The sequence below is a fragment of the Arvicanthis niloticus genome, chromosome 18 (assembly GCF_011762505.2).
Source record: "Arvicanthis niloticus isolate mArvNil1 chromosome 18, mArvNil1.pat.X, whole genome shotgun sequence".
In the NCBI taxonomy this organism is placed as follows: Eukaryota; Metazoa; Chordata; class Mammalia; order Rodentia; family Muridae; genus Arvicanthis; species Arvicanthis niloticus.
Genome location: NC_047675.1, coordinates 30,119,055 through 30,191,143, shown reverse-complemented (window position 1 = coordinate 30,191,143; position 72,089 = coordinate 30,119,055). Strand labels below are relative to the sequence as shown.

At 43.1% G+C, this 72,089-nt stretch overlaps 1 long non-coding RNA gene across 1 annotated transcript; it reads left to right on the top strand.

The window, feature by feature from the left end:
* Nucleotides 1-25,238: 25,238 nt before the first annotated feature.
* LOC143434894 (uncharacterized) lies at nt 25,239-53,952 on the top strand. The gene is made up of 3 exons (XR_013104748.1): nt 25,239-25,443; nt 50,623-50,796; nt 53,691-53,952. It is a non-coding gene; the product is annotated as an uncharacterized LOC143434894 (long non-coding RNA).
* The last annotated feature ends 18,137 nt before the right edge of the window (nt 53,953-72,089 follow it).

Below are 72,089 nucleotides of genomic sequence, written 5' to 3'. Positions count from 1 at the left end.
TCTGCGTGTGAAGATGGTCTGTTGCCATTTTTTTTTTTTTTTCTGTGCAAGGAACCCAGACAAAGCCAGTAACACAGTTTACATTTTAAACCAACAGAGAGAAGAAGGTCTGTCCTTAAGCGAAGCAATAGTGGTAGTCCCAGTTCTTACGGAGGTCAACACATGGCCCAGGTGTTTATTCATACTGTAGTGTTTGGGGGACAGTTGTCTTTTGTTTGAGAGGAGCTAGAGTGACAACACACAGATAATCTAAGTGAGACATTCCAGGAAGCAAGACACGCTAAACTTTCCCCTTCCGTATCTGTAGTGAGAAAGACAATTCTATAGCACTACAGGAATGCTCTCCTTTGGCAGGGCATGGCCCATCACTGTCAGAGTTTGATTCCGAGGCTCTGTGTCCACAGCTTTATTCTTTATCGTTGTCCTATTTTTCATTATTATTGCAGACAGGGCGAATGGGAGAGGGTCTTGTGCAGGGTCTGTCTATACAGCAGACCGCTTATTACTCTCAAGAGGAAGATGAACTTGGTTGTGGCTTCCATAAGAACCCTTTCCCAAGGACTTCATCCCCTGGATAAGACATGGTGCGAGCTTCAGGTAGGACCAGTAGGCAGGTCCCTGCCCTAGCTCTGGTCAAATCACGCAGACACAGGGTTTTCCTGAGTACCTCTGCCTGGTAAATGGTGGTGCTTTGAATTTGGACCCACTGCCCTTGGGCTTCAAGTCCCAGACTCTCTCAGGAAAGAGGTTGTCATTCTGTCTCTCTCTGACCACTTGGATGCAGGAAGACCAGCTGAGCTCTCTGAGGGTTGGTCAGGCACTGCTCCGGGTTCAGCCAGCCTGTCTGAGTCCCCCATCCCTTCCCGGGAACCTCTGCCTTTAGATCTCTCTGCGCCAATCTGCAGCCTCCTGGGCTGATGCTTTCGCTCTCTATTTACAGACACTAATCATTTCCCGTGCAATTGAACAACTTAATAAGCTGCGAAAATTTGATAAGACAATTTAATTGCCAGCTTTTACGTATCTGCTCAATATAGCCTAGTTTCTTGGGAAGGTGAGCTGGGAGTGGAGCAGAGACACTTAATTAAAGGAGTGAAACAATGGCGCTCGATTAGCGAGCTTGGCGGGTGCCAACCCTGGACCTTCGCGCTCTCCGCGTACTTCTGGTGGGGCCCTCCCCACAAACTTCCCAAGTCTCATCCTCTGGGTTGCAACTACACAGCTACTGGGGGCCAGACTCTGGTGTTGCAGCTCTAAAAGCTGATCTTGTTGGGGGCAGTGCTAAATTGTTAATGCTAACCTTTGCCCAGGCCTGAAGTGGGTAAGTTGCGGGGACGGTGGAGGGACTACATCCTTCTGCCTGGCTGGTCACAGCTCAAAGTTAGCTTAAAACAGCCTTCCTGTTGATGGGAACAGGAAGGGACTTGAGCCTGTGCAAAGAGCATTCACAAGTCTTTGTGTATTACTTATGATGGTTGCTCTGTGTATGTGTGTGCTCCTGTTTGTGTATTTTGGTGTGCCATCTTGGAGTCTTTTGGGGGGGGGCAGTTTGGGTGACCCACATCCTGGGAAACTGTGTCAACTTTAAACCAAATACCTACAAATTTTTCAGTTGAGTCCTCTTGATCATTCTATGAGGGAAGAATAGGAGTCATTATTAAAGATTTTAAATTGCGTTTGTTCTTTGTGTGTGTGTGTGTGTATGTGTGTGAGCAGGTGCATGCTACAGCGCACATATGTCAGAGGCTAATCTGTGGGAATTATTTGTCTTCTTGTGAAGTGTAGGAAATGAAATTCAAGATTGTTGGGCTCTGCTGCAAGCACCTTTGCTTACTGGGCCATTTCCCCAGCCCCAAGGAGAGATTCTTACTTCCTAGACACAAGATAGTGTAACTTAGAAAAACTTAAGCAAAGCGTCTCAGGTTTCACAGCTAGACAGAAGCATCAGGATTCAAATGGACCATAGTAGTGACTTCTGTCATCTCCCCAGATCCTGCTTGTGGCGTCTATGCGAATATCTTACAGCTCCATCTGTTAAACTTGTGGAGTCATTTGTCTCCACAATGGAGCAGGAAGCAAAGAGGGTTGCTGTTCTCGTTGGCTCTGGTCAACCTGCAGCCCCTGGGTTTCTCATGCTGGGGAACTTGCACCCAGAGACAGGGTCCACGCACAGGTGTGGGTACAGTTTCTCCTGGCCCCTCCCTTAGCTTCTTTCCTCCCTGTTTCTCATCCTCCTCCCCCTCACCTGTTTCTGTACCCTATTGCTCAACAAAGGCCCTGCACACACATTTTCAGGGTCAGCTTCTGGGGCAGGAAACGTAAGGCAGAGGTCTGACGGTGACCTTGGTTTGCTCCCTCTAGAGTTCCCTTGGCCCTAGTGTCTTGCTCACTAGTGTGTGTGTGTGTGTGTGTGTGTGTGTGTGTGTGTAAAACACCCTGCTTGGAATTCCTCAGTGGAAGAGCATGAGTCATGTCTTGATATCATGGTAGCTCTCTCACTTGTGTGTGTGTGTGTAACACCCTGCTTGGAATTTCTTAGTGAAAGAGCATGAGTCAGAAGGACTTGCTTGCTGTTTCTCAACCTTTCTAGCTTATCCTTTCATCCTTAAAATGAGAACAGTGATGATAGAAGACTATGGTGAAAATGAGATTATTTACATATGCAAAACACCATTGCTTACAGAGTAGACATTGGTATTTCAGTATCTACCAAATTGGTGCCTTCAGAAATGAGGTCACTTTGCTGCAAACTTCTATGAGGCAGAGCTAACTGTTCACTGCACCCTTAAGCACTTATTTATTTCTTTTTAAATACGACTATTGTTGTTGTTGTTACAAAGGTAGTTTGCAAGATAGAACACTTGCCTACCACTGTCTGGGAAACCATTGTATGATTTTGCTGCAAACCGTTATGTAAATGACTTCATTCTTCCTCTCCATCTCCCATTGGTTTGTCAGACAAGTTTGCCCAGCATTTCAACAAACAGTGTGTATGTGGGGTGGGGGCAGGCAGAGAACTGGGGACAGACAGGCACAGTGCAGCAAGCAAGAGGAGCATGTGGCTGCCTGGCATTCCCCAGGCACCGGCATTAAGGGCCTGATTAACTTAAAATATTTCCCAGCTTCTGAGGCACTTGATTAAAGTCAATTGGGGGGAAAGAAGATAAGCTCTTACAAGGACTAATTTGAGGCTTAGGAAACTTGAATATGTCTAAATCTCAAATTGTCGGGTGTGGAACACTGGTGATTGCTGGGTCTGTGGGGAAGACGTTTTAACATTCTGGCAGTGGATCAGTGCTGCTGGCTGCCCCAGCCCCCTGGTCCCCACCCTCCTCTTTGTGGCTGCCTTGCCAACGAGCCCCAGCGTTCTCTCCCATCTCCTCTTTTCTTTCCCTTGTGAGGGCTCAGATGATTTTGCCTTTTGAAGGCATGGAAATAGATGGCTTTGGGTTCAGAGCACAGTCTCTGATGCCTTCTTTCCACCCCCAGATGCCTGAAAAAAAAATCAAAGTGAGGTTTTAGAGATCCTGTCCCATGGCTTCCCTTGATGTGTTAATGGGTCACGCTTGCTGCTCTGCTGTCCCTGCCAACCGGGACACTATGACACAGGCAGATCACGCCCTTTCTCATGACTTACCTGGCATGCTGCCAGGTGGGAAGTGTTAGCTTTCCTGTCTGAAACACTGGGGGTAGGTACCTTTTGATCTCGGACAAGACATTTTAGAAAAAAACGTAGACAGCTTGGGACTCTCACTGGGGTGCCCTGCTTAGCACTGGAGGAGGAGGTTGGCAGGGAGGAGTATTTGCATAACAAATGACCACACATCTAGCAGCTTACAACAGGGCCCGCTTTGTTAGCTAATGATTTTGTAGGCAGAAATCACACAATTGGACCTGACTTTGCTGAGGATGTCACAAGGTGGAGGCCTGAGGGTTTGGGTGGGCTGTGTCTTCTTTATGGGAGGTCAGGGTCAGGGAGGGATGACCTGCTTTTTTGTTCACTTGGGGTGCTGATGGAATTCCTCTCCTTATCAGTAGGACTGGAGCCTGTTTTCTGGCTGGCAGACAATAAAGGCAGGCCACCCTGAGCAACTTCAGATTCTCTGCTCCCCCTCCGTTTCTTCTTTCTCCCTCCCTATTACCCCCTCCCTTCCCATCACCTTCCCCCTCCTTTTCCCCCTTCTCCCTTTCCCTGCCCTTCCTTTCCTTCCTTCCCTCCCCCCCTTTTTTGATTCCTTCTGGATTTCACATCATGTACTGATGCACTCCCCAGGGTCCCCTCCTGTCTCACTGGAAGGACATCCCTCCCATTAAGAAGATGCTGTGCCTTTGAGATCCTTGGAGCATCCTGAGTGTGCTCTCCCAGACATCAGCTTTGGTGTATTCCCTGGGTGCTATCTGGGGCCGGGTGGAAGGACTTGCTGTCATGGCAAGTGTGGTCCATCAGGACACTGTGATGTCTCAGAGGAGCTTGGCAGAACCCCAGTGCAGCATGATTTGGGGACCTCATTTTCACCAAGTTCTTTTAATTCAGGAAGGCAATCAGCAGGACATAAGATCTTCTTCCAGCTCTTCCATGACCATACAGACTGTGTTTAGCATAAAATTAATCCTAACACAGGCACACCAGCCAACATACATTTGTGAGTGTGTGTGTGTGTGTGTATCTGTGTGCGCACGCACATGCAGTTTAATTGTGACTTTTTGATAGTCTGACTTCAGAACTAGAAGGTTTTGAAAAGGGTAGATCCACAGAAGAATTTTTACTATCAGGATAAAGACACACAACATGAGGCCAATAATGAAAATGTTTTGGCACTTTTAGGGCTGGAGAGGATGACTTGGCAGTTAAAAGTGCTTTCTGCTCTTGCAGAGGACCAGGGATCAGTTCCCAGCACCCACGTGGTGGCTCAAAACTGTGTAACTCCAGTTCCGCAGGGATATGCATGTGGTGCCCTCTTCTGGTGTCTGAGGGCCCTAGCTAGGCACGGCTGCACATCTATTCTTGTAGGCAAAGCACTCATACACACAAAGTAGACAAAACTTAAAATATATATATATATATATATATATATATATATATATATATATAGGCACTAGTGTGGGCTCCATGAACACATCACTGGGATGAGATAGATGGTTCTGTAGAAAGCAGAACTTGGCACAGAATTACATAGTCTTCAGAATGAAAGCAACAAGAGCCCACAGTTTAGCAAACATATTGTCAAAGCTGGCTATTTGGAAGGAAGAGTAAGCTAGACTCATCCTGATTCTTTGTTAGATTTCCTCCCATATAATAGACTCTGTGAAATGAAAAGACAAAGAACGGATGAGGTAAGCTCAGAATGCACCTGGCAGATGCAGTTTTTGCACACAAGCTAGCCAAGGGATTGGACATATAATACAAGGCAAAGGAACTATATGGATAGAATATTAGGGAGAACACACATTCATTTATGGCTTACACAACCACAGTATCCCTTATGAGAGGAAAAAAAGGTCACCAGGAAACCCAAAATGCCAGAAAACTGGAGCCTTCCTCTAAAGTCTGGTGCACTTAGGTGGTTGGAGCTGTCTAGTTGATGGGAGCCAAACCCAGGAAATTACCCACTGTTCTGGAAAACCTGGTCAGTTAAAGTACAAGGTTAAGAAAGGACTTTCGAAGTCTCAGGCCCCAGGAACTTAGAGAACGTCTGGTATTTCCTGGAAGCTGGTTACAATAGTGGGATGATCTTAGGCCATGAGGATACCGTAGTGGGATAGCATTAAGCAATGATCCTTGCCTAAACTTCCTGTTTTGCTATGCCTTTATAACCTGCTGCCTGAAATTAGAATTTGAGAGCTTGATCAAAACCTTTAACTTGCTCTCCTTCTTCGCGTCTCTTGTCCTTTCATTTGTCTGCTCCCTCCCTAGGTCCTCCTTGAATTCCTTGCAGATCAGGGCTTGTAGTGACTGCATTTACTTTCTGAGACTAAAGACCTACCACCGTGAGATCAATAGAAAGTTTTACTTTTAAACAATGAGAGCTGACTGTGCTCAATGGATAACGGACTCATACCTGTGCCTGTGTGTGACCTCCACACCCAAACCATTAATAGTGGCTCTGTCTGCATGCTACAATTGTATGGTATATTTAGTTACTCCTGTGTTTTCTTTTTTTGTTTTATGATTCCCAAATTTCTACTGTAATCTTTTTATAAGAAAATTATATGAGTTATTTTTAATAAACCAATAGTTGCTAAGCTGGCATGTAAAAGGCAAAAAGCCACTATGGAAATAAGTAAATATATACGGTTTTTATTATTAGCAAGTTACAATATTGTAAGGATTCAATTTTCCTTTAGTTAATTTGATCATGAACTAAGCTATGAAATCAATTAAAACATTAAGAAAATTTCACTTTTGAAATTTGACAAAAAGGACTTGAAAATCACCCAGAGAAACATTAATGTCCCCAACTTGGACACTACTGTTAAAAATTAGCCAGAGGGAGCTGGAGAGATGGCTCAGTGGTTAAGAGCACTGACTGCTCTTCCAGAGGTCCTGAGTCCAATTCCCAGCAACCACATGGTGACTCAAAACCATCTGTAATGGGATCTGGTGCCCTCTTCTGGTGTGTCTGAAAAGAGTGACAGTGAGCTCACATATATTAAATAAATAAATAAATAAATAAATAAATAAATCTTAAAAAAAAAAAAAAAAACAATTAGCCAGAGGAGAATGGCACTAGTAGGGTCTAAAGGGTATCATGAAGCCGCAGGTCAGAGTGTTTGATTTCATGGGGTTAGTGGTTGAGAGCACTTGTTGCTTTTGCAGAGGGAACCAAATTCAGTTTCTTGTACCCACATGGTAGTGCATAACCATACGTAATTTCAGTTGCAGAGGGTCAGTTGCCCTCTCCTGGCCTCTGCAGGCACTGGACTCATATGGTGTACAGGCATACACACAGACAAAACATTCATAGACATACAATAAAAAAAAAGAACATTTGGTTTCAGGAATCTTGGAGGGCAGCCACCTTGTTCACCACAGTGACTCCTTAGTGCTCTGCTCATCAATACTTCCCAGAAGGGACAGGGTATTAAGAAAGACCAATCTCACAAATGACTTTAAATCTGAAAGTGAAAGTGGCAAATGTGGTGTGGTGTTAAGTGATGCATTGGATGATGGGCACTGGCCAGAATAGGAGGTGGCAACGGTGAAGATAAGAGCTGAGGGTACCATCTGCAGGTTACCTATGTTTCTTAGGAGGAGGAAGCAAACAAGAACGTATACATTGTGGGAAAAGGGATAAGAAGACAGAGAAGGAGCTGAGACAGCCTGCCTGCCCTGGATAGGGAACCACAGAAGTCTCTCTGAACAGGTGACATTTAAAATGGGACACTGTACTTTGGCAACTATCAGCAGAGAGGAGAGCTGAGAGTCCCGTGAAAGTAGAATAGTAGGTAGCTTCAAGACTAAGAAGGGCCTTTCAGGCCATGGGGGAAATAATGACATTTAATCTGTGAATAATGGAAAACAAAGGAGTTGTTTTATGCAAGAGAGAGCAACATGATCTGCCTTTGGTTTTTAAAGGCAATCAGAGCTGTAGCAAGCACAGGAGTGTTGGAAAGTTGTTTTAGAAATTAAGATCCTGTGGCAAAAAACTTCATAAAGAGGTAGAATTAACAATAGCCTAGAGAACAATAAAGTCTACCAGTTTGCCAAGGTGGCTTCCTAATTTTATGAGAGCGTTTTAGACAGGTATATATCACTGGTAACAAGAACAGAAAAACATGGGCAAAGGCCACAGTGGTCATTTGAATGAGGATGACCCCTTTTGGCTCTAGCATTTAAATACTTGGTTACCAGTTGGTAGCTCTGTTTGGGGAAGCATAGGAGGTATGGCCTTGCTGGAGGAAGAACACTAAGGGTCAGGTATATGGTTTCAAAGCCATGAGCCATTCCAAGCTCTCTTTCTCTGCTTGTGGTCCAAGCTTATGAGTCCTCAGCCTCCTGTTTCTGCCACCATACCTTCACTCCACCATCATGGACTCTAACCTTCTGGAACCACAATCCCCAATAAAGTCTTGCTTCTACCAAAGCAATAGAAATCTAACTACTGTAACTACAATCAAATAGATAATAAACACTCCTATATCGAATCTCACTCCGTTTAATACACACACAGATACACAGACACACACACAGACACACACATACACCTCAATGTGCATACATGCACATGCACACACACAGACAGACACACACACACTGGCACACACACTAACACACATGTGTACACACATCACATACGCATACATCACACACACAAACATATACTCACACACACACACATGCACACTGTGCATACATTTGCACACACATCCTTCTGAACTACAATCCAGCACAGTAAACTGCCAATCAACACATGAAAGATTCTTGCTAGTAGTTATAATAAAAAAGAGATGAAGCAAAACTGTAAGATTTCATTTTTTCCACCTTTCAGATCTTTGAAATTGGAAAGAATGTCTGTTTTCCAGGGTTAAAGAGAGCTTGGGTAACAGAGACACTCCCATGTACATTTAGTAGGAGAAGGGCATGGGGGAAGGAAGGTTGCCAGTGTAGCTGCTTCTCTGGATGGAAATTTAAGCACCTTTCAATACTTCGAGTGCACACAGTATCTGAGCCAGTGATTCTGGGTCTAAAAACATATGCTCTCAAATGCATGCAGCATATCTTTATGGTAACTCAGTTGGAATGGGAAAAATAAAAAAACAAAACCCAAGGTGACCACAGGTGACCATCGAATATGGTTCAGGCTGAAATATTTCTGGTTTGTCCATTGATGGGGCAGCCTTTCCTTGTTAAGAAGAATAAGGCTGGTCAATATTAAACTGCGTGTAACCCTGTCCACACTGCTACATGAGGGAGGAAAAGCAGCATGCAGAACAACTAAAGGAGACTTTCTGGATGGGTCTGTAAATAATTGTTGTGTTAACAGAGTTTGCCTGAGGGAAGGAGCATGGGGATGTTGGAGGCTGGGAGACTTTTCTTTTATGTCCTCCATGGTGTTTGGATTTTTAAATATATTTTATTAAGTAAACACAGTCCGTTAAAAATGAGAAGCAAGTTAGCGATCATTATCCCAGACATAATGAACAATAATAACTCCTAATAATGAACCATAAAGATTATTAATACTCCATTGCCTTCACACCACATTGTTGCGTTTTCTAGCCTAATGTCTTTAGATATTTCCTCATTTAGTTCTCAGTAGGGCAGTGGCAATTACTGCCTGGGTGCTGATCCAACATGGAGGCCTACTGGAGGGCTCAGAGACTAGATCTGCTCTTCTCTGAGGAGCCTTTCACCCACTCATGTCTGAAGACCCAGATGAAGGTCGTCTGTAGCCAAGCTGACCGCCCTCTCCTCCACACCTGTCAATAACTGCGCAAGTTCTGGATTACTAATTGTGATCCTGTCATTTGCAGTGTGACCTTGGGCAAGTCGCTTCCACTCCCGATGATCTCTAATGCCTCTTCCAACTCCAGATAGCTTTGATTTATGCCAAATGTCTTGCTGAGGTAATTGAATTTTCAGGGTGGTGTCTCATAACTCATTTCTAAAAGTTTGAAACACAAGTTCATGGACAACATTTAAAGAATTGAGGTCTCGGGTAACTCGGTAAATCACTTGCTCTGTGGAGCACATTAGCTTGTACCCTTGAAGTGGCTGTTTGGGGAAGAGGCACAGACTTGCCTGGCTTTGCTTCCTCCCCACTGCAAGCTGTGTGTCTTCTTGCAGAAGGCCTTCCACTTTCTTCCGTTCATAGACCTCCATGGCCCTTGTCTGACCTCCAACTTCAGCTCTAGCCTGGTGTCTGTCTCATGACATACATATTCATTGTCCCAAAGTCCTGTGCTTGGCATGCAGATGCAGGAGGGAAAGTTAAAGAAGTCAGACATAAGTAAGCACCACCTGAAGATCTGGAGACAACCCAAAATGTACTAAAGTTAAGCACAAAGCAGCGTACAATCTAGTGTGAGCCCGGCGTGGAAAACAGAAGGCAACTCTGGATGGACATGGGGATGAAGTTCTGATGGCTGTCACAGTTTTCAAGGTCACATTCATTTTCTGGTGGCAGGCGACCCATCAGACTTTCCTTGGGAGTATGACAAACATAAAGGGTTGAAGCTGCATAGGAAGTTGGGGGTTGGGGGGCGGAAATTATGTGACATTTGACAAGTTAGACATAGGAAGTTTCTGAAAGCAGAGGTGTATCCCCTGACACTTCTCTGTAGCAGTGCCTTCCTTCTATACCATCATGAAAAGCAGAGATTGCAGTGTGTGGCTCCATTGACCCTCTGGTCACACCATCGTCAAATGCAGACAGCTGCTTAGGTTGTCTGACTCACCAGGGTGGGGATGCTATGGAAATGTGGAGACAGCCAGGCTGATGGAAGTGACAAGCATGGGAGGCGCTGACAGTGATGAGAACGCTGCACTTGGGTGCTAGGATGCTGGCTGCATTCACAAAGCCCATCCTCGAGAGCTGTGACCTGCAGACTTCAAAGGGTGTCCATGTCACCTGGAGATCTTCTTGGAGCCTGAGTGTTAGAATTTCTAACGGGCTCAGGTACACTTTAACGAAGCACTCTGGTCGGGGGTTGACAAACCATGGCTCCTGACCTGTCACTTGTTCTGTCAATACGGTTTTATAGAAATAGAATCCATTTGTTTATGTATCATCCATGGCTGCTTTCAGTGTTAAGTAATGGTGACAAATGCCATATTTCTAGTAAAGCCTCAAACATACACTATTTGCCCTTTTGCAGAGAAAATTTGTTGACTTCTGCTTTACAGTCTATTTCTTCCTTTTCCTTTTATTAGTGTTTCCTGTGGCTCAGGTTGGTCTTGAGCATCTCATGTAGCTGAGGCTATCCTTGAATTTCTGGTCCTCCTGCCTTTATCTCCTGAATGTGAAGGTTATAGGTGTGGTACTGCTACACTGCCCTGCTTTACTGGGGTACTGGTTCTTAAACTTGGTTGTATGACAGAATCACTATGTTTATTTGTTTTCTGAAACAGGATCTCATGGTATAGCTCTGTCTGTGAGGCTGGCCTCAAATTCATAGAAATTCACCTGCCTCTGCCTTCCAAGTGCTGGGATTAAAGGCATGCATGACCACACCTAGCCTATTTTTTATTTCAATGACAGGGATACATTCAGGTCAATAAACTGTCATCTCTGCAGGTGTATCTCAATACTTTTTGTGATACCTAAAAAGCTGTAATATGCAGACAAAATTAGCATGCAACATTGTAGATGAGGGTGTAGCTGCTTGTATTATGAAGTGCTATTTATGTCCCCCCCCAAACTTTCTGAGGGTGTTTGCATGTAGCTTCTGGGAACTTGCCCCCAGTTGGATCTGACTGGTAAATAAAGGTGCCAATAGCCAATAGCTGTGGAGGACAGACAGAGGTGGAATTTTAGAATTTCTGGGCTTGGGACCAAGAGGAGAAGGAGGAAATCTACCATACCAGGGGAGTGTGGAGGAGAGAAGAGACGTCATGCCTAAGAATAATGCAGGACAGAAAGACATAGCTGCCATGTGAAGGAGCCGGGAGAGTGGGGCCCAGAGGGCTGCCCAACTGGGTCTAGGGGAGCCAAGATAGATCACAGAATTAGTAAGTAATAACTCAGGATTATTGGCAGGAGGTAGCATGGAAATTAGGCAGTGGTCCCATTATTGTGTGGTTTAAGGCATATTGCAATATAAAGGCTGTGTGTGTGTCTTTCTTTCAGGATCCTAGACCACTAGGGGGGAGGGTAGTGAACCTGCCGTCAGGAAATAATAATAATAATAATAATAATAATAATAATAATATACACGAGGGTGCTGTGATCCTGATTCATATAAACAACTACAGTTCAGCAATATGCCAAAGTAAGCAGTGAGACTAGTCAGGACACAGAAAGCAATCCTTAGGTACAACTAGCTGGGTGACTCAAGCTGGCTGTAGTTACCAGGATCTTCTAGTATAATGAGGGAAATCACTCTGGCCCCATTTGTCAAAGGAAAGCCTGTGAATTTGTGGAACTCAGAATATGATATAATGCTATCTTCCTTTGAACTCTTGTAATTAAGTCTTTGATAGAAACATTTAGTTAGTTTGTTTGTTTGTTTGTTTGGCCTGGCTCCATCTTTTCTAGTCTTGGCCTTCCCCTCTGAATTTTGCCACTGGGCTGTGTCAGAATTTCTGTTGCATAGACACTGGCTTAAAGGGAATGGATTATAGACATAACTAAGTGTCTGTGTGGTTTTCAGCTGCAGAGAAAGGACTCCCTGTCTGTTATTATTTGCATCCTTGTAGAACCAAGTGTGTGGAATTCATTAACATTTTACAGGTATGGGGGGCAGAGGTTCATAGAGTGGAAGTGACATTTTCTGTTACTAGTGGAGAGGTAAGGGGTGGAACTTTTACCCAAACATTTGCCCAAGACACCGGTGACAGCAATTGTTAAGTCTACCCACTTGCAGGAAAAGCTTGTGTCTGCAGACATCACAGGGTCCTCTCCTTCCCTAGCACTCAATGCTCCAGCTGTCTCTGGCCTCCCTTCCTGCATCTCACTGCCTTTTCTTTCAAATGAACAAAAGATCTTACAGCTTCTTTACAAATACTCTGCAGGCTTCAACCCTGCCTTTCAGTAGCTTCAAACAACGTCCCCAAAGGTGCCTGGTTTCCTCTTCTTTTTCTTCTTTGTTCAATGCGGTTTGAGTCAGTTTAAGCCTAACACATCTGAACTGTTACCGAATGCTCGAATGCTCGAATGCTCGAATGCTCGAATGCTCGTGCCTGGTAATTGACTCATAGAAGACAGTTGTGAGCTTTTCTGCCTGTACAGCCACCACTAGAAACGACTGCAGGTCACAGGGAAGACAAATAACCCCCAACTTGAGTTCAATTTAATTTCCTCAGTCCCAGAGAAACTTTTTCACCTGTCAGCCTCGTGCTTGTTGGCAACCAAGAGTCAGCCTCCTTGTCTCTGACCCGGGTGGGCTATAGTGTTGAGAAAGTGCTGAGCGATGGGTGTTGGGCTACTTTAAAAGACTGGCCCTTTGCCCTGGGACATGGCTGTTGATTGGATTCTAGCAATCCAATTGGTTTTCTGTCTTAAAGTCCTTACCTTTCACTTTGGGGAATGAAGTGTCCAAACCATATAGGCGAAAGGAGATGAGAAGTTCAAACGCTTGTAGGTGAATTTGTGCTTCATCTTCTACCCCATGCTATCAGGGAATCAATTTCTCATGCGCTCCCCTGAACAGGAAAAATGCTAAACAAAGCAACCCATGATTAAATGTCCAATAGGAAATGTCAGGACTTGAATGGACAATAAATATAAGTAAGGAATATTTGATGTTTGTCAACCTGCCCAGGTTCACTGCAGCCAAGAGTGCTGGCTGATCAAAAGGACAAAGAAGATTCTGGTACTGTATGCTGGATTTCCTGGGGTCAGAGTTAATTTTATGTGATTTTAGTCTTATAAATAAAGGAGGTTCCTTCAATATACAGTGAACCCTGATTTCATATTTATATTCCTGTTTTTAGAGATTAATCTCTCATAAAATGAAAGGTAACAAAATATTCCCATTTTGGGAAATGTGGATAATTGCAGCACTCTAGTGGAATGTGTGGAGGCTCAGGCCAGTCACATGCTTCACTAGCCAGGGGACTTTACAATACATCAGACAGCGGACCTGAAATGGTCCAAGTAAAACAATGGGCTTCATTAGAAGGCTATTAGGACAACACATTGAATGTAAAGGCCAAGATGAGAAATCAGACCAGGAAAGCCAGAAACTGGGACAAGTCTATGGAACCCAGAAGTGGAAAACAGGTCTTGGATGCTGCAGGCTTTGCCTACCTCTGTCTATTTTTTATCTTTGTCTTCAACTCTTTCTCTATCTCCAGGGCTTTGAGACTCACATATCCAATGCTTCCCCAGAGAAGGGTGAAGAAGAATCTCTGTTACAGTGTCTCTTATATTTTGTTAAACCACTGTTATCAATTCTGTGACACTCAAAGCTAACAGTGTAGGCCCAGTGTAGGCTTTTTGTCAATGTGGCAAATACTTGAGAGAAATGACTTAACTGCAGGAAGAATTCATTATGTCTACAGTTTTGGAGATTTAAGTTCCTGCTTGGCCAGCTTCATCATCCTGGGCTGTGATGGGACAGGACATCCAGGAAGAAGGGTATGGAGGATTAATATGCTCATCTCAATAGTCAGGGAGCACCCCAAGTGTGGTCTTTCTCCACCGTCCATTTAATTAACCTGGTCCTCAGCCTTTGGGATGATGCTGTCCACATTTACAGTGAGTCTTCCCCCTCTGTTTCTAATGTTAATTATCCCTGGAAACACCTCTATAGACACACCCAGAAGGTGCTTCTCAATCTAATGTAGTTGGCAATTGAAATTCTCATAGATTCATCAGACTGTCCTTGGCTGCAGTTGTTTCTTGCTTCCTTTGGTGGTTGGTACCCTTTCTTGGGTAAGTAGATGGCTGTCTATCTGTCTATTCTGTCTGTCTGTCTGTCTGTCTGTCTGTCTGTCTGTCTATTCTGTCCTTTCTTTCTTTCTTTCTTTCTTTCTTTCTTTCTTTCTTTCTTTCTTTCTTTCTTTCTTTAAATAAGCCTATACCCTGGCCAGTCTGAGAATTTTCCAAGTCTTTAAATTCTGATTTCTTTAAAAGTTTAAATTACATCTTTAATTCATTTTTCTCTTCTGGCACTTTTTACTGCAAACTATCAAGAAAAGCCACATAATACCCTCAGAAACTTTCTTAGGTTTTCTCCAAGCAAAGGGCCTAGATCATCATTCTTAAGCCCCCCAAACCCTAGAACACATGTACAGCGAGCCATGTCCTTTGCCAGATTGCAACAAAGTTAGCCTTTCCTCCAGCTCCACAGAGGTATTCCTCATTACCATTTAAGACTTCATCAGAATCCCTTTCACTCTCCAAACTTCTGCCAACGTTTTGATCATGGCCACTTAAATAACCCTAAGGAAATTTGGGCTCTGTTTCCAACTTTGTTCTTTTTCTGAATCCTCATCAGAACCAATCCAAACACTATATTTGGCAACGTCAGCCTTTTCTAGCCTGTCCTTACAGACGCTTACAGAGTCTGCCTAGTTCTAATGCCTCCCCCCAACCCTCTACATTTCCAGGCGTTTGTTGTAATACACTCTACCTTGTAATACCATTTGTGTCTTGATTTAGTTTTATTGTTATGAGAAAATACTTGAGACTGTTATTCAGAAAGAAGTTGGGGCAGACAATACATGTCTCAGCATTTTGGAGCTAGGACATGGAAGACTAAAAAAGCTAATTTGGTGATTCATGGAGGCCAACCACTGTTTCCACAAAGACATTTGTTGCTGCTTCCTCTGGAAGGAATAAGCACTCTTTTTGTTCCCCCATTACTTTGTTTTCCTTGCATTGACCCAACTCCTTGTCCTTTCTTATCTATTAACTCTCACCCTCAATTTGGTCCTGAAGGTTGGTTCTTATTTTAAGAAAGCTTCAGTTCCTCTTGGGGCAGGGTTTCTCACTGCAGACTTTTCAGAAAGGCTGCTTCTGATAGTCTAGATTATATTTAAATGGCCAGATGGGAAAAGCAAAGTTTATCTCGGTATTCCTATGGCAAAGTTGTATATAATGAAGTATCTTAGGAGTGACTCCTTGTAGATGCATGGCCTTTCCTCTTTCCATCATAGGCCCGAGGCTTACTTGCTTCCCTAAAATGGGATTGTTGGCCAGGCTGTCCATGAATGGTCTGAGTTCTCTTTGTTCTTGATGGAAATAGCTATCAGGTCTTTAACACACAGGATGAGACCTACTATAGAGTCAAATCAAGAGACAGATTGGGAGGGCGTAGTAGGGAGGCCTGGAGATGACAGAACATCTGAGGAGAACAGAAGAGAAAGATGTTTTGGGGAATAGATAGATTGGAGCAGTGTGTGTAGACACCATGAGCTCACTCGTGGGACCTATATGAGGGTCCAGAAAGGACACTGAGTAGGCTTCTCAAGTCTATCTTTGATTCAATCTGAAGACATAGGTAGGGTCCATACTTAATGGCTACATGGCCAACTTTATCTAATTTCAAGTCTGATTTATGATAGTTAATTTTATGGGTTCATTTATTTTGTTACAAGGTACCCATATATTTGATCAAACATTATTCTGGGTGCATTTGTGAGGGTATTACTTTGTATTAAGATTTCAACTAGTAGACAGAAAGCAGTTTGCCTGCTCTAGTGAGTGGACTTTATCCAATTTACTGAATGTCTGAAGAGAACTAATAGCCAGAGAAAAAGACATGCAAGAATTCATGCCTTCATGTCTTACAGCTGGGATATCATTTTTCTCATAGTTTTGGACTTGGATTTGAAATTAACCAGTTGGCTTTCCAGATTGCCAGCTGCAAATCTTAGCCTTCTTGGTTTCCGTAATCATTTGAGCCAATTCCTTATGGCAAATCTTTTCCTAGTGTATGTATGATAATATAGCACATAAGAACATCTTCAAATATATAACATAATGAATGTCTTCTCATATTCACACATTTGTTTGTATATGTGTTGCTGGGTATTATGTTGGTTCTGTTTCTCTGTGGAACACTGATTACCACAGTACTTTAAAAACAGTGGAAATCTTAGAGTTTGTGTGTGTGTGTATATGTGTATCAGTAAGGCTGATGTATCTTAAGTGAAGTATTTACTAAAAACGTACATGAAGGAGAGTGTCAATATGTATTTACTGAGTAAATACATGCACAAAGCATACATTGGAAAACACTAAAACAAGTCCTTCTCGATGAAGACTATGGTATGTTGTAAAATGTTATGGGATTTGGACTTACATAGTGAAGGCACATACTAAAAGCCCCCATGAGCTTTATATACTATATATAAAGCTTTATATATTATATATAAAGCTTTATATACTATATATTATATATAGTATATAATTTATATACTATGAGCTGGTTTATACAGTGCAGAGATTACTTCCTTCTCTCCAGAACCCATCACACAATAAGTATGCAGCAATTAGTGGGACAATCTTTGAAGAACCAAGTAGGTCATTTTCAGATGTACACCTGATCTATCTCAGGCATGCTGGACCCTGAAAAGAACCAGAATCTCCTCTGCTCCTGGGTATTGAAATGCTTAGTGTGGTGACATTTACTGCCATTAATTCAGGCTCATGGAACTTAAAACTGAGAGGCAGTTTATTTCTTTTCTACTGTGACTTATAGGTAACTTCAGAGGGAGAATGAGATAGGGACAGAAGGGAGAAAAGGAGAGAGAGAGAGAGAGAGAGAGAGAGAGAGAGAGAGAGAGAGAGAGAGAACCCTAATGGAATTCTAGAATTCAAGACCTAATTGTCTGAATGTTTATGTTTCCCACATTGACAGGATTAAATTCTGACCCTCAAGGCCATGGTAGGAGGATGGAGGAGCTTTTGAAAGCTATGTCAAAGGTAGAACCTTCATACACAGGTTTGATATCCTTAGAAAAAAAGCATGATGTAACCGTTGTTTTCCTGTCATCTCAGATTACGTCATATGAGATTATAAGTGATGATTCTCCCAATAGTGGATTTCCTGGAACTCTATCTTGAGGCTTCTCAGTTTTTGCAATTATGAAAAATGTGTTATTTGTAAGGCAAGAAGCCAGCCCCTGTTATTTTGTAGTAGCAGTATAAGCACAATCAGATTCAAGGAGATGGTTGAACACCTCTTGAGGTGTCTAGGAACCAGCTGTAGATGTGCCTGAAGGACACCAGCATTCCACAAGGGACTAAAGTCAACACTTATTCTCGGAATACCACCCAGATGTTGCTCCCACTGGTCTAAACTACTGTGTAAACCCTCTCACCCTAGCAGGTAACACTTCTTTATTCCTTCTTAGCCAGTGGGCATAGTTGAGGCTCTGATACTAGATGTTTCATGATGCTGACTGGACACATACCTGGTCTTTCTCCCCACTCTATTTTATGGGGTTGAGTTGCCTGCCATCCACTATGTAGCCACCTGTACCCAGAATGTTTTATTTTCTCAGACATTGTCTTCCTGGATGAGTCCTTCTTACCCTACCCAGCAGAGCTCAATGTGCCCTCTTCACCAGAGGTGTATCCAGACAAGACAGCACTGCCGTGTGCCCGGTAAAGGGCAGGAAGATAAGACCACTCCAGAGAGGGTTTCAGGGACAAGCATCTGCTTTATTGCTTGTGAGCCACCACTCACATAGTAGAAGCCTATTGACTGCAATTGGTTAGCACATTACCTCAGATTAGATAACGAGCACTCAGACAATCAGGGTCTCTATGCCGAAGAAGCACATTAAAGAAAACTTGAAGAGTACACTCACCCACAGGGCAGCTACAGATTAGTCACAGTACTTCAGAATTCAGTGTTCTGACTTCTGAGGCATGGCGCACAATGCCTCTTATGTAGAAGCAGTGTGCCAGGTAGAATAGCTGCCAGGTCATGCCTGCCTTTTCTTCTACATCAATGTTGCCAGGCATAGATTATGAGTCAATTGTCTTTGCTTCCTCTGGCTCTCCTTGCTCAGTGATTGCCCTTGCCACTCAGCTTTACGGTTTTGTTTAATTGTCCAGCTCTATTAGAATGTGGCTCCCGGAAGCCAGGAGGTCCATCAGCTTCTTTCTGCTTCTCTGGGGTAAACACAGGAACTGGTCCATGACAGACACCTAGCGTAGGTTTGAGGGAAATAACCCAATGGCCTCAAACTTTACATTCTTTTTGTCTGTGTCTTTCTTTCACTCAGCACTTAAACACCCAGAGAACAGATGTGATTGATTCCAGATAACTTTTTAAATCATTATTGCTTTAGAAAAACCACCTCCCCCTAACCTTTAAAGCCAGCCCAGGCACACTATTGTATGAGAAACAGCTTTTAGATGCAGGTGTGGATGACATTCATTCTTCTGGCCTCAGAACTCGCTCCAGCCTCTTGTATCCTACATGGATGTGTTGTCAGAGAATATTTTTATCATCCTGTCATGCTTAGAAAGCCAGGTCCTTGATCCCAGTCATTTCTAAGTCAAAAGTGATATAGTCTCCCGATCCCTGTGCTCACAGTAAATCCCTGGCAGAGCTTCCTGCTTTGGGGAGGCGTGTGACATGCTCTTTTGCAGTACGTCTCAGACACCTGCTCAGTGACAAAAGATAATTTAACACCTGCCTAGACTTCCCCAGTGGCTCTGCAACTGGCTTAATAGGACGTAGAATGTAGTGTGAGAAGCATTGGAGAGTCTCCAGTGTTACAGGGTGGGAGCATCTCCACAGCAGCCTCTGCCCTTACTCGGCTCCTATTCACAGGGGTAGCCCCAGCTGGTCAGTCGTTTTTGGTAATAACGCACCTCCCCCATGATTTGCTATGGACTCTGCCATGTATAGGAGCCCTGAGGGACATGGGTGCTGGCAGCTGTCCACGGTGACTGCTAGACTCTAAGGTACAATTGTCACTATAGTCCTTCTTGCCTGAGTATCTGTTGTAAAATAGGATTCTCTAAGTCTTCCAAAAGTGTTCACCGAACAAGGCAGCCCAAAGTATGAAATGTATTGGATTTATCAAATGTTTGCGGGTGTCTATTCTTTCAAGTAAAATAGCCTATAGCTTAGATAGGATGTTTGGGGACTGGCCAAAGCACTAGGCCAGCATAGACTTACTGATACTTTAGTGCTAATCGTGGAGTCATGGAGTCCTGGTAATGCAAGACAGTGAGGGTGCAGCTTGTGCACAATTGAAAGGCACGGAAGTCAGTAACAAAAAAAGAGATGGGGGAGAGGGAAAGAGAGAGAGAAAGAGAGAGAGGAGAGGAGAGGAGAGAGAGAGAGAGAGAGAGAGAGAGAGAGAGAGAGAGAGAGAGAGAGAGAGACCTGGGTTACCTTCAGTGTTCTTAGTGAGAACATTTCCATTTCCAGGCATGAGAGAGATGGTGGCGATGCTGGGTCTTGGTACCCATGAGTCTCTTATAAACTGAGCCCCTGGATGAGGTTCCAGCATCCGTAAGGTGTTCTTTTATTCTCGATTTTTTAAAAATCCCATTTGTCTGTTTATTTTATTTATTATATGTTTGTGAGTGGGCATATGTGCATGTGTGTGCATGTATGCATGTGACTGTGTGTGTGTGTGTGTGTGTGTGTGTGTGTGTAGGTCAGCAGACAACTCACAGGAGTTGGTTCTCTTTGCCCATCGTGTAGGTCACTGGAATTGAGCTCCTATAGTCAGGGTTGGCAGCAAGTACCTTTACTGACTGAGCCATTGTCTTGGTCTTATGAGGTAGACTTCTTTAAAACTTATTTACTTTAGTTTATGTATTTATTCCTGTGTGTATGTATGTATGTATGTATGTATGCATGCATGTATGTATATATGTATACCATGCATGTACAAGAGCCCCAAGAGGTCATGAAAGGATCTTGGGTCCACTGGAATGAAAATTACATGTAGCTGTGAGCTGGCTTGTGTTTTCTGGGAACTGAAGCCAGGCCTTCTGCAACAGGGCTAAGACATATTAACTGCTGAGGCACTTCTCTAGCCTCTGAATATACTTCTTCTAGTCCTCTTTATTACATACTGCCCATGACTAACACGACCAGGTATCATTTACTGGATAGCACTGTACGCAGTTGTTTGTGGATCATTGGAAGGGGCAATTCTTACAGAATTTTTGTTTCTTGTTTTGTCTTTATGTGATGAACTTTGGACCTCAGACTCTGGATCACATGTAACTCCATTAAAATGGTGATGGTAACAATGACACATAAACAATGCTGATGGCCCCCAACTTCTGGTCACTTCCTCTGTGTGCCCACCATGACAGTGAGTTCCATGATCTGTCTACTTTTCATTTTTGCAAGGATTTTACATATTTGGCAATTAAGATGCTTTTGATGCCGTCTTTTTGAGTGAGGCATAACTTTATAGGGACTGTGTGACTTTTTAACATGTGCACACTTGTGCAAGCTCCACTCCCATCAAGTTAAAGCCATGTTCTTCAGCACTCCATCCTTGTTGACATCCTCAGCTGCCCAGGTTGCTCTTGTCTTAGGATTTAGGATGTTAAAGATATGAAATGATGTTACCAGACTACCTTAGCATCTGGCTTCTTTGCTTCAACAGAATTTTTTTTATCTACTTCACTGTTTACTTTTGCAGGGCTGAGACTCAAACTCAGGGCCTTGTGCACACTGCACTACTGAGCTACCTTCCCAGGCCAAGAGTTTGGTGTTTTTAATTAGCCAAATATTCTACTGTATAAACATACTGTAGTGCATAACTGTTGTTAGCATTCCTTCTAGGCTCCACCCAACAGTAACCTGGCAACAGCCAGCTAGGCCTGGTTGCTATAAAAGGAGCTGTTTGGCTTCTCCTCTTTTTTACTCTCTCTGCTCTCTCTCTCTCTCTCTCTCTCTCTCTCTCTCTGACTCTCTTCTCCCCTTGACTCCTTTCTCCCTCTCTTCCTTTCCTTTCTCCTATTTCTTCACACATTCCTGGCATGCCTCCAGGCCTCATCTCCTCCTCCTCCTTCTCCTCTTTCTTCTTCTGCTTCTTCTCCTCCTTCCTCCTCCTCCTTCCTCTTTCTTCTTCCTCCTTCTTCTTCCTCTCTCTCTGTCTCTCCCTCATTCTCTGTCTCTACTCTCTGCTCAACTCCCCTTCCCACACCATAAATAAACTCTATTCTATACCTGTTATATGGCTATATGTTATATACCTATATCTGTTATATGGCTGATACCCCACGGGGAAGAGATGCCTCAGCATGGGCCTGCAGAGGCACCCCTTTCACCTCACCATACCACACTTTACACACTATCAAACATACCCTGACTTTTTTTTATAAAACACAACAAGTGTAATGATTGCATGTGCATGTGCACACTTGTTTGTGTGTGTGTCTCTGTGTGTGTGTATACTAGTCATTTTTTTAATCATAGAGAAGTCTGCCCAGGAGCAGGTGATATCTGCAGACCAAATATAAACACACTGACTACAGGATGCAACACAGGAGCCTGCATCACCAGTCAACCACACGGCCCTTTTCTACTAGTTCCCTATAACGGATTACACCTTGAAAATTCAACCACTTTCCAGGACGGAAGGTCGGACTATTGCTAAAGCCAGGGCTTCTATTCCTTCACCCACTCTTGATTCAAGTTTAACAGAAGAGGTAGTACTTTGATGTTCGAATTGTGCCTTTGATCAAAAGCTTGCTGGCTCCCTCATGTCTCTTAGAACAAGACAGTAGCTGTATTGTGCTGGCTCATGTTGTAACATTTTGGACAGCAGAAATGACATTTACATGAAACAGCCATCCTTGGAATGCACGAGATAAGACAATTTCTACAGCTCATCGAAGAAAAGTCCCCAGCGTTGACTTTAAATCAAACAGAAGTAATAGCATGTCATCCTGGCTTCCCCTTCTCTACCTGCTGTTAATTAAAATCCCGATAAGAGAACTCAGTCAACATCCATAGGAGGAGGACCAAAGCATGGTGTAAAAATGTTCAGATGAAAGTACAGTTAATCAGAATTAAAACAAAAGGTTCCCATGCACATCTTTCACTCACCTTTTGTTTCTGCTGGGTGAGAAGATTAATATGTGAAGGTAATTTCTATGCACCCCTCCCCCCACACACACACCTCCTGCTGTACTTTCCAAACTGAACTGCTGGAAATAATTGAACAATTACTTTGTGCAACGTTATCAAAGTTTACTAAATTGTTCCCATCAGCTCTGTCCAATTACTAACTTAGGCTGATTTGCATATTGCAGAGCAGAGTGATGTAAAAGGGTTTCCGAAGTCGAGTCTAGTTATTTTTGAGCAGGGAGAACTTGTAGAGTTCATTTAGTTCAAATCTATCTCTCTTGGAGATTAGAGAGCTAGGGGTTGGGGGGGGGTGGGTGGGCAGAGGGATGAAATGACCTGCCCAGGGTTCACATAGAGTACAGACAGGGTGGAGCTGTGCCCTCTGCTTCACAGAACCCCGCACCCTCTGCAGGGCTCTGAATGGGTCAACCCGTGCCAGCCTCCACAAGGCTAGAGTGCATAGCCACATTCTCGAATGTTTCAATTAGTTCTAATTTAGATATGACATTGAGCATACAGTTAAAATGCAAATCCATTCTGACAGGACCGGAAATGATAAAGGCAGATGATTCCATTTCAGTTTAGTAGCTCAAGGGACTGGAATTTGTTTGAAGCGGAGGCTGAAGGGCCCTAAACGAAGCACTGTTCTTTCTTTGGGTGAATAAAAGCTAACTTTAAACATTTCTTCTTTCATCCCTGTTTCTGGATCCTCTTCTGGCATCCTTTTGGGACTTCGCTCTTATTTTTAAATGCATAGAGTGGAAATTTACCAACGCGTGCACAAGGAAGAGACTCATGTCACACACCTCCACATATTGTCCCCGCATCATTCAATGACATATGGCTTGTTCTGCCTTTCGTCTTCATCTATATGTGCATTCCCACTCAATAGATTATTTTAAAGCAAATCACAGGCATTGCAATAGTTTATCCATAACTTCTTCAATACATATCTTGTTTTTTCCCTTTTGTTACTGTATCTTTTTAATATTTAAAAATACATTGTATAGGTTTTCTTTTGTTACGTTTGTTTATCTGATAATCTCATCCATGTATGTATTACTTCCTGATGGTGCTTACCCCCTCCCACTTTTATCTCTTCCTAACCCAGTCACCCCTCCTTCCCTACAATTCCTTTCCCCACATTCACACTTATTTGTTTTGTTTTCTATAGGTTACTATGTGTTCCATATTTAAAATCTTTTCGAAACAGGCGAGTTATCATTGTGTATCCCTGAATGGCCTGGAACTTGCTATGTAGACCAGGCTGTCCTTAAACTCACAGAGATCTATCTATCTCCCTCCCATACTTGAGTGCTTGGATTACAGCTGTGCACCATCACACCCATTCCTAAAACTGTTAAAGAACAGAATGTCATGCAGCCATTTTAATGATATTTCAGACATAGTCTTCATAATTATACCAACAGCATTCGATGTATGTTCCCACTGGGTAACACACACAGACTCTAAAGAGATGTATATCAGATTATAGTTTGTTTTTATTCTCTCTTGCTTGTCTTTGTTTTATGCAGTCTAGTTTTTTTCAAACATGAAATGTTCGTGTAATACAAAGAAGAAAACCAATAAACAAACAAACAAAAACAACATGGAGTTTAAAGCCATTCAGAAAGTCTGTGTAATAGAGTGAAAATGGATGTTGCATTCTCCTACTTAGATTATACCAAGGAAGAAGAAGAAATGATCTTTGGTGTGTGGCAGAAAAGTATCTACTTAAATTCAGTGACAGCAGAGGTAGGTATGATAAAAATTTTATGCTTCAACAAATGCTTAAGCACGCTTGATGGGCCAGTCATTATGCTTTCTGGGATTAGTAAGGAAGCAAAGACCACAATCCTTTGCTCCTTAACATGAACTAGTGGAGTCAGTATCTCCTGGAAGCCTGTTGGAAATGCAGATGCTTGGGTCCTGCCCCATACCTGCTGAAGCTGAGTGTTTGTGCAGAGCCCCAGGGGATTCCAATGTACCTCCAATATGGGCATCTCTAGGTGGGTGGGAGAATCCTTGACTGCGGGACAGTTGCCTCATTTATTTCTTCCTGGGCTTCTCTGGGAACATTTCAGAGGAAGGGGCAGTGGCGTTATCTGGGGTATAAAGCACGAATGTGCATGTAGTGGTGGGTTCTTGACACCCTCACTTTCAGTCAAGTGAGTAGATAATTGTCCCTCTTGTCTGTAGCCTTCAATGACTCACCAAGGCTAATGACTCCTTATTTAAGGCCCTAGAAAGACTGGGCCTTGGAGACACTGATTTTTTTTTATTTAGGACATGCATGTATCTTTTCAACAATGTGTCTCGGACCCTACCATTCATACTCTGGAAAGGACAATTTGCTTTCTATCTGTTAATGCCCCAATAAAGAGCCATTTCTCATAGTATGTCTTCCAGTGACATGGTAGCATCTTCATCTTCTCCTTCATCTTGTATTGGCAGAGCAATGCCAGCACCATTTTCTTAGGCCTGTGAAGAAACTTAATCCCTTACTGCCTCGGTTTCCTTGCTTGTGAAATGGGAATAATGATTCTTTCTTTTCAGGGTTAACCTGAGGATAGAAATCACAAGTGAGTGTAAAATTAAGGCAAAATGTATCCAGGAACTGTTTGTTCTATGCTTTTTAATCTTGGGAAAAACATTAGGCTTCATAATAGTTTGATGAGGCAAGCAATATTGTTCTTATTCTGCAAATGAAGAGATGGAGACAGAGAAGTTGAGTAACTGGACCAACGTCAACAAAGAAGGAACCCAGGGGTGAGCTATACTGTTTCATTTTTGCTTTTTTGTTGTGTGTGTGTGTGTGTGTGTGTGTGTAAGAGTTAACATGAGATGTAATTCTTCAGGCGCAGTTATCTAAGTGTGTGTCTCTTAAAGCACAGGACAAGTCACCAGAGTCTGTTTTCTCTTCACAATGTGGGTTCAGGGGTTGAACTTGGGTCATCAAGGTTGGCATCAAGCTTACACACTGAGACGTTTTGATTGCCCTCTTTCAGTAATTTTAAGTGCACAAAAGAGTACTATTAACTCCAGGCATGAGGCTGCACAGAAGTTCTCTTGAACGTTCTCATGCCGCTTAACCGAATCTTTATTCCCACTGAGAAACAGCCCCTTGTCTCCCCTGCCTTCAGCTCTCTGTACCACTCTGCCCCATTTCTAGGAGTTTGCTCACTTTGGACTCATTGTATTAATGGCAGTGCATAGCTTTATCCTTCTGCTCTGGGCTTACTTCACCTAGGGCAGCATCCTTCAGGTGGTCCATGTTGTTACAAGTGATAGGCTTTGCCTTTTCTAAAGGCTACAGGCATCCCACTGTCTGTACACAGAATTTGTAGCCCCCCTCCCCCAGTGTAGTACTGATGAGATTGTAAAATGGCACAGCTAGTACAGAATACGATGAAGTATACTTAAAATATTAAAATGAGAACTACTATTGATCTAGCCATCTGACTTTTGGATATTTACCAAAAATGATTGAAATCAGAAAATTGCTATTTTTTCCCTTGAGACAGCTTTTATAACTCCTTGTACCATGAATGCTAATTATGTCGTTCCCCCCCCCCCCCCAAAAAAAAAAAAAACCTGTTTGTATGAGAGTGTCTGCACATAGCTTCTGGGAACCTGCCCCCACTTGGTTCTGATTGGTAAATAAAGATGCCAACAGCCAATAGCTGGGCAGAGCGGGGGGAGGGCAGGATTTTCAGGATTTCTGGGATTGGGACAGGGAGGAGAAGGAGTAGCAGATCTGCCAGGTGAGGAGAGTATGGAGGAAAGGAGTGATGCTATGCCGGAGAAGAGAGGCACGGTCCCCATGTGAAGGAGCCGGAAGAGTGCATCCCAGAGCATGGCCCAGTTGGGCAGCCCTCTGGGTCCAGAGCAGCCAAGACAGAACATAGAATTTGTAAGTAATAACTCGGAATTAACCTCGTGTAGGTTAGGCAGTAGCCAAACTATTGAGCTGCTTAAGGCATATTAAAATACAAAGGCTGTCTTTTATTTGGGAACATAAAGCATTGAGGTGGGTAGTGAACCCGCCACTGGGATTTATTAATAAATATTTCAATAGGTTTCATGAATCATGGGCTAGAACTCACTACGTAGTACAGGCTGGCCTTGAACACCTCATCCTCTTCCATCTCAGAAGTGCTGGCATTACATGCATGTGTTCCCATGGGTTTATAATAGCCCAAAGGAGAAGATTACCTAAGCATCCATTGTGGATGAGGTGCACATACTTAGATGTGCATATTTGTGGTCAATGGGGCATCACAGGTGATCACCTTGTCTCCTAATCCCCACTGTAGTGTTGTGGTAAGCTCCCATTAGATGCTCTGATTCTGGTTGGGACAAGAATACTCTGTCCATCCTCACCAGTTGTCTCAGGTAGTTCAGAGCAAAACCAATTCTGTGTTTTCTTAGGAAGAGTCATAGCATACCTAAGGAACAGAGAGAAGGAAAAGACTTCTCACCGTCTACCCACAGTGTGAGCTGTCCTTCCCAGCTACCTTTGCTGGAGAGTTCATAGAGGCAAGGAAGAATCCTGAAATTGGAGTTCAGAGGCATGGGTTCCTTGATTTATATATGATGTGAAGATGACCTAAGACAGTGGCTCTCAGCCTTCCTGACGCTGTGACCCTTTAGTATAGTTCTTTATATTGTGATGATCCTCAACCGTAAAATTGGTTTTGTTGCTACTTCATAACTGTAATTTTGCTACTGCTATGAATCTTAATGTATATATCTGTGTTTTCCGACGGTCTTAGATGATCCCTGGAAAAGGGTGGTTCACCTCTCAAAGGGGTCATGACCCACAGGTTGAGAAATGTTGATCCAAGGGTACTTACTCTCTTGGACACTCAGTTTTCTTCACCTCAAACTGAAGACTGAAATAGCAACCTCATGATACTGTTCTGAGAGGTAAATGGGAACATGCAGAGAAAGCCCTTTCAGAGACTCTTGACACACAGAAGCACAAGTCACTAAAAGCAATGGCGTTGACTGCCTGGACCACATGTCATTATTGAATATGACATTTCGGGTTCTTTCTTTTTACTAGAAATTAGATACTTAGCACAGCTCAAACGACTAGTTTCTGTAATTACTTTAAATAACTACATACTGTATTCTTGGGTTGAGGTACTTCAATTACCTGGACCATTTACACTGGAAAATGATACACTGAATACCCTTAAGCGTCCTTATTGCTTTTGACTTATAACCAAGGACAGATTTATTATTGGCAGGGGGATATTATGTGCCTATTTCTTTTAAAATGTATTTTCCTATCTTTTTTTTCATAACACTGTACAAACTTTTACCACAACTTAACTAGCATTGGGTTTTAACCATATAGTTTAAAATGTTTTTTAAATGCCTACCCTTGAGTCTTGAACCAAAAAAATCTCAGACATCACCCATGCCAGCAAGTGCCTCAAACATTCAGTGCTTATGCTATGACAGGTATCATTTCCAGGTAAACACAAACGTTATCTCCCAATCTCTCATCAAGAGGTGAGTTGCATAAAGATGAGTCTGTAACAATCTTTCACAGCTGGAGCAGAACAAGCTGTTGATAATTGTCTATTGGAATAATCTCTTATTATTTTGCTTGGCACTAATAATCACCTTGGAGTGTTTGGAAATAAAACTTAAATTCAAGTTTGCTCTGGAATGGTGGGTGTTGGCTTGGACCCAAGGCTCTGTTAGACTAGGATGCTTTCTAGGAAATGGTCTCTGAGGTTTGTGGAAGCACGGCAGGATGCCTGTGAGGAGGTTGGGTTGCAAAGCCTCCCGGTCTGATGTTTTGCAGAGGAAATTTGCTCCATAACCCAGAAAAGTGATTACAGATAAGATATCCCACCATCAAAGCACTTGGAGGCAGGCTGCCAGGTGTGGACAGCATACAAACCACCTGGACTGAGTCAAATGCAATCCCTGGGCTGTGTAAACAATGGTTGAAAATTGAGCCTGCTTATTGCTGCGGTGGGAGAGGCCGCTTTCAAAGGAGAGCTGTTATACTTCCTTTAAGCCGGGAAGCAGACTGAGATAAGGGCAGGTTGGCCAGGAGCCTGCACAGGGAGAGACTTTTCTTGCAGTCTCAGAGCAGGTTATTATTAGGAGACTCTGGCTTTGCAGAAGGCTGAGGTGAGTAGGACGAGTCACTGACCCTCTTTGGTTCAGGAATGGGTTGAGTCACCTCTGAGGTCTCACTGAGGCAGGTGCTGGGAGTAGAGGCAGTCTGTGGATGGTTGGGCCAGTGTCTCCAGCTGTCAATCACCTACCTTTGCCTCCTGTCCTAGGACCTTCCCTCTCCCCACAAGTCCCAACCCAAGTTCACCATCACCTTTGCAGCAGCTTCAAGTCCTAGACTCCAGTTTCAGTCAGGCATTTTTTTAATTTTTTATTTAGAATCTCTTAAGGAGAAAGTCTCTCATCCCCATGAGATCTCTTTCCAGCACTCCACCTTTCCAGCTGCCCCCCCCCCCACTGTGAGCACGTGATCTTCCAGAGAGTCCCATATAACCTTATTGCTCCTGTCAGAAATCCTTTCATGGTACACTTAGAGCAGATGTTCCTTGTGGCATTCAGGGCTTTTCACAAGCCTGACCTTATGTGTTCAGGTGTCCAGCTGCAACCCCTGCCCTGGATCCTGTATCTTTCCGGCTCCTTTTCTCAGACATGCTTCTCCAGGAGTAAGCGCCAGTCCTGAAACTTCCTTTCCCACTTACCTATTTGGAAAACCCCCGTGCATGCCTCAGGATCTACTTCTGGCACCTCTACACACTCTTTCCTTGTTCTAGTTTATAAGAGCTGAAGAGACTACGGTATTGGAAAAACGAAGACACAAGCACACTCTCGGGCACAAAGTGCAAATAGCTTTGTTGAGAGCCTGGGACGGAAATGAAACTGACACAGGCTGTCTACTATGTGCTATAGAACTCAGACCTGACGAGCTATACATAGTTCAAGGATTCTAAGAAGTAGTAGCGGGGGTGAGACAATGACTTGCCCGCAGTCACCCAGCCAGGAAGAAGAGATCTACATCAGGAACTTGCCTCTTCTGGACTCTAAAGTCCATAGATGCTAGGCAACTTCTGTAGCTGCCTTGAACCTGTGGCATGGGAAGCTCTTATGTAGGATGATGTCTTTGGTCTGTAGGGTGGAAGGAAGCCATTCAAGGACCCAGGCAGTCCTAATCCTCCTTCAGGATTTCAAGAAGTCATAGGAAACAGATATGTTTTAGCAAATCAGATTCGGATTAGTTGTCACACCTCTGACTTAGTCAGCACCCTTCATTGGGGGAGGGTTCATAACTTCTATCCTACCCTCTCTCCCTCTTTTGGATGGGTAGCTCTTTTCTTACCTCTTCTTTAGGTATCAGCCTAGACATTGTCTGGGTCAGTCTTGGCTGAGTTTGTACCTTCTCCATAGTTCTGCCTGTCGCTGTGATGCTAGGTTCAGCAGGAGCTACATAAAGCAGACCAGAGTCTGTGAGTTTCTGCCTGTGGGGATTCACAGGCTGAGAAGTTAGTGCAGCTGCTGATCTTCGTTTTACTCTTGTGTCTTCGGCCATCACCAGGCCTGGCATGTGACAGCCAGTAATCTTTGTGCACTTGAGAAAGGACACACAGTAAATGCTCAATGCCCTCTGGTCGAATAAAAGAATCTCATAGACGTTGTGTGTTCAACCGCCGTTGCTAGGGGCAGTTGACAGAACTATTCTGAGGCTTCCCAATCGGAAGGGCTTGTGACCTGTTGAAGAGGTGTTATAGAAAGAGGAACAGGGAGGGATCAGGTCCCAAAAAAGAAAATGGGGAAAAGAAATCTAGACCTAGCCTCTTGCCCCAACTCTGACACCCCTGGATATTTCAATTTTGGTCTCCTCGTTTGGAAAATAACACTTAAGGCTCCATAGACTCATATAGCTGATAACCAGGTTGGAAGGATGTGGTTAAAAAATCAGCTTCAGCCGAGCAGCTGAGGGCTGGAGAAAGAGGTAAGTCCTAATTTTTCTAATGTATCCTGAACACAATTTGGGAAACATTATTCTTCCTTTCTGAATTTCAGTTACTTATGTTGACATAGGGAGCTCGAGTGAGATGTCTTTTAAGACACCTTCTACAGCAATTATATTTGGCTTCAAGAGGCTGCAGTAAAGGGTTACTGCTTCTTAAGTGTCTGGGAACCTAAGTTTTGAGATCACTGTCTTTTGTGCCTGTCTAGTACTTCCTCTCTAAAATGTGGCAGCTCTTTGTATCTCTTCACAATGATTTATTTATTTACTTATTTATTTTGAGACAGACTCTAATTGTATAGCCTAGGCTGGTTCTCAACTCCACCGACCTCAGCCACCCAAGTGCCAGGATTACAGGTGCATGCCACACTCCTGGCTAGTTTCCGTTTTCATTAAGGACTATAGTCTATCTGAGAGCTGGGGATTTTTTAATCGCTTAAAAAGAATGGCTGTCTTCTGCGATCAGAGAGCTTTCCCCTTGAGCAGACACATGGCTGCCATGCATTCTCCGAGCAACAGATTTCAATTCCCTCTAGAAATCATCCCTTAGAACTGGATGGGTGAACACGTCACGGCTAATGTTGTGAGGGGTTCAAAGCCATCTTTCAGGGTTCACTTATTAATGTTCGTTAAGTTGTTTAGGGCATATCCAATACCTTCACGAGACGGTGAGTGCTGAATCACCAGAGCAGGAGGCGTTGGAATACAAATGAGACTCTTCTAATCTGCACACCTGGCTCCTGAGAGAGGGGGACCCTAGATCATGGCAGGAACGCTCATCAAGGGAGGCAGTGATCACAAGTGCCAGGGATTTGACTCCCATGTTTGTCAGTGATTCATGAAGTGATTATCAACATTCGCAACCACTTCATGAATCAAACTGGGAGCTAGGAAAAGATTTAACTACGACGTTCTCATTTCCATAGAAATAAGAGCAGACCCACTGGCAGGTAAAAGAGTTGTTGTGGCTTAGATTTCATGCCCTAGCCTCCTGCCACCTCCTTATCTCTGACTCGCTCATTTCAGGCCTCATTATCCTTCATCTTCTTTGCCCCACCCTCCATTGTTCCTGCTAAGGGCTGGCATGCTAAGGATTTTACAAACAGTGGAGTCCCAGTCCTTTATTGTTTGAGGAAGTCATCCCCTATGGCCCGAATTGCACCATTGTCCCTCAATTTCACACTTTCAAATCCTGATCATCACTACCTGTAAATGTGACTACATTTGGAGATAGGACCTTTAGGAAGACATTAAGGTAAACCAAGTTTAAACATACAGGCTCTAATGTAATATGATTGGAATAGTGTTCTTACGTGATTAAAACAGATAGGAGGGAGAATACGTGAAGACACAGCCATCTCTGCTCAAAAACCCGAGTCATTTAGACATGTTAACCTCATCCTTCTGGCCTCTAGTATGATTTACAAAAAAAAAAAAAAAAAAAAAAAAATAACACCAAAACCAAACCAAAACAAAACAGCAAAAGAACATTCCACTGTTAAAATCTATCTAATCTATGGTGGCAGTTGTGGCCCCCACAAAGCAATTTGGGATATCCAAATGTCTCTTGGGAATCATTTCTGTATCCAAACCTATTGTTAGGGTCACCTGCAAGTTCACCTCTATAGCAGTCACATAGTTCTTTCTATCAGAAGCCTCTTAGCTACTTTCCCCAGCATTGCTGAGCTGACTCTTCCGATTCTGACTCTTGGCAGAAACAAGCCCATTAGAAGAGCCCAGGCCACTGAGAGCTTCTTTACTCATGGGCTAGTTTCTTAATTGTCTCTTTGGCTCTCCCTGAAAGCAGGCATATCCTGAGTGTTCAGAGTTTATTTAAGATTCCAACCTTATGAGAGAAAGACAGAGAGGACTGAATGAATGCAAGGTTAATGGTTGACTATTGCTGTGGGCTACTGGACCATTCTTGTTGGGTTCCTCTGAAGAGTATAGGCAACATGTCCAGGATTATCCCAACAAAGGTCAATGAGAATTAGCACTAAGTCACATATTCCCACCCCTCACTGCCTGGGTATCACTTCTCCTACACTCTGACTTGTCTGTTATATGGTCCAGCAGCTGGCAAATTTGTCAGGCACAGAAATAGAGTGAGTTGTTGGCATGCAGGGGCTGTTGCTCAGTGACCCTCCTGAGTAAGGCCAGTACCAGTAGCACCATCTGTACGAGCCCTGCCTTCCCTGACCTCCACTTATGTTGTTCCAGAATGTTCTACACTTTGTCCATCCTAATACAAAGCTTTTTCTTCTGTCTCAGGCCCGTTTTTTCAGCTGCTTTCCAAGGAGCTCCTTTGCTTCCTTTATGCCTAGCATCTGCTTTAGATGGAACACTTCTCCATGGCCACTTGCACATTCACCCCTCTCGAAGATGAAGGGTGAAATCTTACAGAAGGAAAAATGGAAGAATTCCTCAGCCAAGCTTTCTTTTTGTTGAAAAGGCTTTATCTCACAAATCTCTACTTCTCTTGCTACAGAGAAGCCCAGGTTATCAGGCAGCCCAGCTGCAGGTGGAGTGGTATTTCAGGAACATCAGCCTTTGTTTTCCCCAAATAGTCAGATTTGAAAGTGGCATCCTTCTGGGCTGCTCTGGCCCTTCTGGGCGGTGATGCTGCAGGCCCTTTAGGGGAGACTGTGATATAATCTTGCAAAGGTTGTGCTTTCTGAAAGGTTCAGTGAATTTTGATGTGGCCTCCTGAATGTTCAGATTTGGAGGTAGGAGAAGCATCTCTCCCAACCCGAAACCCATTATGTCTGGTATTAAGTTCATTTACTTTCCTTATCCGCAAAAAAGAAGGGTCAGAAACAAAAGCAGAGCTGCTGTGGAGAGGAACAGACAGGCATTTGCTGACCACTGGAGAGTAAGGAAGACAGGCTGGTGGCCGGGAATTTTCAAAGACGGGTTGAAAAATAGAAAATGAACAAACCAGACATATCTGGGCACAAGGTGCTTGGATAGAATTGGAGCTCCTATTGGATTTGATTCGGGTTTCCTCCAAGTGAGAGCTGGAGACAAGAATCTCGGCACAGCTAGTTTACTTGAGGAGTGGTCATAGAAACCATGGTGAGGGAATAGAGAAAATGAGACAGGGAAGGGAAGAGACCGAACAGAACACAAGAGTCCCAGTGAGCTGATGATGTTTTGGGTGTGGCTCTTGGGACTAGGGAAGATTTTATAAAGAACAATGCAGACCTGCAGAGACTTCTCTGTGGATGAGTGCTTACTGAGCAAGGATGAACACCCAATTCCTGATCCCCAGAACCCATAAAAAAGTTGGAAGTGACTGTGTGCACCTGTAACGCCAGCTCTGGGACTGGTGGGCTGAATAAGACAAATCCCAGACTTCATGGGCTTAGACCTGTAGGAACTCCAGCTCTGGGGTTCATAGGGAGGTAAATCTCAGGCCTCACTGTGGGGAAATCTAGTCAAAATAGGGAGCTTCAAGTTCAGTGAGACACCCTGCCTCAAAACGATAAGATGGAGAAGCAGTTGAGGAAAGATACTATGGAACCAACCTCTGGCCTCCACATGTGCCCGCACAGGAGAGAAGAACATCACCCACCTCTAAGCTCCCACAATGTGTAGAACATGTACTGATATTTCCCCTCCCCCTGTTCTAAAAAATAGGGAGGCTGAACATTTAGTCATCCAATCCTGTCCTTGGGGCCACTGACTCCTTCCTTATAAGACCTTGTAAGTTTCCATGAAGCCCACTTGTAGGAGGACAAATTGTTCTTGAGAATTTTCCTCTCGTCTAAAATCAGAGGACAGAAGAGACAAAGGCACAGTACCTCAAAAGCTTCTGTGGTAGATCTTGAATTTGAAGAATTAAGCTTTCTCCCCTTTCCCATGCATTTCACATCCATGTGAGTACCTACTATGTGCCAGGGAGTATGGGGAGTTGGAGATAGAGTGGTAGGGTCTCCCATTCCTGTCTTCTGGGAAGCTCATGGTCAGAGATCAGAGGTCAGAGGTCAGAGGTCAGAGGTCAGAGGCATACCTAATGTAATCACAAAGCCCCCAAAGTCACAACTCCCTCTCCAAGCCAACTGAGATCAGACCCTAGGGGACTTTTGTCATTTCCATGCTCACATGAACCTTCTAGAAATGGTCCTTCTGGAAGGGTTCTGTTGTTCCTTCTTGAGTGGTAAGAATAGTGTACAAGGGGACAAGATGGGGAGAGGTTGTTTATCCACCCTGGGCTATTATTTGCTCTCTGGCAATCTGTCCTCTAGTATCCAAACAGACAACAAGCTTGGGTAACTAAGAAGTCGGACTTCCTGAAGGTCAGGTTACACTCATGTATGTCTAACAGGTCCAGAGGATATGGCAAACCAAGACTGGAGGGAAGCAAGGAGAGCCATCCTCACTTGGGTAGAAAGACCCCTTGAGAAGTCTGCAGAGCTGAAAAAGACAGGCAGAGGACCCAGTTCTAGAGCAAGGGAGACCCAGATTTGATCTGAGGGAGAGGTACAGCTGCTCATCTGTGATCTACTTTGTCCCTCGAAGCTCTGCCTAGTTTCTCTATCCTTCCTCCCCCCCCTTTTCTCTTTTTCCAATTTCATGTTGCAGTACTAATGATCAAGTCAGAGTCTTGAAGATGCTTGCTAAGTGTCTTATCACTTAGCGGTGTCCCCATCCTTTCGATTTTTTTTGATGTAAAGTTTCATGGTATAGTCCAGGATCCCAGGTCGCCCTCAAACTCACGATCCTCTGCCCTTGTGTGTGAGGATTGACGTGTGTCTCCATGGGCTGTGCTTCCTCTCTCTCATCTCAGTGTTACACCTTCAAGAACCAGGCAGTGCTCTTCTCTGGACCTGCACTGTTTCCAACTTCCCACTTTCTCAGCCAGGACCAGTGATGAATGCTGTAGAAGGAGTCCTACCAGGAATCAGATATGTCCTGGCTCCATCATCCAAAGCAGACTCTGGCCTTCAGTTTCTCTTCCTTTTCATATCTCTGCTCAAAAATTGACTTCCAGAGAGAGGCCCCTCCTGTCATCCTAACTGAAGATGGACCCCAATTCATCAGCCTGTACCCCTACCTTCCCTCACTACTCTCCAAAGCCATTATCAGTATAGCCATCAAATGTCTAGGTTTGCTTATCCTGTTTGTGTGTCATAGCAGCCCCACGACAATAGAGTTTTTACTACTTTTTCCCATGGTTACACTGCTCAGTTCACAAAAACAGTTCTTGGTACATAGTGGTCCCTCAACAAATATTTGCTGAATAAATGAATAGAATAAATGTATCCAGAATTAATTTATTCTCCTGAGAATGGATAAATAATCAATCCCACTCCAGAGCTCAAAGTTCATCCTGTGACAAAGAATAAGACCAATTCGCCTTTTGCTTTTGTTTGAAACTGAAGGGGCTTGCACAACACACACTTCAGACACTTGTCTGATCAGCTGGACATACTACGCCAGCGTGTCTAAGGTAATATTCCTTTGGATTTCACCCTGCATTTTGAAAGCAAAACAATTCACATTTGAAAAAAAAATCTCATTACCAGCATCTTTCTTCCAAAATCCATTAACGGCCTGAGTGTTTCTGGCAACTGAGATCACCTCGGATTATAGTGTGAAATGCAGCTCTGGGAGAACTGTATGTTTCGAGATGCTTGTATCGTTCAATTGTCAAATATTCACACAGTTATGATTCTCAAAGAGAGAGCACAATGTAGGGAAATGGGTAACACAATAAAAGCTCTGGGATGTATTGAGAGAAGGCGGCCAAAGGAGTCCTTGCTGACATACCTAATCCCAGGGATGGGAAATTAAAAACCATGCCAGAATACCAATGGCTCACACTGGGGATGCCTTGCTTTTATTTTTATTTTTTTGAGAGAGAGAACTTCCAGGTTTCATCTTACATGGCAGTGTCAGGCTGCTTCTCTCTGCCTCCCAGTCTTCCTTAGCCTTTTGTCATCTCATATGCAGGAGCCTCCTGTTCTTTCTACACTCCCCATGACAGGGCACTGCTGACTCTAAATCCACACTGCCATCCTTGGCAGTCTTGGTGAACTGAGACGACATCACAGATTGTTAGAATGGCTGTGTCTCTGAAAGTAGTAGTTTCTCAGTCTCAATACTGGTCAGAAGGGGTTCTGTAAGAATATATGAAGAACAAAGATAAAAAACAAAGGTTGGGGTTTTGCAGTGATATGGATTTGAGGAACTGTGCCAGACACTTTCTTCGGGGGCTTCTAAATAGACACTGGTGTGGAAAACTGCTCACCATTTACTTAACCCAACACTGTCTAAAACCAGAAGACCATCCTGCCTTTAGTACGGCCATATATACCATAGAAATGATCTAGAAATCTGTGTACAGGTTGGAATCTCATATTTCAATAGACAGGAAACAAAGAACAGGGGAAGATACTCTAAGTATCTGAATTGGCTGGTGAATGGTGGAGCCTGAAGGCAATGGACACTAGATAGAGACCATGATGCCCAATCCAGGCATCCCCTGCTGTGGTGTTGAGGATATCCTTGTGAGAAGCATACACACAGTATTTATTTGAATATCTGCAATATCTGAGGGTTGAACTTCATCATCATGAGTGCCAATCAAATGTTTACCTCTCAGCTATAGCTGCACAAGATTGAATGATGCAGTGGTTATGTTTTTAATCTTTCTTTCCCTTTCTCTCTTCTTTCCTCCTTCCCTTCCTCTCGTCTCTCACCTCCCTTCCCCCCTCTCTCCCTTCTTTCCTCTCTTCCCCCTTTTATCCACTGAGAAAGCCTTAGTTATGTAGCTCAGGCTGGCTTTAAACTCACGATCATCCTATATCAGACTCCAAAGTTCTGATGTTACGCGTGTATTCTCAATATTTCCTCCTCTCTTCTCTTTCAACCTCCCCTCCCTCACTACAGATCATCCTTCAGCTCTGAGCAAGATAAACGGCCCACAAATGCCACTTACTCTGTATCACTCCCTTGGTGAGGACCTTAACTCATGCCTTTCTGTCTCTCAGAGAAGGTTTAGTTGTGGGACTGTGACAGGGGCTGATGCTGCACTTATTCACTCTGCTGAACGGATACCTGTCTCACTGTAGGTGCTCAGGGGATTCCTGCTCCAGGCCCAGAAGTTCTCAGTCCTGTAGGGCATCTTTGGCTTTTAAAATCTTCAGGTTTCAACAAAGTCTGAACCTTGTCTCAAAGCCAGGTAGTATAGCCGTGATGGGCTTTGTGCATCATAGCTTCTATGTGACCTTTCCTTGTGATTATCATTACAGTGATTTTCTAGCAGAGAAAGCAGATATTTAACCCTTCCTCTTTCCCTTTCCTTCACTCACTACTTCCTTCCCTTTTCTGCCCTTTCCCCTCCTCCTCTTTCTAGTTTCCTTATTTGCCTTTTCCCATTCCCTATTCTTCATTAGGCATCTGTGCCAGGTTCTATGGATACAAATATGAATCATAGTTAACTCTTGACTTTGGGGACCACATGGTCCAATGTAGACAAATCAATATTTCTATCACACTCTGATTTTGCCAGATCAGATGCCTGCATAAGCTTCTGGAGGTCACACATGGAGAGCTAGCTTATACTGAATCAGGAAAGTCATGTAGAAGGTATGCAAGCTGGCACTTGAAGGTCAAGGTGATGTAAGGTAGGCTAGATCTTACTGGGGTAGAAGAGAAAGAGAGCATGAGACACTAAGAATTTCGCCAGAGAAAATTATATATTCTTGATTCTCAGATGCTGGGAAAGAAGTAATTTCAGACAGGAATCTAAATTTTAGGCTAGAACAAGGAAGTAGGCTTCAGACATGAAAATGAGTTTGGGTTAGGACAGGAAAGTAGGATCAGATATTTTGGTCATTCTGATAAGCCCTTAGAAACAGTGATCATGGGAGTGTTTACATAATTGGGTTTAATGCCTTGCTTTTTCTTTGACTATTTGTGTTTACTGTATTGTTTGTTCCTTGACTATTTGCATCTATTGTATTGCTAGACCGTCAACCTAGAACTGACCTTAATACATGCATGTAATTAAAATGGTATAAAAGCACAAAGGAGGAGTAGGGATGGGATAGGGAATTCTAGGGAGGGGAAATGGGGAAAGGGGATGACATCTGAAATGTAATAAATAAAATATCCAATAAAAAAGGGAAATCTCATAAATGTTACTTGGAGTTAGACTTCAGACCTGTCCTGTGATTGATATACTCTTCTTAGATGAGTAATTTGTTCTCTACGCACCAGTTAAGAAGTCATGGTATTCTTTTATTTCCACATGTATGTGTGGTATGTGTATGTGTACATGTGTATGTGTTCAGATGTGTGTGCATGCATGTACACATGTGCACCCATGGAAGTCGGGCATGGGCGGCTTCCTTGGGTCACCTCTCACCATACTCATTGATGCAGAATCTCTCACGTGAACATGGAGCTCACTGCTTTGCTAGCCTAGTGTGGCAGCACACTCCACAGATCCCCCTTGTCTTCTCTGCCTCTGGGGCACTAGGGTTATAGGTGGCTGCCACTCCTTCTTGGTATTTTTGTGGGTGCTGGGATCTAAATTCTGGCCCTCATACTGTCTTAGCAAGCACCTTAGCGACAGAGCCATCTTCTCAGTTCTGGAATGAGATTATTCTCAGCACAGTGCTCAGCACACAGTTGGCGTTTAATGAAGACATGTTGGACAGAAATACGGATATCTACCACACAACATTTCTTGCTGAAATTATACAGAGTGATAAATTTGCTGTCCCATGCAAATGCTGTTTTTTTTTTTTTAATTTTCACTAAGAGATATACAGAGAGGATGTAAGACTTGAGAACTTTTCTCCCAAGAAAATTCCCTAATGTCCGTTAACTAAACTTTCTTGTCCTCTGACTTCAGACTTGATCTTTCTATTTAAATACAGATAATAAGCTAAGTGAAGTCTCTTTCCACCTCCTCTAACCTCGGATTTTTTTTTCTGAGTAGAAAGTTCATTTAGCAGCACCAGAGTTGGCAATAATCCTTTTTAAAATTGTCAGGAGATCAGATTTTTACTAAATCTGACTGTTTTTTCCTTTCATCCTTCTGACCTTTTGTCCTGCATTAAAATGAAATCTTTGTGTGCCACTGTCCTCTGTCCCTGGCTGGTGACTGCTCCCTCTGCAATCATTTCCCCCTCTAATGGATGGCTCCAGCGAGCTTTGCCGACATCATTGCCATGGAAGTGAAACCATGGTTTAGGTTTTTCTTTTGTCTTAGCAGAAAGCGGGAGAGGGGTCCTGATGGTGGGGGATATATCATTTGTTAGGTAAAGAATGGTGCCAATCAGTGCCCTTGTTATTTTATATTCTGTATCACATGGAAACTTTATAAGAGTTGCATAAAGGCCAAGGCAGAAAAGTCATAAGATCAAGGCCAACCTGGCCTACCAATCAAGATATTCTCTCTCTCTCTCTTCTCTCTCTCTCTCTCTCTCTCTCTCTCTCTCTCTCTCTCTCTCTCTCCCCTCTCCTTCTCCCTCTCCCTCCCTTTCCCCCTCTCTCTGTCTCTCTTCCCCCCTTCAGCCCTTTGCCTAAATATAGGGCGAATGAAATACTAGTAGCTATAATACTCATGGCACATTTGTTAAAGTAACACAGGAAGGATGTGTAGCATGAACAACTTCCCTACATAAAAACAAGGGATAGATTCTCAGGTAGCACACACAACCTAAGAGCTGTCTTTATGATGCCAAAAGTCATCCAGGCTTCTTTTTGAAATCACGTTTATAATACACCACTGGAGAATTCTGTGTAGGAAGGGATTGGACATTCTGTAAATCCTTCACAATGGAGTCTAAGGAATTCATTTATCAGTGTAAACAGAGTTTCTCACAGGAAGTAGTTGGTTTACCATGTCCCCCTAGGAGACACAGAGTAATCAGAGACATGGACATCTTGATATACACTGTCTTTCAGAATCACTTTTACTGAGCAATGTGTGCCCGAGGATTCCACTAATTCCTCGGTGGGGAGAGATGAGAGTTTCTGTGATCCTATTTCAATAGTGATGGTGGCTATTACTTGTAGTTTGGTTTTATTTGTTTATACAAGTCAATACTAAACTATTGTAATGCTTTTAACATTGCGGAATCAGTCATTTCCAGTTATAGTGTTATGAGGTGGGTTATAAAAATGTCCTAGGCATAGCAGACATTGCTTAGTATGTGTTCGGGTTATTTAACCTTTGATGGGAAAATTCGGCAAGCAGTCTAGTGTGGAAATGCCTTTAAATCCTTTGTGTAGGCCTTTAAAATCAAAGTAACCCCAATCTTGCACATTTTATGGGAGAAAATGAATGTGTTAAACGTTTATTATTAAACTATAGTAGACATTACTGGCTGGATATTCAAACTGATACCAGAAAAGTATAAAAACACACGTTTTATCTCTCCTTAGAATTGCCACAAGGAGATCTTGATGTTTAGTGGTATGGAGTAGGTCAGAGTTTGGATATTCTGCTATTTATCAGATGTATGTCCTTGGCTAAGTCACTTCCCTTCTTTGGGCCCATGGTCTTCTTTACTTAAGTGTAGGTGACTACTTATAGTGTGATGGATTTTTCCTGGGGAGATTCTACACACACACGCACACGCACACACACACACACACACACACACACACACACACACACACAAACACTTGTTGGGGTACATTTGTGTGAAGGTTGTTTCTGTATTGTCAGTTGGTGATTGCTGTACCTTCAGAGAGCTAAGTACTTAGTTGGATCTTGGTATTGTTGTTCCTATGACCCATCACTGGCCTCATATTTTGTAAATATTTATTCTTCCTTATGTGCTGATTGGCTTTAATAACGATCGCATGGCAGAACTCCTGAGCAGAGAAAGGGTCTCTGGGAGAAGAAATGAGACTTGAGAGAGGCAGTCAGTGGATGTGGTATTGAAGGGACCATTTTGAGCATGCAGAGCAGCAGACCTGGCCACGTGGCAGGTGTGGGCTGGAATAATAAGGTTAAGAGGACAAGGTAGCTTGGAGACAGCCCAAGCTAAAGGCCTAAGCTTTTAAAATATATGAGTCTCTGTTTTATTATTTATAGAGCTGGCAGGTCCATGAAAGTCCTGCTATACTCACTCCAGAAAGGAAACTCCAAATAGATCAAAGGAACCATCACATTGAAGTTGGTGAGCTAATGAGTTTTTATTGGGTTACTGACAGGGTATGGGTGAGGGGTTACTTACAGGAGTAGGGATGGACAGAAACTGTATCACTGAAGATCCATCTGGTATGGATGAGCCCAGTATAGGAGCTGACTCCCAAAGACTGAATCCTAAAGGTTCTCTGCATGACTTGCAGGTAGTCCTAAAGGTCAGAGAGACTCCTCTGTTCAGACCCCACTTCCCTAGGGACTGTTCGCTGAGTCTATAATGTAGGTGTGTGTGTTTGGGGGTATCCTTTCTGAATCTTGCAAGTTTCAGCTCTGAGAAGCTTGTTTTCTGAGTCTTATGGGCCAGGAATGTTTCAGTTTGGAGGAAGTGTCTACACAGCACGGTGGCACCTATGTCTGAAGAGTATTATGAAGATGAAATCTATAATTTGCAAAACACATGGAATGGGCTTGCCATATGGCAAGGGCTAGATAGATGTTCTTTAAAAACAAACGAGCTCGGAAGTTCTTAAATTCCAATGTACATATGGATTACATGGAGATCTCCTGGAGCAGCAGATTCTGTCTTCATTCTGAGGTGTGGCCTGAGAGTTTGAATTGCAAAGAAGACCCCAGGTGATACCCTTCCTTCAGAGTCATGGTCACACTTTGGATGAGGGATGCTGCAGCTGGAGCACCTTGGCTCTTTGGATCCCTGACTAGGATAATGAGGGAATGAAGCAGAAACAGACTCATGTACAGTGAAGGTGGGATAGGGTAGGATTCTGAGACCACAGCACCACTGCAACCTGGAACCTCGTTGAATTTATTTGGTACAACACAGGGGGAGTCTAGTCTCTGTAGGAGGTCCTTGAAGGCGAGCAGTCTCAGGCTGCAAATATCTGGGAGGAGAAAGGCAGAGTTACTAGTCTTTGCACACTGACCAATCATTCATGAACCCTCATTCTGGTACTCTGCAGAAATGTTTTAACATTTCTCTTGAGCCTGGGCCAAATGGGTAATGGCTTTGTAAATTGTCCCAAAGGTCTGAGGTCTTGGAGTCCTTGACATGGCAGTGCCCTTTGCAAAATACACATTGAGGCTTGACATTACTCTCTCTGGGTTTTCTCAGTCCCTACAGGAGGGGGTCTATATCCTGTGGTGGGATGGCCATGGGAGTAACTCAGGTGTAGCTCACCTGCTCTACTTACACGTGCTAACTTCCTGACACTTGTGCGTATAATTTCATGACAGTAATGGGTATTTGAAGGCAAACTCTTGCAAGCAACCCTTTGAAGTAGCTAAGAGAAAACCTAGGCTTCAATACTCCTTTTTCTTTCCTTAAGTACACCAAATATCTCACATGTTACTCTGAGATGCAGTCACTGAAACTCGACTGTGGCCTCCTGTATGTAGTGACTATTCCTCTGAAGTAGAAAAGAGGAGCAGAGTCTCAGATCTCATGAATGTAGCATCTTAGAGGCCAGGCAACCACCCACTCCAATAATAAATGCTCCTCATAGGAAATTTCTGGGGGGAATTCCAAGGCAAAACAAACAAACAAACAAACAAACAAACAGAGCTTTATCTCATAAAGGTAAAGTCATCTATTTAGCTTAAGTCATCTCAGCAAAGTGCTTTTCTGGAATATTTGATCGTTTTTAGGCACAAGGAAATGGAATGGAGGAAAGATGAGATCATTCATCTTTGTACAGATGTTACAGAGTACAGTCCGTTTCCACCGTGTGACATGCCGCCTGCTTCTGTGTGTGTATCCTGACCTACAATTAGATTAAATTTGTTTAGTTTGATTAAATCTCTACCAAGTATGAAAGTTTCTTTATTGTCTCTTGATACATTGTATTTATGTACAATGAACATAGAATAGATACAGTGAAACAGAAATCTGAAAATGCTTTCAGGGATAGTAGAGGCTGAGGCACACCATAGGCCCAATTTACTGAGCTAAAATTTGAAGGGCTGAGGGGGATCTGTGAATATCTGTGAGTGTCCTGTCCTGTTTCTTGTTTTGTATCACGCTTGCCAGCTCAGCACTGAGGTAGTTACCCATTTATTCTTGGCTACTTGGGCCTTGGGTAGATGATGCTGTCAGCGGATAAGCATAAAGACGGGATTGCAACAGCTTTATGATCTGACCAACCAAATGTCCACAACTTGCAAGGACAGTGCAATGAACTTACTAGAAAATCAGTTTCTTCCAAAAAGCCTGTTTTATAAACAGGAGTTACTTGACACAATCACAAACAGCATTAAAATAATAAGCCATTTGTCAAAATGAATGAATAAATAAATAATAAAAACCCACAAAGTTTAGAGAAAACTAATAGTTCAGCATACTTGGGCATCTTTTGTTGATGTCTGCTTGCTGTTAATTATGGCTTCACCAACTGATACTTTCTCACCCTTTGTCCGTGAATTCACCCCCATCCCTTCCGTAGAAAAAGATGTTCTATCTTTGTTTTTCAATTGACAGGTAATTATTATATAGAGAATTGCATAGATTTTTCAAGCGACAAGCTTAATGAGTTTTCACAGATGTGTACAACCATGTAACTTACATCCCTACCAAGACGGGGCCTTTGCATCCCCTCAAATATTCCCCTCGCCTCTTCTCATCCCTCCTGACCCTGTTTCCCCAGGCCCTGAAGAAAACACTGCTCTGATTTCTTTTAACAGAAATTAATTTAGCTTGTTCTAGCATTTCATGTAAACTAAATGGCACTGACTGTCTTTGTATCTGGAGCTTTTTTTTTTTTTTTCTCCCCAGCAAGGTGTCACTGAAGTTCATGGTGGCTGTTACATGCATTCATAATTGAATCTTCTTTATTGATGAGTAACAGTCTCTTCGATGATGCTAATTCCATTATGTGTCTGTTCACTTGTTGAAGGACAGTTGGGCTTTCCCCAAGTTTTGTCTATCTTAAATAAAGTTGTTATGGGTGAAGGTTCTTGTCCAAGTCTGACAGAGTGAATAGGCTTTCATCTGTCTTAGGTAAATACAGAGCAGCAGAATTGTTGAGTCCCACTGCATACAGAGGCTAGTTTTATGGGAAGGAGATTTCTATAGTGGCTTTGCCATTCTGAACTCCTGACATTTATCTATGAAAGCTCCCACTGATCTAAGTCCCAGCAGTTCATATCATTATTCTGTCAAATGGCAAGGGTACGTGTGTGTGTGCGTGTGCGTGCATGCACTCATGTGTGCACGCATGTGTGTGCATAATCTTATCTCATTTTTATTTTGATGAATGCTACTGCTCCCTCCTTTCCACATGCTATTAGCCATTCATAGACATTCAATTGCTGTTTGTCTTTGTACTCACTTTAAAATGTAAAGACAACTAGGTGGGGTGGAGCACACCTGAAATACCAACACTTTAAAGATGGAGGCAGGACAACTGAGAGTTCAAGGGCCACCCTGGGCTACGTAGTCTGAGATCCAGTCTAAAAAGAAAAAGAAAGTAGAGTCCTCTATGTGGTTTAGGGTTCAGAGTTGAGCAGTTCCTTACATATTTTGGACCTAAAGGCTTGCTTGTCCTGTGTATGTTTGGTGAATGTTTCTACTTAGTTATATGTCCTACCTATTCTTCAAAAATGATAAATACATATGTAATACATATCTTATTTTGTTGATAGTTCAATACATGTATATAATACATTCTCTTTCCCTATCTCTCATATCTTCTTCCTGTCTCTATTACTCTCTCTGCACCTCTATTAGTTTCCCCAGGTTTGTGACTGTTTTGGTTTTGGTTTTTGGTCAGGTTAGTTTCACCAGGGTCATTTTGTGAGCACTGGATTGGAAGTATTCACCGGAACCTGATGGGGTCATTGGTTGGCACTCAACAGGAGGCAATGACTTCTGTGCTCTCTGAAACGATAAATCAGACCACTTACAAGGAGGTGTTAAATTTTGATAAAGTCTAATTTATCAGAATTTTCCTCCCATAATTAATGTTTTTCTCATTCTGAAGAAATCTATGTCTACCTCAAAGGTTGCAAAGATATTCTCCTGTGATTTATTCTGGCAGTTTTATTGGTGGTTTATGCTAATATGTAATTCATGCTGAATTAATTTTTTTTGTGTATGATGTAGAGCATGAGTTGTTCATGTTTTTCTCCCTTGTGGATATTTATCTGTTCTAGTTTCATTTACTGGAAAAAAAAAGACCCAACCAACCAAACCAAAACAAAACAAAAGAACGACTAGTCCTTTCCCCAACTAGGTTGAGTAATTTCTGTCTTAGTTAGGGTTTCTTTCTATTGCTGTAATGAAACATCATTGGCCAAAAGCAACTTGGGGATGAAAGGGTTTCTTTTGTTTACACTCCCATATTACAGTTTTTCATTGACAGAAGTCATGGTAGAAACTCATAGTAGGAATCTGGAGGCAGGCGCTGATGCAGAGGCCATGGAGTGGTACTGCTTAGTGGCTTGCTCCTTAGAGCTTGCTCAATCTGTTTTCTTATAGAACTCAGAACCACTAGCCCAGGACGGCACCACCCAAAATGGGATGGGCCCTCCTTCATCTGTTACTAATTAATAAAATCCCTACAGACTTGCTTGATCTTGTGGAGATATTTTCTTAATCGAGATTCCCTCCTCTCTAGTGACTCTGTCTTGTGTCAAGTTGACATAAAAATAAAGCAAACCCCAGTGAAAGGGTTCCTAATGATATTCTGCTATATTCATAGATCAATGTCCTGCCTGTTCAACTGTCATCAGAGAGGTTTCCTCCTGCTGCAGATGGAAGCTGGAGCAGAGTCCCACAGACAGACATTATGTGGAGAGAGAGAGTCTAAACTGGAAGTTTCCATTGGCTCCCTCTCCTTATAGACTTGGAAAACCAGAGGAAAAGAGGGTGGAAAGTTTACAGGAGTCAGAGGGGATGGAGGACAAATGGGCTCACTGAAACTGAAGAGGCAAGGTCCAGGCTTGCATAGGTCTGTACCTGGTCCTTTGCATATGTGTTACGGCTGTTAGCTTGGTGTTGTTGTATGACTCCTAACAGTGAGATCAGATGTATCTCTGTTTCTTGCCTGCTCTTGGGACCCCTTTTCTCCTATTGGGGTGCCTTGTCCCACCTGGATATGTGAGGGCTTTTATCTTGTTTTATTGTATCTTATTTTGTTCTGTTTGGTTATTGTCTCTTGGAGGCTTGCTCTTTGCTGAAGAGGAAACCAAGGGAAATGGATCTGGAGGAGATGGAAAGTGTGTGTGTGTGTGTGTGTGTGTGTGTGTGTGTGGAGTGGAGGGAAGGGAAACTGTGGTCTGGATGTATTGTATGAGAGAAAAATCTGTTTTCAATTAAAACAAACAAACAAACAAACAAACAAACAACAACAACAAAGCAAAATGAGCCAGCACAGGTCCCTTATTGAAAATCAGTTGGGTACCTAATTATGTCCCTTTCCTTGACTCTCTTCTACTGATCTCAGTGTCTTCTTTAAGAATACTAATGTTTTCATATCGTAGATCTGTTAAGTTTTGAAACCTGACAGTAAAAATCCATATTATCTTACTCCCTTTCAAGACTGTTTGGGTTTTGTAGGTCCTCTGAATTTCCATTTCACTGAAAAACCATCTTACCTTTCTTAAATAGAATCTAAGATTGGATTTTAATATATATATATATATATATATATATATATATATATATATATTTAACTTAAACTCAGTAACATGATGTATCCTAAAGTCACATTACAATCAACTTTACGTGCTACAAACATGTAAACCACTCCCCTATCAATGTATTTTAATAACTCCTGGGAGCTTTATCATATCTCTTTATAAGGCATTCCTAACTTCACAGAAATAAGTAACATGATTGCTACCCTTGAAGGTTAATTTCATATGTTCCAAAAAATCCCTGTAAAATGAAATCAAACCACGCGAAACCTTGTGTGAAAGGCTCTCTCTCCACACGTCTCTGTCCATCAGTGGTTAGCTCATTTTTATAACTATTAATTCATCTTATGAAAAATCACAGCCCTGTTTCTGTTTCTTCATGGGGCACCCAGGCTGTTACTACTTCCTGGCTGGTATGAATAAAGCTACTGTGCTTTTGTAACACCTTTCGTGTGTGCTTTCATTTTGTACAAGTGAACATGCTGGAGAAGTATTGCTGGGCTGAACATGGAGCTCAGGTGAAGCTTTGGAACGGCCAGAATGTTTTGTAGTTTAAACAACGCCTATTCTTTGTCATCTCCCAATAATGTCATCATGGTATGGATCTCTAAAGGGATTCATTAGGGCAGAGTTCTCATGATCTAAACTCATCTGGATATGACATCACAGACATGCTCGGAGATGTGCTTCACTCACCTAGATTTTTCTTAAATCTAATCAAGTTGGCAGTCAAAATTAGCATCAGTTGTATTCACTTCTGTGCTCAGTTGCATTTCCTTTCCCTACTCCCAACTCTCCCTCTTTCCTCTCCTATACGCAAATCATCTCCCCTTTATTTATTTTCATGTCTTCTTCCCCTACCTTAGATTCTATGCATTAGAAAAAAAACTGTTTTTTTTTTTGTTGTTGTTAGTTTTTTTTTCTTTTGTAAAACTGGCTTGATTCACTTAACATGATGACATGATTATCCCTACAATTTGACCCTTTTTTCTGAAAATGACAGAGGTATTATTGTGTCTCTGTAGAAAGATGACTTGGATTCTCTAGAACATATACCCAGGAATGGTTTCGACTTCAGTTTTTTTTTTTTTTTTTTTTATGGTTGTGTATTTCTATGGCTTATCCTTTTTCTTTTTCTGATATATAGTCTCATTCTGAAGCCTAGGCTACCCTACAGCCCATAACATGTCCTAGCTACCCAAGCACAGAGCCATGAGCCAGAGGCCTGGCTTTCCTAAGAAACTGTGTTCAGCCCAGCTACACAGAAACAGCCTCCTGGTTTTGTACTGAGAAGCTTCAAGGTTGTAACTTTTATATTTAGGTCCATGTAACTTGTGACATCATTTTCACTGCAACACAGGTCATTTGCTTGCTTTTAGACTCCCTAGAGTTTCTATGTGTATTATTATGTTGTAGAGGTATTCTTACATTCTAAGGTATTCTAAGTCATGTGCTGGGCTAATATTTTCTTAATGGCCTGTGTGTTTCACACTACCAGTCTCATTTGTTATCTGAAGATTCTGCTTTCCCCACAAAAATCCCTTAAAAAAATTACAAGAGAACACAACCAAACAGGTGAAGGAATTGAACAAAACCATCCAGGACATAGAAATGAAAGTAAAAATAATCAAGAAATCACAAAGGGAGACTATGCTGGAGATAGAAAACCTAGGAAAGAAATCAGGAGTCATAGACACAAGCATCACCAACAGAATACAAGAGATAGAAGAGAGAATCTCAGGTGCAGAAGATACCATAAAAAATATCAACACAACTGTCAAAGAAAATGCAAAATGCAAAAAGTTCTTAACACAATGTATTCAGGAAATCCAGGACACAATGAGGAGACCAAACATAAGGATAATAGGTATAGATGAGAGTGAAGATTCCCAACTTAAAGGGCCAATAAATATCTTCAACAAAATTATAGAAGAAAACTTCCCTAATCTAAAGAAAGATACCCATAAACATACAAGAAGCCTATAGAACGCCAAATAGACTAGACCAGAAAAGAAATACCTTCCATCACATAATAATCAAAACACCAAGTGCACAAAAAATATTAAATTCAGTAAGGGAGAAAGGCCAAGTAACATATAAAGGCAGACCTATCAGAATTACACAAGACTTCTCATCAGATACTATAAAAGCTAGAAGATGCTGGACAGATGTCATACAGAACCTAAGAGAACACAAATGCCAGCCCAGGTTACTATACCCAGCAAAACTCTCAATTACCATAGATGGAGAAATCAAGACATTCCATGACAAAACCAAATTTACACAATATCTTCCCACAAACCCAGCATTACAAAGGATACTAGCAGGAAAGCTCCAATACAAGGAGGGAAATTATACCCTAGAAAGAGCAAGGAAGTAACCCTCTTCCAACAAATCCAAAAAAAGATAGCCACACAAAGATAATTTCACCTCTAATAACAAAAATAACAGGAGACAACAATCACTGTTCCTTAATATCTCTTAACATCAATGGACTCAGTTCCCCAATTAAAAGACATATAGGCTAATGGACTGGATACATAAATGGGACCCAGCAGTTTGCTGCATACAGGAAACCCACCTCAGTGAAAAGACAGACTCTACCTTAGAGTAAAAGGCTGGAAAACAATTTTTCAAGCAAATGGTCCTAAGAAACAAGCTAGAATAGCCATTCTAAAATCTCCAGCCCAAGAACACAAAGGGGGGACTCATGGCTCCACCTGTATAGGCAGTTGAGGGTGGCCTTGCCAGGCATCAGTGGTAGTGGACAGCCTTGGTACCTGAAAGTTTGGATTCCCTAGTGTTGGGGAATTGCAAGAGCAGGGAGGCGGCAATGAGAGGATGGTGGGAGCATACCCTCATAGTAATTGGAGGGGGAAATGGGGTAAGGGGTTAGGCATCAGTGGAAGTGGAGGGCCTAGGTGCCTGAAAGTTTGAATTCCCTGATGTTGGGAAATTTGAGAGCAGGAAGGCAAAAATGGGAGGATGGTGGGAGCACACCCTCATAGAAATTCCCAGAATTATATGGATTAGACATGACAGAGGCAGGCTGCCAGAAGACTAGATTCCAGAATTCAAAAAAAAAATTATCTTGATACTAAAACTTGTTTTGAGAATTGTATATTGCAGAATACATAACCTTGGTGTATCTACTCATCAGGCAAGCTGAGCAGACCTGCTTGAACCTCTGATGTCCTGGAATTCCAGCTGGATGCAGTGAAGACACAGTGTCAGAGGCTTATCAATTTACTCTTCTAATATCTCAACACCCATAATCACCTTGAAGAAGTTAATGAAGAGTCGGCGCCCCTATTCCCTGGGCTTGGGGACTGAGGTGGTTAATATTGGGCTGTCTTTCTAGGGAAAAGTAGTGGTTTTGGTGGAACAGGGAGGATTAGCTAGGATTTATTGCATAGCCATAACCTACTGGTAGAAATATGTATAATTGTTATTAAGATAAAGTTATAATTTCTTAAATGGTACAAAATTTACTTTGATTTCAAATGTAAGGTTTTCATTGGTACGAGCTTCTTATTAATATAAAAGTGAGATGAATATTGTTACTATCATAGGCATTGCGCCTGTATAACACATTTAGAAATACAAAGCTTAGACCCAGTCCTTCTTTACCTTTTTAAACTTATTTGAGATGGTTAGCCTGTGAGTTAAGGGCCTATAGCAAATTCATGGCTTTGAGTTTATTGTTAGGGTGTTTTCTATATTTTCTTTAGAAATAGCTGAGAGGAGTTAACAGACAACAGTCCAGATTGTCTTACATAAATAGTTGGTTTTCAAAACATCAGAAATCCACAGAATTGATGTTACAAACATTTCTGTATTAATGTTCATTTTGATTAGAGACCTGTCTGCTCCTGACAGCTTCCTGTCTTGGATTCTAAGAAGAAATTGAACATCTTTGGAGTTATTTCAATTGTGGTGAGTCAGCCACGAGGCAAGAATTGCCTCTTTCCATCTACAGACAAATCACTGTCCAGAAAAGGACACACTTGCAGAATAATCACTTGCAGAATAATTGACTGATTATATCTGCCAAGACAGAGTAATCAGCCCTTAATAATTCTGCATCACTAGGTCTGTGAGATGATCCTGGGCCAGAAGGCTGAAGATCGGATGCTCCAACATTCTGTATTATAGGGACTGTCCAGGTGTTCAGCAGTCTCTATAAATTGGCTATGTTTTAGAAGCTATGCTTTGTGCTTCCCATAATCTCAGTTAACTCAGTCATTCTGGATTTCTGATGGGGTTGAAAACTTATAGTCTCATAGTCAATCCTTGCTATTTATTTTGAGAGAAAAGATTTGAGAGGATGGTTTTCCTCTGACATTCATTCTAAAGCCAGGAAAAAAAAAGCCAGGTTCAGAACTAAGTCTTTTATTTAGGAGAGATGACAGAGGTTCTGGTTAGTCAACAAAATGATGGACTGGGTATTAGGTCTATCTTGCACCTTACTGACATAAATTGGTATAGTTATGCTCTAACCGTATTTTGAGAGAAAAGTTTTATTTTAACAGGAAGGGTGATATGTAGGAGGAGCTAAGGTGGGAGGAGTAAGGAGAGGAGGAGTAAGGAGAGGAGAAGGAGAAGGAGAAGGAGAAGGAGAAGAAGAAGAGGAGGAGGAAAGATGAGGAGGAGAAGGAGAAGGAGAAGGAGAAGGAGAAGGAGAAGGAGAGGAGGAGCTAGATGATGAGAGAGAAAGAGAGAGGGGGCCAGACATGGAGGCAGATGTTCACATGTCTCCGCCAGTCAAAGATAGTTGATATATCTAGGTTGGGTATTAGGTTACACTTCAGATTGATATTGAGCATTACCAAATTTATAAAGCCATTGGTTAACATTAAAAAAATTGTGTAAAAGCAACAAAGGAGAAGGGATTATGGGATGGGGTTTTCTAGGGAGGGGAAATGGGGAAAGGGAATGGCATCTGAAATGTAAATAAAATATCCAATAAAAAATAAATTAAAAAAAGAAAAATGAAAAAAAAAAAAACAGGAAGGGTGATATGTAGAAGGAGCTAAGGTGAGAGGGGTACCAAGAGGAAGAGAAGGAGTAAGGAGAGGAGGAGAAGAAGGAGAGGAGAAGCTAGGTGATGAGAGAGAGAGAAAGAGAAAGAAAGAGAGGGGGGATATGGAGGCAGTTGTTCACGTGTCTCCACCAGTCAAAGTTTTTATATCTAGGCTGGGTATTAGGTTACACTTCTGATTGAGCATTACCAAACTTATAAAGCCTTTGATTAACATTTTTAAAAAGTGTATAAAAGCAAAAAGAAAAAGGGGGCATGGGATAGGGGATTTCTGGGGGAGGGGTGGCAAATGAGGAAAGGGGATGGCATCTGAAATGTAAATAAAATATCCAATAAAAAAAGATAAAAAAGAACTGTCCATAATTAAAAAAAAAAAAAAAAAAGATTCTGCTGCTTTCCCTCCCTTTCTGGAAGACAAGTCTAATGATAGCTTGGTGTTTAACAATGCTCCAGGCTAAAAATGTTAACTAGCACTTGTTAATTAGTAATAAGCAGTGCAAATCCAGCAGTCTCACTGGAATTTATAATTCATCGTTACCCTAATTGTGGGGATGATCATTATCACACTATTCAGATGAGAAGAGGGAAGGCTGGAGTGGAGAAGTGATTCACAGAACACTTCTAAGATGTGGGTGATGATCTGTCCCCTGAAAGCTCTACACTTGTAGATTTTACTGTATTTCCTAGTTTATTTTTTGGTTTACTTTTATTATTTTTAAATGTGTGTGTATGTGTGTGTGTGTGTGTGTGTGTGTGTGTGGCCTCTGTGCATATGAGTACAGATGATTATGGGGTCCAGAAGAGGGTCTTGGATCTCCCTGGAGCTGGAGTTACAAATGGCTAGGAGACACTTGATGTGGGTGCTGGGGACTGAACCCTGATTTTTAGCAAGAACAGTACATGCTCCTAACCAACTAGCTGTTCTCCAGCCCTCTGTACATCTTATTTTATTCATAAAAATCTAAAACTTCTCAAAGTTCCAGGAATGAAAAGAAAAGGTTGCTTCTAACCCCTGAGCATCTCTCGTGTCCTGTGAATGTTTTTTCTTGAGCAGATGGCCTGGTCCTAGTGATTTGCCTCTAACAGGTAGATGAAAGCAAACATGAGGGGAGGCCACTTCTATGACTGGGTTATAAAAAAAAATGTGGATTCTATCTTTGTGTTCTCATTTTCTTACACCGAGGAAGTCAGCCATCATGTTATAAACTGTCCCACGATAAGGCCCATGTGGCAAGAAGAATGTCTCCAGCCAGAAATCAGAGAAGACTGGAGACCTGCCAGAAGCCATTAAAGTGAACTTGGAAGTAGATCTGCCCCGTCCAGCCTTGCAACGACAGCCGATCCTGCTAAATACCGGATTTCAGCCTTGCGAGACACCTTGAGCCAAGTCATGGCTCTTTTCCCAGCCTCCGGGGATTGTGGGAAATAAATGTTACTGTGCTGCTGAGTTTGGGGGCAATTTGTTATTAGCAATAGATAACTCATACAAATCGTATTGGTGCAACACTGATGGTCACAACGGATTCTCCCCTCCTGTCCCTGGGAGATGGTGATCTTTGCATCAACCTGACTCTTACTCTTTTCCAGATAAAATACTCAGTCTGGACTCCCACCTAGCCAGAACTAGGAGGATTCTTCCATTGGGCACCTCTTCAACCTTCTCTTCTTCCTGATTAATATTTCATTGGGTGTGGTGAGAAGTATGTTCCTGTCCAAAGTGCTATTAGAGCAGAGTTCTAACACCCAGAATTCCATAGCAAAGCATCTGGAGCTTTAGAAGTGACCGTTCACATCACAGCATATCCTTTATAAAAGCTTCCAACACTTCAAACAGATGCAGGGCGGCTCTGCCACATGAAGGGGGTCCCACTTTGCCCCCTGTGTGAGGAGCAGCGTTCTTTGTGTTTCTGGTCTTTTTCTTTCCCTCTTGCATTCTCTGGCTGACTGTAGAGTCTCTTCCCCTGAGATCACTTGAGTCTTTTATCTCTTCTATAGGTTCTCAGTTTTCAGTTTCCCCTCCCCCCTTTTCAAGTTAGGAATCCACAGACAGCAAACCAGAAGCCTGCAGTCTTCAGAGTACCATCTGGACACCAGTGGACAACATATAGTTGTGGAATTTCTGGGGTATGTCTGCTGGGATGGTTTCATTTGATCTCCCTGAGAATGGGAGAAAGTTAAGGTCTGAAATTTAAAGAAAGATCGCCAAGGACAATTCCTCTACTTTTATTATGTTTTTAAATTTTAGCTCAAAATTCCCCCCAATCCCCTCTTTTCTCCACTTGGGGAAATATGATATTAGGGATGAGAATCTTGAGGTGATGTTTGCTGGCCTCTGGTGTCTTGTTATAAATCAGGTCAGGAGGAAATTTATTGTTTAAAAAGATGTTCGAACAAGATTTAAGCATGTATAGCATCTCTTGGAAGGGGCTTGATGGCTATGGATCATCTATTGATCTAGTCTTTAAGTCAGCACTCAAAGTCACAAAGTAGCCAGTAGGTTTACAGATATGTACAGAGGTTTGCTGAAAATCAAAGTGGGGCAAGCTTTAAATATACACATAAACTTTATATGTGTTTATGTGCATACTGTGTGCCTATGTACAGACACATGCTTACATGCACACAGACTGCTCTAATTGAGCCTCCAAGCTAACCTTAAGCTCAGTGTCATCTTTCTGGCATCCCACACCAAATGCCATCAGCTGTCTTGAAAAGCTAGCTGTCCATCCGGGGAGTGACATCTACACTCCTTCCTGGCCTCAGTTTGAACTCTTTGACTGGATGTTTGGTTGGATGCCATCTGACTGTACTAGCTCATGTGAATGGGGTCGATGCCTGTCTTGTTCATCAATGTGTCCCTCAGGCTTAGAACAATGCCTGGCTCACAATAAGCTCTCAACAGCTATTTGTTAAATGGTGAATAAATAAACTATTTCCGAGCATGCTGAATAAATAAGGATGAGCCTGGGGAGAAGTTTTAGAGAATTTCCTCTAAAATCTAGCTGAGGATCATGTTCACTCACATCATAGCACGTTCTTAGGCAGACCCTTGGGAGAAAAGACTTTCTTGTTTCAGAATGGGAATAATTGTGTCTGTACTGAAATAAACCACACTGCTTCAATTATGTGGACATAGGTTTTCCCTTTGTGTAGGTTTCTGGGAAAACAGAAAATATGCTTGATCTGTATCTTGTATCTGTATCTTGCAGTTGCATGAGACTTACTGCTCTGCCTTGTAGGTGCTGTCCTGTGGTTCCATCTAGAACAGTGGTTCTCAAGCTGTGGGTTGTGTGTGACCCCTTGGGGATCTAATGACCTAGTCACAGCGGTTGCCTAAGACCATCAGAAAACATAGATATTTGATTCATAACAATAGTAAAATCATAGTTATAAAGTAGCAACAAAAATGATGTTATGGTTGGGGATCACCACAACATGAAGAACTGTATTAAAGGGTCACAGCATTAGGAAGGCTGAAGACTATTGGCCTAGACTCACTCTTTTTCCTTGACTATTAAAGTTTTGCAAGCGTAGGACTGGAGAGACAGCTCATTCTGTAAAATGCTTGCCATACAAGCTTGAGGACCTTGTTTGATCCCAGAACCCACATTAAAAGAGAAGCCGTGGTAGAGCATGCTTGTAATCCCAGCGTTGGGGAGGTAGAGACACTCTCTAGTTACTTAAGCAGACTCTAGGTCAATGAGAGACCCTGTCTCATAAGATTCAGAAAACAAATGGGCAGTGACTGAAGGAGCAACACCTGAGGCTGTCCTCTGGCCTCCACACATACACCTTCATATGTGCACGTGCATAGGCACCTGCATGTGTGAATGTTCTGGGGGAGGGGAGCAGCATTAGATGCTTCTACCAGGGAGGCTTCACATATCAAAGTTTCCAGTAACTGCTCTAAATTGTATCACCACCTGGGGGGACCTAGCTTTCAATTCATGAGCCTGTGGGGTTCTGACTTTTCAGGTCAAACCTTAGCGAGCGAGCGCGCACGCGCGCGTGCGTGTGCATACACACACACACACACACACACACACACACACACACACACACACACAAATCTCTAAACTTGAATTTCCTGTTGCCTCCTCTCTGATTTATTTGGCATTCTGGCCAGCCTCCAAATTGTTTGCACCCCTCCTGAGCGGCAGGGACTCTTGGAACATCTCCTCTCATTGACTCATCTCCTCTCCCAGTTGGTTTTCCAGCCCTTCAATCTTCATTCCTCCCCCTCAGCCTCCTTCTACCCCATGTACAGATCCATCTCAAACATCTACTTTTGAAGTTCATATGATTCCTTTTGAGGAAACTGGAGAAAGATTACTGATTCCAGAAAGATCCTGTCCCCAATTTTAGCTGCCCCATTTCAATGACTCTTTCTTGCTATGCTCAAGAATTTAGGAAGTCCCAAATTGCTGTTAGCAAAGTCAGTGGGGTCTTAGTTGGGCCCTTTCTGGAAGAATTGCATTTCTTTTACCCCAATACCCAGAGCATGCCTCATACCTCACTGAAATTGGTGCTTTCTCTACCGGGAAGGGGCCACGGCAATATTGCTCAATAAACAATACCTTCTGGGTTTTCTTTTTCCTATTAGTGCATTAACAAAAGCATTGCAAAGTAAAGATGTTTGGGAGAAAGAAACAGTTCCATTGGTGGGGATCTGGGGCTAGAATGACTTGAAGGTAGAGGCTTTAAGCAAGCAAGCATTGGGAGAAATGTGACAAAGTGGAGGACCTCCTAGATCTTCACCACATCTGGAATTCTGTATCATGAGGTACTCTTTCCTGTCTGGATGGGTGTTATATCCAAATTCTCCTTCTTGGGGCTGGGGATATACTTCAGGTGGTAGAGTGCCCAACTAGCATGCATAAGCCTTGGGTTTAACGCTTAGCAGCACAGACAATTGAGCACGGTGGTATGCTCCTGGACTTGTAATCCAAGCCCTCAAGGGGTGGAGGCAGGACATGATCCAGATTATTCTGTTACACTGAGATTATGAGGCCTGCCTGGGATAAATGAGACCCGTGTTTCAAAAACAAAACAAAACAAAACAATAGCAACAATCCCTCCCCCAGCAAAACAAACAAACAAACAAACAAACAAACTCAAAATGGACTGAAGAGATGGCTCAGCCTTTAAGAGCACTTACTATTCTTGCTTCCCAGCATCCACTTTGGGTGGTTCATAGCTGACGATAGCTCCATGTCCAGGCATCCATCACCCTCTTTTTGCCTCTATGGGCACCTGTGCTTGTGGACACATTACCATTCCTTCCCCCAACATGTACATCACATAACACCACATACACCACATAATTAAAAGAATAAAAATGAAGCCTTTAAAAATCCCCATAACAACTAAATCCAAATCTTCCTCTCCTGTCTGATGAGGTTTTTCATGGTCTCGGAGGAAGACGGGCTGGTGATCATCTAAGCAGTTTAGTTAAACCTGACACAGAGACCGCGATCCAAAGACAAGACAGGAACAGAAAATGATTTAGAAAGGAAAGGAAGAGAAATCACAATTAGCCTCAGGTTGCTAAATCTCGATTAGACTCCTGCTGTTCTCTTGTTCCGTAGCCAACTTAGATTACCAAGAGACAATGCTTAAAAGCCACTTTAACTAAATTAGCAACCATGGAAAAGCGTCACTCTGAATATATATTTGTCTGCTCCTTCCCCGGAACAATTTCTGTCAAGAAATCCCATGAAAAATTGAGGTCAGAAAAGACTGATGAGGAGCAAAGATGTTTTTAGCAAGACATCAAATATTTGATGTAGCTCAGTGTGAACGAATGATGTTTAATTAATTGTTCCTCTAACTAGGGCAACTATCTTGGTTTACACCTGTGCTCACGATACAGTGATTAGTAACATTCCTCGTGACTGTTCAAAGCGTTCCATTCTGAGAAATGATCGGAAAAGCCATCCTAGTAGCAACTTCTAGCTTCCATGTGTGCTCAATGGGCAAGAGAAACCACTTGAAGTATACACATGCACATACCACATACATGCATACACACGAGTGCGAAAAGGTATCCCTATGGGATAACAAATTATTTGATCACTCAGGAATGTGGAGATGGCTTAGCTGGTAGTTTGCTGTGCAAGCTCCAGGACCCAAGTTTGATCCCCAGAATTCATGCTTAATTGCAGCAGCAGCATCAACAATAGAACAACCCCAACAACCTATACCACCCACCAGCCAAACCCCATATATCTTTGTGTGTGCTTGAAATCCCAGCAGTGGGAAGGCAGACATGCGAGTCTCTTGGGTTCACTGGCCAGATAGCCTTGCCTACTTGGTAAACTCTAGGCTAGTGAGAGACCCCCATCTGAGGAAAAGTAGGAGGTGGTATCACCAGAGGAACAATTTATGTATACGTGTGCACATGGACATACTCAAACATATGAGCACTCTAGGTCTATACAGAGAAAATTCTAATCTCCTCTAAGGTGTGGGAAGTGATGCCATAGACATATCATTTTTTTTGTCAAGAATGGACTGAAACTTTATGATCTGGAATGTGGAGATTCCTCATGACAGATGCCTTTATAGTAACACAAGGCTGGCTACCTTTCTCTTTCAGATAGCTCTCCTACTTTCACATCTGTCTTAGTCAAGGATTCTATTGCTATGAAGAGACACCACGACCACTGCAATTCTTCTAAAGGAAAACATTTAATTGGGGCTGGCTTAGAGTTTCACAGGTTTAGTCCATTTGTCATCATGGCAGAAAACATGGAGGTATTGTGCTGGAAAAGGAGCTGAAAGTTCCACATCTTGATCTACAGGCAGCAGAAGGAGATTCTTGACTTGAGCTTCTGAGACCTCAAAGCCCAACCCCACAGTGACACACTCCAACAAGGCGACACCTACTCTGACAGTGCCATGATTCCTAATAGTCCAACTCCCTAAGGGCCAAGCATTCAAACACTTGAGTCTATGGAGGCCATACCTATTCAAACCACCACAACATATTTCTGTTTTCTAGAGTCTTCATATGAGAAAAAAAATGTGAGATGTGTCTCAATCTGTTTTATTTGTCTTACGATTATTGTGATCTATAATTCCATTTTCCTGGAAATGACACTATTTCCTCTTCCTCCAGTGATCTTAACACTCTGACATATGTACAATAAGTAAAAAGGCTCACGGCCCTATCGGTTCATGTGGCTGTCACTGGGTCACTTCAACACTCTCAGCGTCTAGTTCCCCATCTACTATAGAAGCTCCTAGAACCTTTCTCCCCTGCATTGCTGAATGAAGCTCAGCTCACAGCTATCAGGAAGAGGTGTGGCCCTCCATGTGACAGGTAGTTTTGCCTTCCTGGTGTTATACTGGAGAGACAGTTATAGCATTTGAGATCTTGTAGACTTGATTCAGAAACTGAATATTTAGTTCCCAGATCAGTGTCAGACTCCAGGACTGCTGTGTGGTGTCCAGTTGTGCACTTGAGCGCCTTCTTGGCTCTGCTCAGCCCATGGCCCATTCTCTAGCATCTGGATTGTCCCGTCCTAGAACCAACACTGTATTAGCGTCTATTTTTACTAGAAAGGCAAAACTCATTCTGCTGCTGAGTGATGGAACTAGGACAGTGAAGCCACATCCTTTCTGACCCGAGAAGTTCAAATTAATTAATTCACTCATTGAGCAAATGTTTATTGATGTCTTTGTGTCAGACAATGTATGCTAAGTCTTTTCCATATATTTCTCATTTAATCCTCAGTACACAGAGGCACCAGAGTCCTGCTGCTCACTTTGTAAATGAAGGAACAGAGCTCATGAAATTTAACCAACGTGCTCAAGATTATGCAGCTAGCACGCTGTATGGCTGATATTTGAACTTGAATCTGTCTGACACCATAGCCTATAATTTTTTTTGCTGTGGCATTTGTCCTCCTGGCTAGGAGAAGATCAGTAGAGGCATATTTAACCAAGATCCTAGGGCTCATGTGTCTGTTGTAATAAGAATGGAGAATATTTGTGAGTTGGTTTTATTTGTCTTGTATGCCTTCCTGCCTTTCCTCTCCTCTTGTTCTTCTAATGAAAATAATAGCAGATTTTCTCCTTTCAGGGAGCATCACTTCCACCCATTCCATATTCTTCTTTGAGGTGTAGTCAGTTACAGAACTAGCTCCTCTGACAACAGGGATAACTAGCTCTGACAACTAGCTCCTCTGCTCCAAGTCAATCAGAATACTCTTCCTTTGACCATAAAGGTTTCTCTCAATGGTGTGTGTGTGTGTGTGTGTGTGTGTACATGACCCAAATCAAAATTCAGTTTTTTCCTAGGTACTCTATATAATAGCAGAAGGTATCTTCTTTTTCTGTCTTAGAAGAGGCTGGGAAGATGCCTTAGTTAGTAAGCTATTTGCCCTGCAGACATGGGGACCTGAGTTTGGATTCCCAGCATCTATCTAAAAAAGGCAGGAATTCCCTGGAACTTCAAAGCTAGCCATTCTAGCTGAAATCAGCAAGTTCAGGGAGAGGTCCTATTTCAGAAGATACAGTGAAGAATTAAAAGGATAACTTCACGATTAAGTGTATACTGCTCTTGCAGAGAATCCTTGTGTAGTTCCCAGCACCATTATTGGGTGGTTCATAACCACTTGTAAGTCCAGCTTGAGGGGATCAAATGCCTCTGGTTTCTTTAGGCACCTATATTCTCTCTCTCTCTCTCTCTCTCTCTCTCTCTCTCTCTCTCTCTCTCTCCCTCCCTCCCTCTCCTTCCCTCCCTCTCTCCCTCCTTTCCTCCGTCTTTCTTCTCTCTTATGCATATATACACAATTGAAAAATTAAAACACAAATCTTCAAGTTACAAGGTAGAAGGTAATTGAAGAAGACACGCACCCAACACCCCCAAACAAATACACACACACACACATACACACACACACACACACACACACACACACACACACACACACACACACACACACACACACACACACACACACAATCAAGGAGTAAAAAAGCCCACTCTACAGTATTACTTTCAGAATGGTGTTCTCTCAGCTGTCTTACCTCCTCCTTCTGACTCTTGTGTCTACCAGTTACACTTGTAACTAATAAAGTAGGCTTCCTGGTTTCTTTGTGTGGAAGCTCTCGGTGTGGGGTGTGGTTTCCTGTACCTGTGGGAGACTGGCAGGGATGGAGGACCCAGGAGAGGGGAGACTGTGTGTGGGGATAGTTGGGTGCTGTTCTATGGCATGATTCTTCACCCTCAACAGTAAGTGGTATATTCATTTGTTCTTAAACATAATACTCACCCACGGGCCCAAGAGCATCCACTGAGGTCCCAGCATCTTGGGTCCCTGCTCTGGAGAGCTCTCTACCTAGAGCCTTCCTTTCCTAGGAGCCTCCATTGCCCTCTGTTCAGCAGGCTGTTTGCTGTTTAGAATCTACCACTTGGCAGTGTTAAATTATTTACAAACACTTTTTTTTTTTTTTTTTTTTTTTTACCAGAGCATTCAAAGGCTGACAGATTCTGTTTCTAAGGCCTGGGGTCAGAACTCTTTCAGGAGCACTTCATCCTCTTTCCCTTTCTTTCTTGCCCCCAGAAACCTATGAATTCAGTACAGATTTGTTGCCAAAGTTATCCCTAAGGGTACGCTTGAGCTGCTGCTCCCTGTGAATACATTTTTTTCTGTTCCCTTGAATTTAAACTCAGCTGTGGCCCTGGAGGCACTTGAGACGGAAGGTGCCCACTTCTAAGAACAGTCACAGAGCCTGTATGTGCTCACCCCTCCACACTGTACTGTTAGCTTTGCTGTCCTGCCCCCCTGCACATCCTGCATCTTCCCATTTGTCTCTCTTCCTTTTGCTCTACCTCTCCCTTTGCATCTGGCCATCATGGTCCAGGCTGAATGTCTCTGGAAAGTCTGCCTTCTGGTAATCTATTTCTTTGGTTACAGTGCCTCCTGTTAACCAGATGTCTGGAGGTTGCTTCGGGGGCCAACGGGACACAGACAATAGAGACTGGCTGGGCACTCTGGGTAGAGGGGTGGAATATCAATTTTAGGCAAAGCAAGGGATTTTAGCAGCAGGGGTGCTAAAAGGATCTGGAAAGTTATTGAGGCACGTCAGAGCCGGAGGGAAGAAGACAGGTGGGCATAAACTCACACAATTTAAAAGGTATCCAAGCAAGTCCTCCTTACTGCTTCTTATGCTGTTCACTCAAATACATGAATTAGGGGTCTAGGGATGTAGCTTGGCCAGCAGAGTGCTCGCCTAACAGGGCTGAGGTCCTGGTTTCTAAAACCAGCACCCCATAAAATGAGTGTGGGGACATGTGCCAGGAATTCCAGCATGAGGGAGGTAGAGGCAGGAGGACCAGAAGTTCAAGGTCACCCTCAGCTAAGCCGGGAATTGGAGGCCAGCTTGCCTTAAAAACAAAACATATAATATACATCACCTAGCTTAGTCTCTCAACCAACTCCACCTCCAGGGGGTGCCTCTTAGAACCTTTTCCCAGCAAGTTTGCTTGAAGTGAAGGGCATGCTTGAACCTTTTCTAGACAGCAGCTAAGCCCTAAATAGATAGTCTGTAGTCATTTGCCGACTGCTTTCCTTTCCCCTGGGAGTCAGGCTGGTTTTCATCATGATGGGGATTCCAGAAAAGGTCCTGGGACGCTTGGCTTCTCAAACACGTCTGTAGAACAAAGGAAAAAAAAAAGCTTGCTGGTAGCTCTCCGCATGCTTCTTCAGTGTCTTTACTAGGACTGCTCCTCCTCCGACTGGGCCTTCAGAGAAGAAAAGGCGTGGCTGGTCTTGTCACCACCGTGAGCCCTATGCCGATCTCAGGAGAGTCCTTTCACTCATAAAAACGCAAATGAGAAGTACAGATGTGACCTTTCAAGGGAGACACTTGAGATCTGAAGGAGCCAAGTCAAGCAACGGGAAGACGCACCCAGGAGCTTTCGGAAGCCAAGGCTATGGCGCAGCACAGGCGTGTTCAGAGGCCAAGCTTATCCCTGTAGTTCTATGAGGCACACAGAGCGGTACGGTTATCTCTAGAAAGACCTGTAGTCTCCATTTTTTCCTGGGCCCCCTTCTCATGCCAAATAGCTGCTCCAGTTCCCACCACTAAAGCTTTTTGTTACTTGTAAGTTTAGGTTTTAGGATCCTAGTTAAAATTTCAGACTTCCTCTGGAGACCCTCGCATCTCAGAGTACCCCGGGGGGACCTGAGAACAGGCTGACAAATGACCATCAGTTGACAAAGGAAATCAGAGGAACGCAGAGCCTCAGCAGATAAGGGAAGGCTGCTACAGCAAAAGGTGGAAAAGGCAAGGACTATTTAAGTTCTAAACAGTGAGCCTCTTCCCTCCCCACCTCTTTCTCCTGCCCTCCTTCCCTCATCTTTCCTTTTCCTGTTTCCCTTCCATCTTTCTTTCCTTTTTAAATTTCTGGCCAATAGGAGGAGCCCAGGCTAGGAGACAGGCATCCTAATAAGCTATGCTATTCTAAGTGCCTACTCCAGCTTAGCACTGTGTTGGGCTCTAGGGTTGCAGCAGGAAGCTATTTATGATCCCTTTGCATGACCTGAAGTTCCGAAGCTCTCTGTCCAGTTTGTATGTGAAGGGTGTATTCAGCAGCCAATAACTGTGCACGTAGGAGTCACTGTACAGACGACATGCTTTACATCCAATAGCTACAAAAGAAGCCCCTGGAGATGTACTGTCTGGGCTAAGAACTGAAAGATATACTGTGTAGAGGAGCAAAGGGGACAGGGAAGGGTACAGTGCAAAGGTCCTGGCTCAGCAACAAGCTATGTGTGCTCAGGGCCTGAAAACAGCAGAGAGGGTGGGATTGAGTGAGCTGGGAGACAGTTATTCTGAGAAGGGGGCCTAGGTTCGGAAGGTCAGCCATGCTCTAATAGGGCAACTGGTGGAAGATTTGTTCAGATATTCATGGAATCCTAAAGAGATGCTCATAAGTGACCTAAAAAGGCATTGTCTTCCTGAGTGGAGAAAGGACTTAAGGGAGAGAGGGGATGTGGTGGAGGATGACCCTAAGGTCACGGAAGCTGAGCAGGAGAAGGGGGAGAATGGGAAGAAGAGAAGAAAGAAGACCGGTTGGGAGCTCCAAGTCCTGGATCCTGCTGCTGGCCAGTGCAGAGATCTGGTCCTCAGTTTTCTCACCCATCAAAAGGAACTATTCTCAAATGCCCTCTCTGCTCTGAGAGCCCTGGAGGGTCTGTGTGCTCCAGGATCTTCAAGCTCTTCCGAGGTCTGTGCCTGTTTGCTTTGTCCGTCACATCTGAGAAATCCTTGCTGAAAAGAATTTATAAATACACTCTGCTTTTTGACTTGGAGACATTTTTTTTTCTCCAACTTTCCAAAGTTCTGTTAATAGTTTGAAGTGCGTGACTATCTTCCATTCCTGCTTCTTGGTGGGAGGCGGGGGGGGGGGTGAGGGTGTCACATTATTAATAAACTACGAATACCTTAAAGTATTTATTTTCATGTAAGTTATGTGGGAAACATGATCTTTTGTGGAGGCTTTTTGGGTGGGGCCTCAAACCTCTGGAAGCTCTAGATGAAGCTGAGGTCTTAGTTTGCAACAAAGCCCTTGACCCCTCGTGGTTTTGGTTCTGTTTACTCTTGGCAAATGTTTCAGGTTCAAAGAGAGACACTTTAAAAGCTGTATTGGAAAAGTCTATAAAATCTGAACGCATCCTTTGACATCAAAAAGCTCTTTCAAAGCCGTGGTTTGATGGAGTAAATAGGAATGCCTCACAAACCATATGGGATACATTTTCCATAACTGCTCTGCACTTGAATAACAAAGGAGAAAAGTTCTTGGCAAAAAGAGTCTGGGATTTTAATGACCCTTAAATATTTGGCTCCCTAGCCAGATGTGTTTTTACCAGGCTGAAAACCGGGTGGATAGACCCTGCCTCTCTCTCTCTGGCAAAACATAAGCTAACAGGGTGCTGCTGTTTGTAAAAAGATGTTTGCGCTTCATTGCAGAAAGCTTAATTCACCATGATTTCCTTAATTATCTACCCCTCCTCCAAACTGGCAGAACTCCCAGCATGCCTCAGAGCATCCGTTCTGATCGGAGACTACAAGCTATTTGTGAGGAAGCCACAGAAGCATCCCTAGTTATTTGAAATTGGGAACAAAGGGTCGAGACATAGATTGGAGTGGTTCTCCTTGAAGGAAGTGGAGCAGGGTAGCAGGGTGGGTAGCTCAGACCTGTCTTGAAGGGCTATTTCTTTTTCTTGACTGTAGGAGTTAAGGCAGTTTCTGGATGCTTTAAGATAAAACAGGACGACATCTGCCCTGGGCTGTTCTCATCAAGTTTAGTTTCTGACTACCTGTCCTATAGATGAGTGCTTGCTGAGTCATCTGGGAAGTTCATGCCTGGCTGCTTCAGGTGTCTTCCTGTTATTCAATACCTTTGTGCATGGGTGTATTAGTGGCTTTATCTCCTTCTGACAGAATACGTAACAAAAGCAACTTAAGAGAGGAACAACTCAGTCGGGTCCACAGTCCTAGGCTGCAGCCCTAGGTGACAAAGTCAAGATGGCAAAAGCTTGTGACAGCTACCTTCCTTGTATCCCCAGTCAGGAAGCAGAAAGTAATGGATGATGTTGCTTAGTTACCTTTGCTCCAGACTCCCTTTTTTATTTAGGTGGGGATCCCAGTTCATGGGGTGGGGCTACTCATTTAACCCAGCCTAGAAACGTCTTCACAGGCACACTTGGATATTTATTTCCATGTCAAGCTGACAGTCAATATTAACTCTAACAGTTGGTGGTCAGAGTGGTCCTTATCTCTACAGCACTCTAGAACTACCGTGACTCTCGTACACTGACAGGGGATGGCTATCCCCCCAAAAGCTTCCCTGATAAGAGATATACACAGCTGCCATTTCACAAGGGGTACCTTTCAGCGTGTAATTTAGTCACAACCCTCTTCAAAGACCAGGAAGCTGATGTCCAGTAGAGATCAGAACCAAGACTACAATCTACCCAAGTCATCACAGTTTGGGTCCTTACTGGCTTGTTTACAAAACTAGGACATAGGACAGCGCTTTTCCAATACACAATGTTTGTAAAGGACATCACCAGGGACTGGCAAACTAAACAAGCCTACTGCTCATGTCTGAGCTGATGTGCTGGGCTGTCCATTGGTTCTAATCAAAATATGGCATAAAGTGAGAAGGAGAAACAGAAGCCCAGAGAAGTTGGAGGATTTTGATTGTGGGAGCTCCAAGGCCTTTGCTCCTCTTAAGAGGTGAATACTGATTTTGTACTGGGCTCAGCCCATTTGGGCTACTGTATCAAAATACCATAGCTGGGCAGCTTTTGAACAGCAGATTCTTATTCCTTCAGTGCTGAGTCTGGAGGTTCATAATCCTGAGCATAGGGCCTGAGTAGGAAGACCTAGTATGGCTGGGGTCAGCTGAGGACTGTTTCCTAATTCAGAGTCCTGAGATGGTTCAGGCACAGTAGAAACAGCAAGGGACATCTCTGGAACCAATTTCCCAGAGATATCGTTACTTTTCTCCTTGGTGTGACCTGACCAAAAATCTACTTAGGAAGGAAGGTTGTACTCGGGCTCACAGTGTAAGGAGATAGCCCATCATGGTGGGGAAATTCATGGCAACAGGAAGTAGAGGCCATGGATCACATGTCCAGTCAGGAAGCAGAGCGCCATGAATACTGGAGCTTCAAGCACGTTCTTCTTATTCAATCCTGGACCAGTAGAAGGGCATAAGCTACTTTTGAGGTACTTCATATCTTAGTTAAATCTCTTTAAAATGCTCTCACATATGCCCAAAGATTTGTCACTTAGGTGACTCTCAACTCTGTCAGGTGGATGGATAATCAAGATTATTATAGGGCCCAGGGTCCTTCATGGGCATTCTTTTCTCAGGACCCAGTCAGTCTCTAACACTGTCATCTTGAAGTTGGGATCTCAACATGTCCATTTGAGGAGGCGACTGTTCAGATGTCTAGGCTTCAGCCTGGCAGGCTGGGTTCACTCTGCACTGGTGCTGTTGGGCAGACAATTGGCCTCCTGCTTGTCACAGTAGAAGACACTCTGTGTGCTTCTCTCAGTGACAATGGAACACCAAGGATGAATTACTATTTCCATCCTTGTTAATAGATGATTATGGAAAACAATCTATGTGCTCTTGGGTCTGGGGAAAATAGAGTTAAGTCCAGATCAAAATCATAGCAGGGACTGAGACACACTTTCTTAAACAAACAAACAAACAAAAACAAACAAAAAACAATACACAACAATAACCAAACAAAATTCAAGTGCTATTTAGCTTAACATAGAATAGTAAACACACAAACCCAAACCTCCATCCTCAGCTCCATTCCTCTTTCTGGTGCACAAAGCTGGAGAGGCTCACCATTGTTTTGGAAAGGGTAGGATGCACAGCACGGCTTCCTCGCTCTACTGTGCCTTCCACACTCTGCTGCCTTTCTGCCCTCTCCCACCTTCCTGCATGGCCAACTTTAGTAGGACTGGACCATTGGCGACAACTGACTCTCATTTTTCCCTTCAGTTATACTGCTGGGATATGCAGTGCACATTGTAAATGGTCTATCAATGTTGGGATATCTTCAAGGGGAAATGGTCTCTGCAAAAAGAACTAGAGAGTAAGAACAAGAAGACAGGAAAGTCCAGGGCGTGTGTTCAACCACCCACTGAAGGTTTTGGCTTTCCTTTCTTGAATTCCACCTTTCATTCTCTGGAAGGTGCTGGGTTAGGTTACTTCAGTATCGAGAGCCCCAGGGAATTAGCCTAACCTTGATTTTGGTTCATGCAGTTTCTGAACATCCTTGCTAGTTTTCTGCTGCCCAGTCTTGAGGCTGAGAGCTCCTAATGTTTCAGCAGCTCAAAGCCAAGAGTAGAGAGAGGGATGCTGTTCCCAGTCTTGGGGCTCTGTCTGAGCCAGTTCTGTTCCAGCATATGCTCTTGGACAGCTCTAGGTGTGCCAGCAGGGAGCAGGTGAGTGATGATGTGCACTCCAGAGAGAACTGGGCTGAAACCAAGTGGCTCTGTGCTGTCTCAGGCATGTTAATTAAACGTGGGATTATGGACCCCAGATCTTCACAGAAAGTAGATTTATCGTACCTCATTACCAGATTTTATACACTCCACTTGGGCGAGACTGATGTTCTGTATTAAAAGGAATGCCAGATTTTATGGTCTAAACCCTTCTGATATAAAGAGAGAAAACATTCAGAAATGGCAGCGGTGAGACCTGAGGCTTCCCTTTGCTGGCCCAGATGACATACTGAAGCCAGGGCATCAAAAACATTCAAGCATCATCACGATACATCAGTGGCATACAAATCCAAGAGTATCTCATCTCAAACCCTACCAAGCTTCTGTTCTTCCACAGCCTGTGACTTTGCTATTGACTTTTCTAGAAACTCATTCGTCAGGTATTTCAGAGGACCCATTCTTGAGTGCTTTGCCATATTCAGGATAAGTGCTTGCACCTCCGCCCTCAGCACTTCTCTGTCTGTCTCCCCTGCCCACTCTGTCCGTGCACACTGGCATGCATAATGATGGGGGTCCAGAACTCAGCACCACACAGAATGGCACCCTGAGCTTTGAAAAGACAGAGAAGCAGTGAGACGTCCTCTTTGCCTTTCTCCTCGACAGTGCAAGCCATAAAACCTAGAAAGAAGTCTCTGATTTTTCTCTTTGTTAAAAGAAGACCCTTGCATGAGGTGTATCCACCCTTTGCCTACAGGAAAGGAATGCCCTTTTCTGAAAATGTGGTAAATGGTGTTACAAGCTCAACAAGCAGGGCTCACTAAGTTTTCACTGCTAATTACCAGGATGTTAAACTCTTTCTCCAATCACACTGCTCTAGGATCATTCATTTCTCAAAATTCATGCATAAATACATAGGTCAACCTGTGTGTGTTTTGGATTTTGTTTGTTTGTTTGTTTGTTTGTTTTCTAGGTACACATGGGAACTGGGATCCATGAGGGGCTCAGGAGGCAGAGTCATGAAGCAGGGAAACAGACTCTGGAGACCAGCATCGAGGTGCGGCTCAGCTGCATTTCCCAGCAGCAAGTGTTTTTACACAGCCTTTGGACTGATGGGAATCAACAGGAGATCTGGAGTAGGCAACCATCCCACTGGCACTATGGGGAGGTGCCAGGCTACCAGCACCCATGAGAACTTCCATAAAGACAGGGGAAACAGCTACCCCCAACCCTGTTTCTGGCCCATTTCAAGGTTCTACTAGTTTGCTAGGATCCTCTATTTTGTGTCACAGGGTATGCTAGTAGGCATGGTCACTTGTACTATTAGAAGCTTCAGCCACCGTCCTCTGGGCACCCACATGTAAGGACTGTGTGTATGCAGGTACGCAGACGTTTACACGCAGCTGAAGTGCATTTCTCAGGAATGCCTTTCACCAGATATTTTGAAACTTGATTTCTCACTGGCCTGCAGTCTGCCAAGTAGAGTTGGCTGACTGGCAAGCAAGCCTTGGGGTTCTCCTCCTGCCTCTTCCTCCCATGAACTTATGTTCCTCATTGCTACACTCTGCTGAACAAAAGATAGGTTGAGGTGTGTTCCTATCACATTGTAACTTCAAAAGTAAACAACAAACAAGTAGAAATGGAAAGACAGAGTGGTGAATCAAAAACCATTTGTGGGGGCAGGTATGGTATGTGGATGGTAGTGGTTTGGGATTCTAGTATTTCAGAAGAGAACATAGGAGGGTAGGGAATTTAAGACCAGCCTTGGCTAAATAGTGAGTCTGAGCCCAGTCTGAGCTACATGAGACTGTGCCTCAAAAAAATTAAAAAACAAAACAAAACAAAACAAAACAAAAAAACAAAAGTAAAGAAATAAAAGTAAAAATAAAACTGTGAAAAGTTTTTACAAGCATATTTTAATAACTCAGTGCTCCAGTTTTAAAAGATAAAAATGCATTTAAACTATATAGTTTACAAAATATAGAATATATGTAGAGAGAAGTTTTGTATAAAAGTTTAGAAATTCAGTATAAGAGGCTACTCAATGTTTCCAAACCTGGGGAATGGTTTCAAAATTTGCCTATTGATTAAAACACAAGGAAAACCTGAACAAGTTTTTAAAAAGCAAAAATACTCAAATGAGTGAAAATAGAAATTATGCCCAAATTACCCGAAGCTGGTCATCGCAGTGGAAGAATCCCTAAGGCAGTAAACTTGCAAAGACAAATGGAAGTTTGGAGCACGTTTCAGAGGAGAAACTCATCACTGGTTGCTTTGGCTTGAGATGAAACTTGTGTTGGGACCATGTGGTGGCATAAAACTACTTCCTCAGGAAGCGAAACAGGAGAAGGGACCAGGGGACCAACATGCCTTTTAAAAGCATATGCATACCTCCAATGACCTGAAGTGCTCCCACTAGGCACCACCTCTTAATGGGCCATCTACCTCCTAGGATCACCAGGGTGAAGATCTGGTCTTTCACACAGACCCTTTGGAGAACATTTTAGATCCAACCTGTGAGACTTGGTCTCTCACTGACAGGTTAGGAGGCCCCAGGTTTCCTTAAGGCTCTTCAGTTGGATTGAGTGTTGTTAAATTTTGCTAGAGATAGGATGCTAATTTTGTATTAGATTGTTGAGGATACTTTTCTGACAAGATTTTGTTATATAGCCCTATCTTGCTTCAAATTCCCAGTCTCCATATTTCATCTTCAGAAATACTGGGGTCATAGGAATGTCCCGTTACACTAGTCTTATATAAATGTTTTCAGTTTTTCTTTCTCCACAATGACTGAAGCTGTCTCTTTTGCTGCTGCTGCTGCTAGGATATCAGATGTTTGACCCTCTCTGCACCCACCAGCAGCTGGGGCATGTCTTGGTCAGAACCATAACTAGTAACTACCCAGGGTCCAGTAGAGACTAAGGACAGAGTGGAGACAGCTGTTGTCTTCTCTTTGATCTCCTCAGTCTTAAAGGTTTTGTTAGAGCCACAAAGCTGTCAATCATCCACATCTGTGATTCAGGTTGTTAGCATCACAACTCCCGGCTTCTCTTAGTGCCTTGTGCACATCCTCAGGGAGACTCCAGTCTCACTGTTGATGCTCAATAGAGAATTCAGTTCATACCTAGAAATTGCCACAGCTGTCCTGGATTCATCAAAAGCTTCTGTTTCTGGTCTGTTCTGGAAGACACTGCTTCAGTAGTTATTGAACTGGGAGGCCCTGTTTCAGTCACATCATGTCAGATACTCGGCTAAGAGCCAATAGCTGCTCTGGACACCCACCTCTCCATCTTGCAGACCTCCCGAGGCAGAGTACATTCTGAGTGGCTAAGAAGCAGCCTTTCTGCTACCCGGCATGGACCACTCTGGAAATCTGCTGCTGAAGCCTGGGTCCCAGTAAAGGTAGTCTAAGTGGCTTTATTGACTAGCTGGGGTTCTTAGGCTAAAGCAGCTGAGCTGGTACCCTGAAGAAAAGATAACTTCCAGGCTCCCCACACCCAGCAACTAGAAGGCAGCTGAATGTTCCAAGGTACAGAGAGTGGGGAGAGCTGAGGACTGGGACTTGTTAGGGACTGTGAAGTATTCACAAGTTGACTGAA